This window comes from Megascapheus bottae, chromosome 2 (assembly GCF_031878675.1).
Source record: "Megascapheus bottae isolate mThoBot1 chromosome 2, mThoBot2.hap1, whole genome shotgun sequence".
NCBI classification, from domain to species: domain Eukaryota; kingdom Metazoa; phylum Chordata; class Mammalia; order Rodentia; family Geomyidae; genus Megascapheus; species Megascapheus bottae.
Genome location: NC_143510.1, coordinates 3,307,817 through 3,379,905, shown reverse-complemented (window position 1 = coordinate 3,379,905; position 72,089 = coordinate 3,307,817). Strand labels below are relative to the sequence as shown.

At 42.2% G+C, this 72,089-nt stretch overlaps 1 protein-coding gene and 1 pseudogene across 1 annotated transcript; one reads left to right on the top strand and one right to left on the bottom strand.

Annotated features, from left to right (window-relative positions):
* The first annotated feature begins 15,061 nt into the window (after positions 1-15,061).
* On the top strand, positions 15,062-15,830 carry LOC150066276 (centriole, cilia and spindle-associated protein pseudogene; annotated as a pseudogene).
* A 9,578-nt stretch (positions 15,831-25,408) lies between these two features.
* On the bottom strand, positions 25,409-61,172 carry LOC150066275 (protein O-mannosyl-transferase TMTC1-like). Its single transcript, XM_090328997.1, has 7 exons — positions 61,119-61,172; positions 53,010-53,083; positions 51,805-51,981; positions 44,654-44,854; positions 30,044-30,165; positions 28,025-28,100; positions 25,409-25,499 (listed from the first exon to the last, which is right to left on the bottom strand). The coding sequence occupies exons 1-7, from the start codon at positions 61,146-61,148 to the stop codon at positions 25,409-25,411; spliced, it is 771 nt and encodes a 256-aa protein (XP_090185123.1). The 5' UTR covers positions 61,149-61,172.
* Between the last annotated feature and the right edge of the window lie 10,917 nt (positions 61,173-72,089).

Genomic DNA, 72,089 nt, shown 5'->3' with positions numbered 1-72,089 from the left:
AAACTTCACAGGCATTAGGAAAGGCAAGCTGGCATCACATCAGCATCAGCATTGAAAAAGGTGAGGTTACTACATTTCTGTTCTGAAGGCAAATCTTTTTTTTTTAATTTATGTTACTCAGTGGCTAGGGACATTTACCACGGGCTATCTACTTTCCTACATATTCTACACAGAAACAGCTAAGCCAGGGCTGTCACACTTCTCATGGTACCCACAGAAAGTGACAGTGTTGTCCCAACACACTTCAATTACTGGTACTGGAATCTCATGTATGGACATTCTGGTTAGAGAGGTGCAGGCATGATCAGGCCATGCACATTGCATTGGGTTTTATTTAGTTGTTTGAAACGAATGTGCCACGCATCAGTAAAGTTATAAAGAAAAGCCCCTAGAGCAAGAGGGCTGAACCTCAAGCTGAGAATCTAAACTCATTTCTAGTTTGTGGCTGCAGCTATTTATTATCTAATGGCATTTCTATGAATTATATTAACAAAAGTATTACTTAAATATATTTGTTTCCAAAAATTCAACTGAAAAGATAAAAATCTATTACTATTTGTTTTAATAGTCACAGACCAACTAAAGTATATTAAAAAAAGAAAACAGAAAAATACCAGAGATATTTTACTTTATAACAGAATTTTATAGGAAAAAATAGTAAAATTCAGTAAAGCCATTAAAATATTTGTATTCTTTGCTTATATTACCTTTCATTTTAGATGGAATATAAAGTTTTCTCCATTTATTCCTATAGGAGTGTTTTACGTTAGACTATCTTCTGCCTTTCTCACAAAGGATCCCTACAAATTGCCTAAAAATCAATTCCAAAAGTTATAATTTACTTTTCATTTTGAATCCTGCTTCTGCAAGATCATTTATATATTTGAAATTCACTTTAAAAATTTTTTCACTCACGTCCAATTTCTTCGGTGAACCAAACTGGATGGGTTAATTATTAGAGCACCTCAGAGCCCCAGCCATCATTAGAAATTGGCTATCATTTCAAATGCATTCCACTCTGTAATTTCAGCCGCTCAAACAAGGTCACATCCGCCAGCTGGACAGTCAATGAAGGGCTGTTTCAAAATAGACCGAGAAAGACATGGAATGATGAGCACTTCTCTTCATGGGACAGGCCCTGAATATCCGGACTTAAGGAGAAGTGGGTGAAATTCTCATTGCTAGGGACAACTGTACACCTGTAGCCACATCTCCTGGTCTTACTGAATATTGATTCCCAGTTTAATAAAGAAGGGCAACAACATGTACTGGACCGAGTCGCTAGTAGGTTAGAAAGCACTGGAAATCTCTGGAGTATCTTCAGTTTCAAGGCTCAGCAATGGATCCTCATGACCACTGAATGATAACTTATGCATATGTAGTTGAACTGGGCTTCAGGAGACAAACCAAGTGATCTCATAGCAGCAGGAACTATCTCAGCTTGGAAGGTATATGGGTCCAGGTTATCAGAGCAGGAGATCCATTGTTCAAATCTGTGGAGTATGGGATTTGTAAGTATAATAGTAGCTCACAAGACCATCTTATAGGTTCTACTCATGCTCACGGGCAAGACTGAATCCAAGCACACGTGGAGACGGGAGAGCCATTCTCCCTGGAGCTTTTATATTTACCTTTTGCCCTTCATAACTCAGTTTCAGTGAGTGAATTACATGACTTTGCTAATTTATTTTTTGTGCATAATGGGAAAAATAATTATTTCTGAGGCTTTCAACAGTATTTTAGTGGCACATGCTTTGCCCCCGTGATTGGATGATGTCTCTCCCATACTAATTTATTGGGTGCTCTTTTCCTGGGCTAAATCAACTATGTTTGTTGCCTAACATACACACTTCAATGATTCTTGGACAGCTGAAACACGGAAGAATCGAGAATCTATGACAAACTAAAGGTGAGCAAATACTGTCATTATTTTGAAGTTACGCTGTGAAAAAACTGAACACTGAAACTTGGGATAGAGATGGGATGGAAAGAGATGCAGGAGAAAGATGGAAGGAGGGACACTGATAAAGATTCAATAGACTCACTAACGGATTTCTAAAACTTTTACTGAATCCAATAACATAAAGTTAAGAAAAAGGATGTATGATGCACTAAATAATTCAAATGACTGTGTGCTTTCTAAATTGAGAAGTCTTTTTTATATCCCTGAGACATAGATGGATATATCTGATGTATTTTCTCAGTTATGAATATTTTCTTTTTAATTTTCCCTTTTGTACCAGAATTTTAATTTCACCATTTAAGTGTTCTTTCCTGTACTTGTCTCCAAAATCACACAAATAATAAATTGCTTATAAGAATTTTCTCTTAACAATATTCTGTTCTTTTAATAATCATAAAAATACAACTTTCAATATTTACCAACTTGTACTATCAAGCACAGGATTCAAACTTATTCCAGTATAAGCGCAGAGTAAATGCTATATATGATTAAATCTTCTCTTCATTACCCTTCTACCTTATAATCATTCTTAGTTCATAAGTTCCTTCAAAATTTCTTTTTGTATTTTGTCTATTCATATTTGTTTTTTTTGCTCTGAACTTCTTTAAAACAAATAAAACCCAGGGCAAAACTTTTGCCTGGATAACTTGAGAAGTTTGATTTGTTCCACTTGCATTCATGCTATTTAATTTGGTTTGCTTATCCTAGCAAGTCTAGAAGTTAAACTTTCTTTTAAAGAGATCACTTTGGAAAATCCAGCTAAACAAATTCAATTCAAATGTTTCCTTCAGAAAATGCCCTCAGGAAAGCATTCACGGAAGTGACTCCATGGGTGCGTCTGCTACTTGTTTTACATGCTTGGTGGCTTTCCAGTTGTCAGAAATCAGTGTTTCTCTTTACTGCACAGAAGGAGTCAGAGGCTTTCTCTGGGCTTCCAGTACTGCAAATGTGGGTTAGGCATTTGACTGTCCTTGCCCCAAAGGAGTCCTGAAAATACCACTTGATTCAGCCTCACAAAGGACTGCATTTACTGAAGCCTTATTTTAAAACAGACACAGATGACAGCTCCATTATTCTTGCACGTTCACATGCATTCACAGCTGTTTTTATTTATCCTGGCTGTATGAGCACACATTTGTAGTAATTATTAGTTTCTGATGCAGTTAAATAGTTCCAATGCTTATCAAGACTGAATTCAATTATCAGGATCACACTTTTACCCTCCACCTCTTTGGCCGTGCTTTCTTTAGGAAATTGCCACAACTAAGATATCTGGACTTCATTTCACCTAAAGTGGTCCTAGGTCCCTTCTCTGTTCCTCCTTAAGTGGCCCCTAACATTTCCTCCTTTTACTTAAATTCTAAGTTAATTACAACTACAGAAGAGATTGCAAAAATAACTTTTGGCTGCAAGAACTATTACGAAAATATGTACAAATTGCTTGTGGAGTCTTATCGTTAGTGTCTTCGTGTTGATTTTTGGATGGTAGGCCTAACTTTTCCTCTCTTGGCTTATTCTTTCACTGTGCTTCCATCACTGTTTTGAGAAGTTAAAATAAAATGATGGAGTTTAGGCCTCACCAGGAAAAGGAAACAAGAGGGGGGAAATACATAAAGGCCCATAAAACCAGGAAGATGATAACGAAGTTATCCAAACTTGGTGGAGAGATTAGGAAAACGTTTGAACCACAGGAGTTTTCAGATGATTTTCATTTGCCTGACATAAAAAGTGATTATACCTGAAGATATCATGAAGTTCATTGCATGAAAATAAATACTTGATATTTGTCTCTAGAATTTATACAGAAGTGAAAAAACATTACAGAAGTGTTGATTTGCTTTTTTTAATGCCGCTGTTTAAGGTGGCAAGCAGACCAGAGGTGGGTCAGGCTGTAAAATGCAGGCAGCATAATCAATCACTCCATTGCCTCAGGCAACCACAAAGATGTTCACTGAGTGGCTATGTTTCATAGCAAAAATCCACGAATATTGGAAGAAGTTATGGAACTGCATAAGAAAGCAGAAGGAAAAATAGAAAACTAGTGCAAAATGTAAAGTAATCAATGATGGGAGTAGATTTTTCTTCTGTCAGATAAAGATTATAACATTATTTAGTTGTAGCCAAAGGGGCTTTAAAATACTGTTCCTTTAAAAAATTATTCTCCTAATTATTTTAAATAACACTTCCACTATTGTCAGTGTTTAAACATGCATAATATCAAGATATAACTCCGAATTGTATATTTATGTATCAAACGGAAATGCTAACAATGGTGCCTTTTCTAGGAAGAGAGTCAGATGGATTCACTGTGATTTACAGTGATTTTACTGCTAATGATATGACTCTACCTGCCTTTAGTTTCTGATCTCTTCTTGAGTTGTTGCCAGGGACTCCTTTAAAACATTTTATTTTCCTCCACACAACCATCTCTTTTGAACGTTTACCCTCTTTTAATTTAAGTCTTGTCCTAATACATTTGCCTGAGAAAGGAGCTACAGTTGGTAGAAAACTTTTCTGAAGGAAGGATTTGAGGGAAGCCTCATTCCTGTTATAACTCCTACTTCATTCATAAGTGTGCAGTGTTTTAAGTACTTGATGTGTATATTTGGGGGTTGGCACAGGCAAGGGTGATTAGCTAAAGATCTTATTAAAATACTTAGTCGTTTAGTAACACACCTTAGTGAGTATTAAGGGCACCTCATGACAACACCCAAATCTCTTAAATAGAAGCGTTTGTTGTTGTTTTTTCTTTTTTTTTTTTGGCCAGTCCTGGGCTTGAGCTCAGGGTCTGAGCCCTGTCCTTGGACTTTCTCAAGGCTAGAGCTCTACCACTTGAGCCTCAGCACCACTTCCAGCTTTTTTCTATGTATGTGGTACCAAGGAATGGAACCCCGGTCTTTGTGCATGCTAGGCAAGCACTCTACCACTAGGCCAAACTCCTGGCCCCAAATAGAAGTTTTTTGAAATATGAAAGGGAAAAGAAGGAATGAGTTGTCACACTACTTTCTATTTACTAAGTAGTAACTTTTAATTTCAATTCAAAAGGAATATTTTAAAACTTGATAAACCTGGAACAAATCTCTCCATTGAGTTTTACCCTTTTATGAAAGACTAGGGAAATACATTAAATTTCCCTTAGTCCTTTCAGAATATACTTTTACTCCCTGTACTCATCTCTACCAAAATATATCCACTTTGATCTATTACAAAAAACCGAAGTTATTTATGCCTATACTCCCAATTCCCATGGAGTGATATTTCTCAGCAACATTTAGAAAGCCCCCTCTCATCTTGAGGCTGAAGAAAGTACAATTTTTAGCTTTCAAAATAACTTACTATACTAGTTCATTTTATGCTACTGTAACAGAGTGCCTGAGGCTGTTATTTTTCTAAAGATAACAGATTTCTTCATGGCAAAGCTAAGGGAAAATTCTCAAGTTTAATGATATCTCATATACTATTAGAAGAAGGAAGACAGGAAATAAGAGCATAAGGAGGCTGTCTTTTTCTTTTGTAATAACTCTCTAAGAAGAATTTACTCTTAATTCTTTCCAAGGGCTAAACTCGCATGTCCAAATAACCAAACACTCAGGCCTTCTTCAAAGTTCTACGTCTCCATAACATAATTAAGGGTGGTCAGATTTCCAGCACATAAATACTTGACTGACAACTTCAGCATATCCAGACCATGGTACTTTTTTCCCAGTATGCAAGATCACTTCAAGTCAGCATGGGAAATCTAGACTTTCTTCCTTTGTGTTAATATCTCATTTATTTCTGAACTACTTCTGGTCTACTTTGTGGTCTACTTTGTGGGGGCATTACTGATTGTAGGACTGTTTAATAGGCCGTATAGACCTTTCTTCTGCCCAAACCAATTGTCTATAAAAATATATTTGACCAAGTTATTTATAGTAAACTTTAGATCTGACAGACAACTATCTCCTTTCAAAGGACTGGTGCTGGTAGATACAAATAACATAAGAGAAATAGACAAATGTTAAATTGTGAAACAGCAAAGGGGATACTTTATGGAAATAAACTCACAAGATAATAATGTGAATTTGACAAGGTGATAATTAAAGTCCCCAGATAGATCTCTGGCACATCTGTATGCCTTTCAGTAAAGTTGGTTAGCATATTAACTACTGATGGAGTATTCTGGAAAATATTCATGGGATGTAAAACTGCAAATTGTTATTCAGTTCAATTTGTATAATAAGTGTAACAAAATGCAATGCATGCAATATTACACAAGAGATACTAAACTCCATTACAGGCATTTTAAAGGCCCAGCACGATCCTTAGGTGATGATTTTTGCCTTGACAATCATCACATTTAAGTATGAATCTTCATATTTAAGTATGAATTGCTTTCATTTGCTGCTGAAAGGAAATTCTGCATAGGTTTAGTGCACTGTGAGGGCAATACATTTCTATTTTGAATGAGTTGAAAAACTTTGGGATAGTATTTTGATGTACACACATGCATGTAAGTATACAACATTACCTTAATATCTAGTTTTTTCCTATTTGTCTTTCAAGGAGATGGCATAGAAGATATATAGAAGATATAAACTCACTATGAAACACATCTAATTTCAAATTTTCACCACTGATCTAACATACTGGTTCTCTTCTTCAATAGTAAATTCGATTATATATAAATTCTAATTTAGACATTCACTGGAGAAAACATATCAATATAATAATAAGAAAATGTATGAAGAGATATGTGTGTGCCCACACACTGAGGGTGACAGAGATAATATTTGAGAGTAACCTTTGATGTCACAACCTTCCACGAATGAACTTTCTTGTAACAGCAACCTAGGTTATTTAAAGAGCATTTGTGTGCTATTGTGTAACCCTCCCCGCCCCCCCCCACGACACATACCAAGTACAGGGTCTGTTAGCCAAAACCTCTCCTGCTGAGCCAGTCCCAACCTTCTCAACTCCTCTCCTCCCCCATGTCATCCCTCTGATGCACAAGAGGAGGAGCATGTGTCAGATATTTGGGGTCTTGGACACCAAATCAACTGATTTTCCTCTTTCCTGGGGATATCTCAGTTTCTGGGGAAACTTGCACAGGCTTCCCTGGTGCTGATTACCAAATGGTCTCAGGACCATTTGAATACAGACTGCATGGATGATGCAACTTTTCCCTTATATTAATTACCTTTATCATTAATGAAAGTATTTTATAGCTTTTGTTGATAGATTTCATTTTTGTTAAGACCACTGACTTTTAAATGATTTCCTATTTTTTGCCAGTCCTGAGGCTTGAACTCAGGGCCTGAGCTCTGTCCTCATGGCTCATGGCTGGAGCTCTACCACTGGAGCCTTAGCATCAGTTCCAGGAGTTTTTTCTATATATGTGGTACCGAGGAATCAAAGCAGGGTTTTCCTGCATACTAGGTAAGCACTCTACCGGTAGGCCAGACTCCTGGCCCCTGATTTCCTATTACAACCATTCACCTGTGATGTGTTACCAGTGTGTGCACAAATATATAATATTTGTAATGCATTCTAATGTATGTGTGGAATCCTTCCATTTTGCTCTGCCTTTGAATGTCTAACGGGTCCCTACTTTTTCCACTCTGCTGAATTAAGTATCCTTTGGCATACAGATGACATCACATTTAACTGAGATTTTCCTTAAGTGTCAGGGTATTGCTGTTAATACTTGCTTTATGACAAAATTATCCTCATATCATAGAAATGTATGAATCCTCAAGAAATATGTATCAGGCTTTCTACAAACCATATCTGTGCAGATCATTGTGTAGCAGTTTTCAACACGTTCTTAGGACACACTCACATCTAAAGAGGTGTACGTTTTATGTCACCTGATTCCTCTCATCCCTAACCAAACTCCTCTGTCCAGAAGTCTACCTATAGCTTAACGGGCCTCTTTAAAAGAAATTCAGAAAAGGCAAAATCCTTTCCAGTTATTAGCTAAGATTCTTTTTTTAACTCTTTTAAAATTATATTTTTGTTATCATTAAATAATTGTACAAAGAGATTATCACTCAACATGTCAGTTTGTAAGTACAATACAAGCAGTATATATTATGTTTTATGAAAAGGACACTATTTTGTTTTATTAGAATGTACTTTAAACAAAAGAAGCTTTTCTTCATAAAAACAACAGTTGTAATTAGTGTTTATTAAACAAATGCTATAACTTACTGATACTTTCTCAGAATCTGCAGTCCAGACTTGATTCTTTACGGTTAGGGTTATCCTTGCAGCACTGAGTTCTCACAAAACACTTGCTGGCTTTCACTGGCCTGCATACTTCCAGGGTTTCTTACTCTCCTCACACACATTTCCAGCAGGGCCACTTGAAAACTTTGGGAACAAAAAGACCAGATTTGAAATTTAACTGGCTGAGTCTCGACCTGTCAATATTCTCTGGATATATTGGTGACAAAAGGTGAAAAGGAATTGACAACTAGCAAGGTAAGTAAGCCCTTTGCACAGAGACAGCACAAATATTCTGAACAGTAGAAATGAGCTATATATCTATATTTACATATATCTATATATACCAGTAGAAATGAACTGTATATCTATATCTATATAAGTATATATAGATATATATCTAGCTATAGATAAAAATGTTTTATTTCTTTAAAAATATAATTGCTTGTTCCCATCAGAAATGAAACACACTTTGTCATTTCATCGATATTATCAAATATTTTATTCATTAATGGTTGAATCCCATCTTGGTGGACTATTCCTTTCAGAAATTCTTGTATCATTCTCATGGCATATTGAGTATGCGTTGGGTAAGAAACACTTCAAAGACAATTTTGCAGGAAGTTGGGCCTTTACAACATTCTGTCATGAGAAAAGCGACCATTACTGAACTTCTCTGGAAAAAGGCTTAGCCTGTAAGTCCTTGTGGCCAAAAAAAGTGGTTTCCCCTTGTGGAAGCCATATAATGAATGATTGTTGTCCTTAATGTACTATGTTGTCTCTCATCTCCTTTGCTGTCCCTTGGTTATCTCATATTGGTATAGTATCTCACTTTGTTATCTGATATATTGAATTTATTTGTATTTGGATATGTGAAATTTGATAGGGAAGGGGGGAAAACCAAGACGGGTGGGGGGTGTGGGGGGGAGGGAAACGGGTACCAAGACACGTGAAAGGGTATCAATGTATGTGAATTAATGCACCTTCTATCTGGCAAATATCATGTAACCCTTTTACTAATTACAATAAAAAAGGAAACACTTCAAAGGCAATTTTGCAGGAAGTTGGGCCTTTACAACATTCTGTCATGAGAAAAGCGTCCATTACTGAACTTCTCTGGAAAAAGGCTTAGCCTGTAAGTCCTTGTGGCCAAAAAAAGTGGTTTCCCCTTGTGGACTCTGCGGTCCTCCCATCGTGGGGTTACACATCCCACTGTGCGTGGCCCTCACACATCTCCTCGTCATTTGCTCTGGGACCTTTGCTCAACAGAGATTTGAGTGAGCCACATCTCCTGCCTTCATGAACCCCAGAATGAGTGGGTGAGTGCAGCTGTCGTGCACCCATCCCAAACCTGGGATGCTCCAACACCTCTTTATGTTAAAAGCTCTGGAGAAACTAGGAATCCATGGAACGTTTCTCAGTATAATAAAGGCTGTGTATGACAAACCCACAGCTAGCATTGTACTTAATGGTGAAAAGCTAAGGCCATTCCCTCTAAAATCAGGAACGAGACAAGGATGCCCACTCTCTCCACTCCTCTTTAACACAGTATTAGAATTCCTAGCCAGAGCAATAAGACAAGAAGCAAGCATAAAGGGGATCAAAATAGGGAAAGAGGAAGTGAAACTTTCTCTCTTTGCAGATGACATGATTCTGTACTTAATGAAACCTATAGACTCCACTCCCAAATTGCTTGAGCTGATTTGAAACTTTGGCAAGGTAGCAGGGTATAAAATTAACCCTCAATAATCAACTGCCTTCCTATATGCCAACAGTGAGAGGAACGAGGCAACAACCAGGAAAGGAGCTCCTTTTGCAATAGCCTCAAAGAAAATAAAGTACATAGGATTAACTTAACTAAGAATGTAAAGGACATTTTTGATGAAAACTTTAAAACCCTGAAAAAGGAAATTAAAGCAGAACTGAGGAAATGGAAAAACCTCCCATGCTCCTGGATTGGAAGAATCAACATCGTGAAAATGGCAATCTTGCCAAGGGCTATCTACAAATTCAATGCAGTACCCATCAATATCCCAATGTCATTCTTTAAAGAAATAGAAGAAGCAATCCAAAACTTCACATGGAACAATAAAAGACCCCGTATAGCAAAAACACTTCATAGCAGAAAGAAGAGCGCAGGAGGAATTTCATTGCCAAACTTTAGACTCTATTATAGAGCTATAATAATCAAAACAGCCCAAGAACAGGCCTGAAGACCAGTGGAATAGAACTGAAGACCCAGAGAAAGTCCAAGGACAGTGATCAGGCACTGAGCTCAAGCCCAGGACTGGCAAAAAAAAATGAGCAAATATGTGAATGGACAACAAGTGAATCTTCAAATCTGCACCTAAAGGACTTGTTAAAGAAACCTCCTCATATTAAATTCTAGGTAAATCATACAAATAAACAGTACCATGCTGCTGTCAGAAAGAATGACATCGCATCATTTGTAAGAAAATGGAAAGACTTAGAAAACCTCATGGTAAGTGAAGTAATCCAGACTCAAAGGAACATAGGCTTAATGGTTTCCTCATTTGTCATAATCAGTAGAAACCTTGGGCTCTCCTAGCAGAGATTTATAATAGAGCAAAATCTAGACGCATAAGGCCGTATAGGATAACGCTAAATAAAAGGACCTCCAGGATATAGAAACAAAAGCCATGTACTGAGTTATTGTTGTCCTTAATGTACTATGTTATCTCCACTTTTGCTGTCCCTTGGTTATCTCATATTGTTACTGTATTTTATCTTGCTATTTGATATATTTTATATATGCTCATTTTGTTATTTGAAATCAGTTAGGGAAGGAAAATAACAAGATGAGGACTGGGGTTGGGGGAGAGGGAAATGGGGGCCTAAACATGAGAAAAGATAACAATGTTTGTGAAGTAATGCACCTTCTATCTGGTAAATATAATGCAACCATTTTATTGTTTACAATAAAAAAATATAAAAAAATAAAAAAATACTCTTCCAGGTTCAGCTACACTAGTGTCAATGGTAAGATGTCTTTGGGTTTATCAATAAAAATATTTCTTTCTTTGTATGCATACATATTATACATATATGTAATTAACATAATACATTTTATAGGTATTGTACCATTATATATGACATAAAGCAAATATAAATGTACACGTGTATTTTTGGTGGTTATATATAGCTTATAAATATCCATATATATGGATTTGTGTGTGTATATTATGGTTTAATACATATATATATAAATATATTAACAGATACTTACACTCATTCCATGCCTTGCTTATTGTGAACAATAACACAAATAACATTAGGGTACACGTACTAAAGGAATTCCACAGAGTAAGGGTCTCCTGAATTTGCCTAGAGCTAGGGTGCACCTTATCCCCTACCTTACCTCCTGAGTAGCTAGGATTATAGAGGAAAGCCACGTCGCCAAACGTATTTTTGTTTTATTAATGGATATGTATAAAATTCAGTACTAACAGAATAAGCCTAATGACAACTGACTCCTGATAGTAAGAACAATATGGTCAATCCAAATTGAAAAGGCAATCTCAGTGAGTAATAAAACACATAAGAAATGCAGCACCTCTACCCCATACCTCACATGTAGGCTTGCACACTCATTATAAAACTGGCCCTGGAGGAGGAGTGCTTCTAGGAATGCTGCCTTCTCAACTGTGCTGTACTTTACCCCTGTATCTTAGGTTTCTCTTTTCTTTTCTGTCATACTTCAGTTTAATCTCAGGGCCTCACATGTGGGTGCTCTACCACTTTGAACTATGCTTCCAGCTCATTTTTGCTGGTTATTCTGAAAGTGAAGACTCTCAGACACCATGATTTTGAACGATGATCCTCCAAACCTCAGCCTCCTGAGTAGTGAGGAACACAAGTGTGAGCCAAAGCTGCTACCCTGGTTTAGCTTTTCCTATTTTCAGTGCAGAGATACCAGAAATACTTAGCTGACTGCAGCCAGATTTAGTAGGTAACAGCAGTGCTTAGCCCATAGCAGGTTACTTGTATAAAGTGTTAAGGAGAAAGCTTGGAATATGGTTACAGTAATCATGCACATACTAGAATCAAGTATATAAATGAAATCTTATCAGTATCCCTTAGAAGACACAGCTTTGGGTTAGGGTCTGGAAGAAGGAAGAATAATTCTGAATGGAATGTCTGTTTGGGTTTATAGATCCTAACCCTAAGTGGATAGAGGACAAGAAACTCAGTGTTCTTATGAATACTAGTTACTTATTATACATTTGTGAAATAAATGACAGAATGAGTGAGTAAAGAAATGAGGTATTAGCAGATGAAAGGGACAAAGAGTCACATACATATACCTAGGATAACTGTTATCCTTTCCAAATGCTAGGTGGCACGCTGGCCTCTTGGCCTTTCCAATACTTCCTCCTGGTTCCTGAATGGGAAGTTGCATGGAAGATGGCCATTCAAAAACAGAACCACTATCTAGATCTCCCAAGGGCTCTAAAACCTGTGGAGTGTCTACTTCACCGCTATGCCTTCCCTAAAAGTTGCACAGAGAAAGAGGACATGAGAAGAAGCAGGGGACTTGAGAGGAGACAGAACAATGCTAACATGAGTTGGTGGCATTCACCAAGAGAGGAGGGGATGCAGGTCCTGGACACCTAGGAGTTCTTCATGCTGTCTGTATTCTTCCTTCCTCTTCTCTTTCACCTTCTCAGGGGAATTTCCATTTCCCAGGAAACTCTGGAACCTGGGTCTATTGAAGTTTTCTTTGTAATGAGATGAAAAATTGGGGTTTGTTGCAATCTCTGTTGGGGAGGTACGATGGGGGTCACTTGTTTCCTAACAGGGATTCCCTACATAGGCAAGGTTGGTCTCAGGTTGATGATCCTCCTGCCTCAAACCTGCAATCACTAGGATGTGTATGTACTACCACCATTATAATTTTATTGACCATTTTCACTTAATACTATTACCCCAAAACTGTATTTACCAACACCTGTTCCTCCCCACTGGTTATGCACACACACACAAATACACACACATGGGTCTTAATAACATTAAGGATCTTAAATCACATTGTATGGGCCTTTCTCAAGGTGTAACTTGAACATGAAAATAGAACAGAACGTTTTTGAAGTGGTGAGATGTTAGAGTGCTGGCCTGGCAGTTCCATTGTCTCTTGGTTATCTAGGGCACAGACAGCTCTGTCACAGCAGCAGCACTGCAGAGGTGTAACTGTCTGCAGTGGAGTGAGGATGTCCCCAGGGGAATCACAGCAGCATTGCTCAAATGAGGCAACAGTGCAAGAAGCAAAGAGGAGCAGGAAACTTATAAAACTTCCCCAGCACGCACAATCTATGTAAAAGGGAACTGAATCAATATAAAGGGTTCTTTCTGAATTGGGTGCTACAAGTCGATTTGAAATGTTTACAATAGATATGTCTACTTTTGTTCCTATGAAATATTGCTATTCCACGGTTTCTAGTTATTCATAGGTAAACATACTTTTTGTGGATAATGTTTACATACTTTAGAACATATGGTTGTTTAAAGTTAAGTCATTGAATATTTAAAGTAGCTCAGAGAACTAAGTGCAGACAACATTCAATTTGTTGGCAGTTAAGGTAAAAATAAGAATGCACCTAAAGCATTTCCATTTTAATAACAATGTAAATTTCATTTTGACTTTACAATATTCACAATTAATTCTTGTTAAAAAAGAGTCATTTGCTGTTATATATCTTTTTTTAAAACAAACACATCATGGGTGAGAAAATAAAATCTATTTTTAAGTATAGATATGTAGAGAATAGACAGTGATTTAGAAAACCTTATTACTTGCTTGCTTGCTGTGTGCATATGTATGCCAGTCCTGCGGCTTGACCACAGTACCAAGGTGCTATTCCTAAGCTTCTTTGCTCATGACTAGCGCTTTACCTCTTGAGCCACAGCACCCTTTCTGGCTCTTGGATGGTTACTTGGAGGTAAGGGTCTTGAGGACTTTCCTGACAAAGCTAGTGTGATCCTCAGATCTCAGACTCCCAAGTACCAACCAAGGGTTCTAGGCGTGAGCCACCACGCCAGGCCTACATTCTTGTTTTTAAAGAGACCTTTAAAAATTACTTATACAGATAAGTTTCAGTTCAACATATGAGTTTATTACATGCTTTTATTTAACTATCATTCTACCTTTTAAAACAAGAAGTACTGGCAGTGTTTCCTCCGCGTCGCCCTCTAGTGGCAGTAAATTTGAAGGAATAAAAGAATCCTACTCATTACCCAGAGTCACTGAAAGAAACAAAGGAGCCAGTAGAAATCGACAGCAAATGATCTAGATAGATCTAAATAGTGAGAGGAAAATTAAAACAAGAAAAAGAGGTTAACTACAGGAAACACAGATAAGAACATGCAGGGCCAATATTTCCTGAGCTTTTCATGTATTTTCTAATTTAATCTTCATAAGAACTCCATCAAGACAGCATAACCTCTATTGTTATGGAGAAATTAAAAATGAAAGGACAAAATAGTGTGCCAAATAATACAATCAGAAACTATACATGAAGTGGTTAATTCCAAAGTCAATGCCCTTTTAATTTCAGCTTATAAATGAAGTTGGAAGCTTAGAAGAGATGTTGGAATGATGTTGTCCTTTTTTATTCACTGAGTGTCAGTCCCGTCTGGATCAGGCATGATGAGTCTGACAGTGCCACCATTCTATGGCACATCTAGCCACCTACTTATGCTCATTGTGGAAGCTGGAATGAGGGGTGGATTTTACTGAGGCCTCCAAGGTTTGTAGCTCATTCTAGAACTAATTAAATCAAATGGGTTGGGGCTGGGGTCATCCAAAAATACCATTACAATTTTTCCTAAAGAAATGATTTCTAGGGCAGCGGTGCGGGCCGGCTCGGCACCGCCATGTCCCCGGGCAGTGGCGTGAAGAGTGAGTACATGAACCGCTACCGGAGCCGCGCTGGGACGAGTTCGTGGCCTGCTACCGCGAGCTGTGACACCGCGAGCTGTGGCACTAAGGCCTGGGCCGAGGGCTGCTGGAGCAGGCCCATGCGCCCTGGCTCTGGAACGCCTGGGGCCCGGACCACGCCTTGGATGGCTCGATGGCTCGGCCGTGTCCAGCCCCGCCGCGTCCCCCGAGCCCTGGCTGCCCTCGGCGCGGGTGGAGCTGGAGCGGCCTGACGCGAAGGCCAGGGACCCCGAAGACAAGGACAAGCCAGACGCAGCGCTGTCAGCATTGCCAGTGAAAGATGGAGAAGAAAAACCAGAACCCAGAACAAAAGACACATGTGACAAGACACCCACCAGTGTCAAAGCTGGGCAGCGGCCAAGCACCTTGTTTGCTCTAGAGAATAAGAAACCAGTCAGAAGTCCCCAGAGGTCTTCAAGTCAAATAAAGGATAACAAGCACCCATTTGCTCTTTATGGCTGGGGAGAGAAACAGATGGATACAGGGAATAAGAAGACCCACAATGTCTGTGCGTCTGCCTCTGTGAATGAGATTCATGAATCAGTGTTAAGAGCCAAGAACAGAAGACAGATGGAGAAAAGGAAACTGGCTGCTCAAAGACAGCGTGCTCACTCTGTGGATGTGGACAAGAGTAGGAAGGGGAAGGTCTCCGCTGAGAACCCATGGATGACAGAGTACATGCGTTGTTACTCAGCAAGGGCCTAGGACCAGCTTGTTCCAAAAGAAGAGAAAAATGAAACCAGTTGTTTGAAGAAACGTGCTGAATATGCCAGGCTTTTCTTAGGGAAATTTATTTTGGTGAATATTGGTTGCCTACCTCAGTAGTAGGGAGAGAGTCAAAGCCATAGACATTTGGTTACTTACAAAGACAAGTCTCTGAATCTCTGATATTCTTGAAGGAATTTTAAAGCATGTTTATCTTTTAAGGTACACCAAATGCCTTTAAACAGCTGCAGATGCTTCCTAACAGACATCTCCTTTAGTGTAGCAGAGCCCAGTGCTTTTGGTTCTGAGTAGCGCTGCATTCTGTTGCTTGTGGGGTTGTTTTGTCCTGCAGCACAGTGCTCTATTTTTTCTTTTTTAACTATGTATAGTTTTCTTTGCATACAAGTATCAAATGAAAAATGATTTTCATTACTATAATTTATTCCATTTGTAAGGAGACTAAAACTTTGGTAGCTACTGAAAAATTAAGCAACGTATTTATTTTTCAGATTGCATCACTTTCTGTGTAGATTGTACTATTTGGGCAGGGTGAGGGTTACTTTCTCTTTCAATGATTATCTAGGCATTTATGTAGTAGTTTAATAGTTTAAATACATCTTGGTGAGTTAAGTAAATACAGAGGGTTAGAACAGTGATGAGATTTGAGTCAGAGTTTTAACTTTAATTTGCAAGGTGTGTTTTTAGAACACATGAGGTACAGTCAGTTATTGTTAGTCTGGTGTTTGGCTAGCCACGCACTCCCTGTGGACACCTGCCTCTTCTTCAGTAGCTGGCAATGGCATTTAGAATGTATAGTCAGAATTTACATTTAATGAAGCCATGAGGGCCAGGCATGGCCATCTCTGTTTTCTCTACAGAGAGCATATTGCAGTCTCGGTGATGATAGATATGGATATATATATTTTTTTTTTGCAGTCCTGGGGCTTGAGCTCAGGGCCTGAGCACTGTCCTTGGACACTTTGCTCAAGGCTAGCGCTCTGCCACATGGGGCACAGCACCACTTCTGGCTTTTTCTGAGTATGTGGTACTGAGGAATCAAACCCTTTGTGCATGCTACATGAGCACTCTACCACTATGCTATGCTCCCCACCCCAATGGTGGATGTTTGTTAGGCTGTCTACTTTACCATTTGATTCCTGGCTGGCAGGTGGGACAGATGTACTTAAACAGTGGCTTATTCTTCAGGGCATTTGCCTTTAGGGTAGAAAAAAATGATCTGAAGGAAAACAGGCTTCCCTCAATCCGCTGGTCTTCTCTATCCTGCAGAGAGGGATCTTGTAGAAGGATGAGTGTCCCATGGTTTCTCATGTAGAGAGCCACCCTTCATCTGTGTCAGCTCTGCACTTGAAGATGCTGGGTGAGAATCTGGTGTTGGACACCAGGCTAAACATTCCCTGGATATTTTTATTCTGTGTCTTGGAGGTCAGTGTTCACTTTTTAGAATACAAACTGATTTCATTCCATATAAAATTGTCACGTAGGGGCCGGGAGTTTGGCCTAGTGGTAGAGTGCTTGCCTGGCATGCATGAAGACCCGGGTTCGATTCCTCAGTACCACATATAGAAAAAAGCCAGAAGTGGTGCTGAGGCTCAAGTGGTAGAGCTCTAGCCTTGAGAAAGTCCAAGAACGGTGCTCAGGCCCTGAGCTCAAGCCCAGGACTGGCAAAAAAATCATCACATAGTGTTGTCTTGTAATATATTAAGCTTTGAAAATGCATTTTGAAGAATCGTGTTTTTTAAAAAAAAACTTTAAAAGGTATTTGCATAGTTTTGTATAGTCTCTTTTATGTGGAGAGCTTTCTAATCACTGAAATGTATATTTAATAAGAGGAAATTCTGTATGTTGTCCAACACAACCTTGTTAATGATTCTGGTGAATCTTAGTGTTAATCATCTTTAATTACTGCAGGTCCCAGAGTTCCTGTGAATGGGTGGGATGGTGTAGGATTGTGAGAATTATTTATGTAAAGCTAGGACTCATAAGTCTGTTCTTCCCATTCAACTCAATTTCCAGTTGCACCACAGTGTCTGAGAAACATGTGTGGAGAGGTGTGGACATGCTGGTGGCAGCCAGGATTCTGAAATCTCCACATGGAGTAGCCAGGCCTTTTCTGGCGTAGAAAACAGACTTCAGTTAATATGCTCACCACTGGAAACTCCAGATGGAGGCACATGGAGAAGGCAACACTGGCTAATTTTTCCTCGTTTTTAATTAAATTGAGGACAAATGAACGCAATTTTAAAAGAATTTTGGTGTACATGAACAATGAATAAATCAATACAAACAAACAAACAAAAAAAGAAATGATTTCTAGGCTGGGAGTATGGCCTAGTGGTATAGTTTTTGCCTAGCATTCAGGAAGCCCTGGGTTCAGTTCCTCAGTATCACATATACAGAAAAAGCCAGAAGTGGTACTGTGACTCAAGTGATAAGAGTCCTAGCCTTGAGAAAGCCCAAGGAAAGTGCCCAGGCCCTGAGTTCAAGCACCGAGACTGGCAAAAAAGGAAAGAAGTGATTTCTATATCCCAGGTTCTGCACACCATTCACCTGTAACAATTCTCTATCCCCTTGAATTGATAGCCTTGTTTACATTTCCTACTACCTTTTTTCCTCTTAATCTTTTCCTTGGCATGTAATAGTCTATCTCTACCCAAAGATTAGTGATAGGCTATATTTGGTAAAACATTACTCTGATTCCAGGCAATATAGAGAAACACTGTGAATGACTTTAAGGAAAGTTCTTGGGCAAGGAACAAGATATGACAGAGAATTCCTATTAAGTTCTAAATGTTCTCAATTTCTTTTGAAACTTCTAATGTGTTATGCAGTTTTCTGGTGCTGGAGAGCAAACCCAAGACCTGGCACAAGGAAATCCCACCCCCTACTACTCAGTTAAATCTCCAGTGTTTTAAAGTAATACTTAAAAGTGCATTAAAAAATTAGGCATAACTGGTTAATCTTATCACATCTCCAGACAACTACTGAACCTCAAGCCTCCGAGGGACAACTGGTTGACCTCACCCTAGGCCAGACTCCACCCCTAAGCCAAACTTCTGGCCAACCTCTTAATATTTTAATAAAGTAATGGAAACTTGATTTTTTTTTTAAAAAAGACTGGGCATTGGTAGCTGACTCATATAAACCTAGCTACTCAGGTGGCTGAGAATTGAGGTCATCTTTTAAGGCCAACTGTGGGCAGGAAAGTATTTGAAACACTTATCATTCATTACCAACCAAAAAGTCAGAAGTGGACCTCTGGCTCAAGTAGAAGAATACTAGCTTTGAGGAGAGAAGGACAAAGGCCATGTCCAGGCTCTGAGTTCAAGCTGCAGGACAGTCATACACAGTCCAAAACACAACCACACATACACAAAACATATTAAAAGTAGTTCCCACTACAAAAACCTCTACATGAATATTTGAATTAAAACTGTATAGGGCAGTTTTTTCTGAAAACTACTATTAAGTACAAAAACACTGTTGAAGTTGTTTGTTTATATTATGTCTGCAATATATGATTTACTCATTTAATAACTCTTTGAAGGCCCAACAACTATGCTGTCTTTTCCTGCTATTGGTATATTTCTCTCATCTTTTCACAAAATTTGTAATTTATTTTGAAGAAATAGGTTGTTGACTAATAATGGTAACTTTCTCTTTAATAATAATTCATGATTATTACCCAGGTCTCTGTCCTAATAGACAGTGGTGTTCCTCACAGGGATGCTGGATAGCTGTGCCTGTTTCTTCCCTAGAGCATTCAGGTGTTGTTGCTGTTTTATAAATTGGGCCTTGTTATATTTCCTTTTGTCATTTAAGTTTTAATTGTTATTATAAAGGTTATGTACAAAGGGGTTACAATTTCATAAGTCAGTTAAAAGTATACTTCTTTTTGAACAATGTCACTCCTTTCCTACTCTTTCCCAGTTTCTCCTGCCAATCCCTCCATCCACAACTTGCTATGTTTCGCAGGCTAGCCTCAAGCTCCTGTGTGAATGGATGCTCCTGCTTCTCCGGAACCTGGGACTAGAAAGGCATGCCACAATGTCTGCTGTTCAAATGCTTTTATTTAATGCTTTCTTGAGCACTGCAGATGCTAAACATCTGCCAGCTTCATTGCTCTTTAGTATCATTGTTCAGAACTACACATTGGGAAACTCCTACTGAGCTGTATTCCTATTTCCCAGATTTAGGTTTTCAAATTCTATTACCTAGCACTTTCATCCTCCATTTCCCCCTTTTCCTGAGCTGTACTGGGGTTTGAATCAAAGGCCTCCGCCTTGCTAGAGTGGTGCTGTGCCACTGGAATCATGCCTCAAGCTGGTTTTGATGGTTAATTCTGAGGTAAGTGCTCGTTGTTTTTTCTTCCTAGGCTGGCCTAGAAAAAAGATCTTCTTGTTCTCTTGGGTAAGAAGGGTGTGGGGGGGGAGGGAAATAGGTACCAAGACATGTGAAAGGGTATCAATGTATGTGAATTAATGCACCTTCTATCTAGCAAATATCATGTAACAGTTTTACTAATTACAATAAAAAATTTAAAAAAAAACAGTGGGTGGAAAATTTGTCGTTCCTTCAGGGAAGTGATCACATGTGTGGCCCTAGAATGGATAGTGTAGAACAATTTTAAAAAAGACACACACACACACACACACACACACACACGTGAAGAAATGCAGCCTAGTAGAATGGTTAGAGAAGTTCTTGCAGAAGTCTGATGATTTGGTAAAATTGGCTTGCATGCATTCCTCTGCAGTGCAGTAAGCAGCACACGTGTTCACCTGTTCAACAGCTATGGAGTGTCATGCCCTATCCCCGGGATGCACATATACATTAGTTCAAGAATCTCCCTTTTGGGAAGTTACTGGGGTGAGGAGATAAAGGCAGCTAGACAACTGGAGTGATTTGCACACCATCTGTCAATTAAGTGTGATGGGATTATGGCAATGATAGGAAAACTGAGATTTTAAAGACAAAGAAGTGAGCTGAGCACTGGTGGCTCAAGCCTGTAATCCTATCAACTCAGGGGATTGGAGTTCTAAGGATCACGGTTCAAAGCCAGCTGGAGCAGGAAAGTCTCTAAGACTCTTATCTCCAGTTAATCACCCAAAACTCCAGAAGTAGGGGCTGGGAGTTTGGCCTAGTGGTAGAGTGCTTCCCTAGCATGCACAAAGACCCAGGTTCGATTCCTCAGTACCACATACATAGAAAAAGCCGGAAGTGGTGCTATGACTCAAGTGATACAGCTCTAGCCTTGAGAAAACCCAAGGACAGTGCTCAGGCTCTGAGTTCAAGTCCAAGGACTGGCAAAAAAAATCCAGAAGTAGAGCTGTGGCTCCATGGTAGAGTAATATCCCTGCACAAAAAAAAAAGCTCAGGGGGGCTGGGAGTTTGGCCTAGTGGTTAAAGCGCTTGCCTAGCATGCATGAAGACCCGGGTTCAATTCCTCAGTACCACATACATAGAAAAAAGGCAGAAGTGGTGCTGAGGCTCAAGTGGTAGAGCTCTAGCCTTGAGAAAGTCCAAGGACAGTGCTCAGGCCCTGAGCTCAAGCCCAGGACTGGCAAAAAAAAAAGAAAGAAAGTAAAAAAGCTCAGGGACATTACCCAGGGCTCTGAGTTTTAAGTACCAAGAACAGCAACAAAAGAAAGGAGAGAGAGAGAGAGGGAGAGGGAGAGAAGGGGGGAAGCACAAAAAGAACTGAATTAACTTTTGGGAATAGGCAAGGGATCATTCTGAGCAGTGAACTCAGAGAAAAGAAAGCAGGAGCTTTTCAGGGACTGAAAGAAATTCAGGTGACAGATTACAGAAGGACAAGTCTCGAGAGTATGGAGACACCAAAGGGTCTTACGGCCACTGCAACTTTTGAGTTTTTGCAGGATGAGTGGTTCCAAGCATACAAACCAGAATTAATAGTTGAGCATCAGAGAAGGGCTGTAATGGCAGCCATGCACAAAGAGAGTAGAAGGAGGAAAGGCTGGACGCTCAGAGTCCTGACAGGGGCTGTCACAGAAATGCAGGTAGGCTCCAGTGGTAGAGAACCAGCGAAGCAAGACTTCGAGGGCCTGAGTTCAAGCTCCGCGGCACACAAAATAAAAATAAATCAGATTTTGAAATGAGTATTACTCAGGGTGAAGTCACACACAGGATCTAGATCAGGGTGAATGCAACAGTTCAAAAAGAATTCAATTTGGGCCAGGAGTTTGGTCTAGTGGTGGAGTGCTTGCCTACCATGCATGAAGACCCAGGTTCGATTCCTCGAACATACATAGAAAAAAAGCCGGAAGTGGTGCTAAGGCTCAAGTGGTAGAGCTCTAGCCTTGAGAAAGAAGTCCAAGGACAGAGCTCAGGCCCTGAGCTCAAGCTCAGGACTGGCAAAAAAAAAGAATTAAATTTCTGGTGGGAGGCATGGCTGAGTTGGTAGAGCACTAGTCAGTGAGCAAAAGCATCAGGTACTGAGATCAAGTCTCCATCTTGGACTGAAAAAAAAGGAAAATTAAATTTCTATTCATGGAAATTTCAGCGCTTTCCATGTAGAATTCAACAGTGCATGGTATTAGTAGGTTCTCAGATGAACTGGGATGCCACTGGCACAGTCCTGTCACCGAGCGTGTCCTCTGAGGGACTTCCTGTGGTGCATGAGCAACCCCAGGCCTGCATGGGGTCAGGGTGGAGCTGGGTGGTGGAGAGGAAACCTGCACAGGCCGGCAGGTGGGTGGGGTAACTAACACTCCACCACAGGGCTGTTCCCATGGCTGATCTTGACCTTCATGGGTATTTTTCTGCTGTTTTCCCAGATCTCATTGTACAATGAATAGCTTGGGAAAGTCAACAATTAGCCAAAGAAAACATTTTCCCCGCAAATGGCCAGATGACCCCAGCCTTGAGCCTGAGCAGGGGACCCCATCCTTGCCTTCAAGCTCTGATTACCATTTGTTTCTGTGGTAATGCCCCGCTGTGCAGTGCACACTCTGCAAAAACAACGCAATGTTCATACACCACATGGCTGGATCAAAGCCTGGTTAATAACTGCAATGATTCACTCATTCATTTGCTTAATGCTGGTCCTGGGGCTTGAATTCAGTGCCTAGACACTGCCTCTGAGCGTCTGTGCTCAAGGCTAGTGCTCCACAGGTCAACTTTCAGCTCTTTGGTGGTTAATTGGAGAATAAGTCTCACAGACTTTTATGCTCAGGCTGTCTTTCAACCATGCTTCTCGGACCTCAGCCTCCTGAGTAGCTAGGATTACAGAAGTAAGCCACCAGCACCTGGTAAAAATCACCCTTTAATTCAGTACTTTAACATATGCATTTCATGCTTCTCCTCCACACCTCTTCTTTGAAGAAGACTTGAGAGAAACCAGAAAGAAAATAGTCACTCTGAAGCCATGTTCTGGTGGCTCCTGCCTGCAGTCATAGCTACTCAGGAGGCTGAGGTCTAAGGAACAAGGGTGAAGCCAGCCTGAGCAGGAGACTTATTCACAATTAGTCCTGGAAGTGGAAGTGTGTCTCAAGCTGTAGAGCACCACTGTTGAGTGGAAAACACAAAGAGAGTGAGACCCAGGTTCAAGCTCCTAATTTTGAACGTTGTGTGGGCACAGGGTTTTTATATTACATACATAGATGGCCCTACTCTAGGAACAGCTTTTTTTGGCCAGTCTTGTGGCTTGAACTCTGGAGGCTGGGCACTGTCCATGAGCTTTGATTCAAGACTCAAGGTTAATGCTCTACCACTTGAGCCACAGTGTCATGGCCAGCTTTTTCTGATGAGTTCACTGGAGATAGGAGTCTCACTGACTTTCTTGTCTGGACTGCGATCCTAAGATCTCAGCCTCCTGAGTAGCTAGGATTATAGGTGTGACCACCCTGCTCTTACACTAGTTTTAATAAGAATGTTCTTACCCAGGCAGTGGTAAATGGGTAAATAGTTTAAAAAGGAGAGCAAGGTTTCTGTTTTGGCGGTTTTAGGCCAGATTTAGGGTCAAACCTTGAAAGTTCAGCTCAAAATCTGCCACGTGTGTAAGGCAGAGCTAGGAAGGGCAGCTGAGCTGGATCTACAAACACAGTCAGGGGCAGTGTGTCATGTGAGACGAGGTCTTGCTGGAAGTGCTGGGGCCTGGCCAACACTCTCTTCTCACTAATCAAAGGTCTGTCTTCAGATACTCAATGAAGAACCTCATGGCATTGCTAAGCCCAAACCATCTCACGGTCAGCCAGGTCTCAGCGGGCACTGTCCCTGAGCTCTTCAGCTCAAGGCTACCACTCTATTCTTGAACCTCAGCCCCGCTTCTGGTTTTCTAGTTGTTAGAGATAATAGTCTCACATTCTTTAGTGCCTAGTCTGGCTTTGAACTGTGATCCTCAGATCTCAGCCTCCACAGTAGCTAGGATTACAGGCAAGAGCCACCTCACCTGGCTCACTATGGCTTTTTTATATTTGACATCCCTGCCCCCATCCTTCCCCTGCTCTTACTGTTGCAGTATTGGGGACTAAACTCAGGGCTTCTCACATGCAAGGCAAGTGCACCTGAACCCCAATTCCAAAACTTCTGTTTTCCATTATGTTTTTGAGCTAGGATCTTCCTAGCTCTATCTTGCCTTTTGAGTGGTTGGGATTACATGTGTACTTTCTACGTCCACCTTTTCTCATCTTTTAATACTCCTCTCAGATCTGCAATAGAATGATTGATGTTCATCACCTTCCACACTTACTTAGTGTTCTGTATCAACTACTACAGAGTATTAGTGTGTTCATGTGCCTGACTCACCGGTGCCTCCCGTGTATGTTTCTCTCCTATCCTAGAACATATAGCATGGGAATGTCCTGGAAGCTTTAGATATGGTGTTTACCCTGCATAGATACTACTTCATGCCTCTTCACAAACAACTATATCCTTGCCCGCTATCCTAGACAGACACATTACTAGTCTAACTTTTGAAATGCACAAACCAGTACGACCTATCCAAGATCCAACTGTGTTCAGAGTCACAAAGCCCACTCCATACCTCTCCTCCAAGCCCCAGTTGGTCCACCTCAGATTACTGGTGAATGTCTGCCTGACTCATGTCAACATTATCCCTCACACATGAACTCATCATGTGGTCTTACAGGAAACAGGAGAGTCTTTAAGTGTCAGGTTCTCAACGGATCAGGATTTAGGTAAAAGGTCAAGTTTTCTTAAAAAGCACTAAAATATTAGAGAACTTTGGATCCAGTTCTGGGTTCAAAACTGTCTAGCAGTGGGACCCTGGAAAGTTAATACTCCTTCCTGGGCCTGAGGAGGGGGTGGGCAGTCTCTGTGCTCCTTTAGAGGTTTATATTCTAGGCAGCTCAGGACATGTTATCAGGTAAGGAATGAGCCCTTAAAAACATCTTTTGATGGGAGAAAGAGGGAGATGGAGTCCCGGCTTGGAAGAGCCAGGATTTTACACAGGACGTAGTCAAGACTTACTAATTGGATGAACGGGTCAATAGCTATGGTTGGGGAGTGAGGACACAACATACCACACAGATGTTTAAGTGGAGGGAGGGGTTCTGGTGTCTAGGCTAGGAGATTCTGATTCAGAAGTGGATGAGCAAAGAGACAGCTGGGATGGGGTAGTAAGTCACCAGTGGACCCAAAGGGTGCAGATGCCATGAAACAATATGAACCCTGCAGAAAAGAAACCATGAAATGGCATGGGAGAGTCATGAGGCAGAACCAGGAGCCTGCAACAACCACCAGGTAGCAAACCATGTGTCGTCAAGGTGGCAACAATGGAAAAGGTAGCAGAAGTTGCAAGATGAAAAGAAGCTGCAAAGAATCCATGGATTAATAAAACATGAAGCCCTAAAAGCCATGAGGAGGCCTAGCAGCTGCAAGGCAGCAAGCAAAATCCTGGGATAGCAATGGGGGGAGCAGAAAGAAGTTAAAAGAGGAGTGAGTATAAGTGCAGCAAGAAAGTAGTGGAGTCAGCAGCAGAGGCCTACAGCTGACAAGAGGAGCCAAGCACCAGACCGGTTTTGGCTTTGGATCTGATCAGAACCGTTTGTCAAGGTTTTGTTCTTTCAGGAGGCTGCCTGTGTAACTTTTGATTCCCATCACAAAAAAGAAAATAGCATACTAGAAGCTTTTGGGTTTTTTTGACAGCCCTGAGGCTTGAACTCAGGGCCTGAGCACTGTCGTTGACTTTCTCAAGGCTAGAGCTCTACCACTTGAGCCACAGCACCACTTCTGGCTTTTTCTATGTATGTGGTACTGAGGAATTGACCGCAGGTCTTTATGCATTCTAGGCAAGAACTCTACCACTAGGCCAAACTCCTGGCCCCTGGAAACTTTATTTTTAACAACAAAATATTCTATTTGCCTAGCAAAGGTTCCTAAAGGCTACCCACTTGTTGTTCTGGAATGTCCTAAAGCTTCCAGAGGCCATCAGTGTGCCTTTGTTTTTATGTTTTCATGACTGGTGTCAGCTATATCACCAGCATGGCTAGTGTTCATGCCTGTAATCCTAGCTTGGGTCTGAGAAATGAGGTTCAAAGATACCTAGGACAGGAAAGTCCATTAGACTCTTATTTCCAATTAAACACTAAAAAGCCAGAAGTGGAGGTTTGGCTCAAGTGGTAGAGTACTAGCCCTGAGCAAAGCAAGCTCAGGGATAGCACCCAAGCCCTGACTTTGAGCCCCAGGACTACCACAGACACACAAAAAGAATATCTATGATCCATCATTTTTTTTCTTGCCATACGTCCTATTTGTAAGTAAGAAGCTTTAAATGCCACTAAATAAAACAGAATAAGAAGCTCTAAATGCCACTAAATAAAACAGAGTAACAATGCATTATTATGTAACCCTCTCCATCACTACATCTGGTAGAAATACTTAGAGAAATTCTCAGATGCTATTATTAAATGGTTATCTAAAACATATTCAAGTATGAGCTTGGGGCCTCATATGAAACAGGCATCCAGGAACTCATAGTCCAAGCCAACACCCCACTTATGTGACATGGTTATACCTAACATACTCACACCCTGGGAGATGAAAAATCTTTCATTTTCTCATTCAAAACTAGTGTTCAAAATAAGGCAATTAGAACTGATCACTGCTTAACACACTGGAATATTCTATACAGATGCACTGTATTTCTCTTCCTCCTTGCTGGGTTCTTGCCTTTGCCACTCACTTTACTAAACAATGACATTAGGCTTATTGTTTTCATTTTGTTTATGGCTGACTTCATAGCCTGGCTCATCAGCAGGCTCTTTCCACCTGAATTCACAGATACAAAGCTTTCCCAGGAGTCTTATTTTCATACATTCATTTAGACTATCATTTTGGAAATCTAAAATTAGCCAAGCCCTGGTGGCTCACACACAATTCTAACTACTCAGAAGGCTGAGATATAAGGATCACAGTTCAAAGCCAGCCAGCCCAGGCAAGAACTGGCCTAAGATTCTCTTATCTCAAATTAACAACAACAAAAAAAGCGAGGATTGGAACTGTGGCTCAAATGGTAGAGCACCAGCCTTCAGTGAAAAAGCAAGGAAGAGTGGTCTGGAGTTCAAGCCTCAATATCAGTACATACAAACATACTCAAAAAACACAAATCGGGGGGAGAAAAAAAAGCAACAACTAAAGTTAAAACTTATTCTAGGTTTTGACCCAGTCCTAGGGCTTGAACTCAGGGCCTGGGAACTGCCCGGGAGACTCTTTTGCTCAAGACTAGCACTCCATCAGTTGAGTAACAGCTCAGCTTCTGGGTTTTTAGTACTCTTTATTGGCAATAAGTCTCATGTATTTTCCTGACTTTGAATCAAGAACCTCAGACTCAGCCTCCTGAGTAGCCAGGATTACAGGTGTGAGCCACTGATACCCAGGAGTAAATGCAATTTTATGGATCAAAACTATTACCCATGGTTTGAAATCGATTATATGTATTTATTTTTGGTGGCAGTCCTGGGGCTTACACTCAAGGCCTGGACACTTCTCTGAGCTTTTGCCCTGAAGGGTTGCCCTCTACCACGTGAGCAATAGCTTTACTTCTGGCTTTTTCTTGCCTAACTGGAGATACAAGTCTCCTAGACTTGCCTGCTCAAATGGCTTTGAACCTCAATCCTTGGGCTTCTGAGTAGGGAGGATGACAGATGTGAGCCCTCAGCATCCAGCTTGGTAACCATCTGCCCATCTAGTCATACCTGAATAGGGACTCTCTGGACAGCCAGATTTCATTCTGTTTCACAGTTTTCCAAGAGAAGAGAAGGAGTAGCAGCACTGTGGAAACAGAAAAAGTGGCTCCACACCGGTTCAGCCATGTATAGAGCTTGCTCAGTCCATGCACAAACAGGATGCAGTAGCCCATGCTGAAAAATAAGCCCAGGTGCAAAGTTACTAAGTGGGCTCTGGATTCCCTAGCTTGGCATAACTACATAGCTACCAAAGGCCATTCTCTTGTCTTAGGTGAGCTTTCAGTGCCACATTAACATACTTGCCAGTTAGTTTTTCATAGTGACTGATTTTGTACTGGTACTGGGGCTTGAACCCAGGGTCTGGTGTTCTTGCTTGGCTTTTCACTCACTGCTGGTACTCTGCTACTTGAGCCACATCTGTACTTCTGGATTTTGAGAGGTTAACTGAAGATTAGAGTCTCTTAGGTTTGTCTGCTTGGGATGGCTTTCAACTATGAACCTCACATGTCAGCCTCCTGAGTAGCTAGGATTGATTACAAGTGTAAGTCACTAGTACAAGGCTTCTTTGAAAATCAGTTTCCTCCACATGAATGAATGTTTCTGAGGTTTGAAACAGAAAAAAAACCTCAGAGGGGAAGATCTTTATGAAGAAATTCTCTCTCTCTCTCTTTTTTTTTTGGTGGGTCACAGGGCTTGAACGCTGGGCCTGGTCACTGTCCCTGAGCTCTTCAGTTCATGGCTACTGCCCTACCCTTGAGCCACAGCCCCACTTCCTGTTTTCTAGTGATTAATTGGAGACAAGAGTCTCAAGGTCTTTTGTGCGTGGGCTGCCTTTGAACCTTGATCCTCAGATCTTAGCCTCCTGAGTAGCTAGGATTACAAGTGTGAGCCACTGCACCCAGCTGAAAAAAATTCTTATGGTTTTACATAATATATTTGGCCAGGCACAAATGGCTCACATTTGTAATCCTAGCTACTTAGAAGGCTGTGCTCTGTGGATCAAAGTTCAAAGCCAGCCCAAGCAGGAAAGTCCATGAGATTCTTATTTCCAATTGACCAGCAAAAAGCAAAGCCTGAAGTGGAGCGATGGCTCAAGTGGTGGAGGGCTAGCACCAGTATTGGCACATAAAAATTATATTTGTGGGCCAGGAATTTGGCCTAGTGGTGGAGGGCTTGCCTAGCATGCACGAAGACGCGGGTTTGATTCCTCAGTACCACATACATAGAAAAAAGCCAGAGATGGTGCTGAGTCACAAGTGGTAGAGCTCTAGCCTTGAAAAAGCCCAAGGACAGTGCCCAGGCCCTGAGTTCAAGGCCTAAGACTGGCAAAAAAAATTTGCTATGATAAGGACACCTGCTTAGCTATGTTCACAATAGTCAACCCAGATGCTGCACTACAGGAGATATATATATATATATATATATATATATATATATATATATATATTTCAATTCTATGTAGCCAACAGACGAGATAAAATAATGGCATTCACTAGGAAGTGGATGAAACTAGAGTGAATCATGTTGAGTGAGATAAGTCAAGACCAAAGGAACAAAAGGCGCATGGTCTCCTTGATGTGTGGATATTAGATCCAAAGAGTACAAGAGCAATAACTCAATATTTGGGAACCCAAGATTATGGCCATGGTCTTGGAGATATAAACATAACTACATAGACATAAAATCTATGATGGGATGTATACTCTATAGACATAATGTTTAATTATATAGATTAATATGAATCTATGACATACAAACCTTCTGCTTAATTTTAATTATGTTCTACAATCTATGTGCCAGTGGTTGCATATAGATTCCCTTCTTGAATGCTTGTTTGTTAAACATGACATTTGAAATATGATATAAAAATCAGTGTTAATAAAATCTTTAAAAAATATATATTTGCACAAAGCTGTTGTTGAAATCACTTGAAGCTAAATTCTCCCCTCCCCCCAACTTCAGGCGTCATTATACACAGTAGACTGTCTCTGCAGCTGCCCAAGTTGGGGACAGAAGTAGGACAATTACCTGGGCATGTACAGGACTCTCTCAGCCACCACAAACCCCACCCTGAAGAAGAGGTTGCTGGCTGGAAGGAACGGGAATGCCAGGAAGAGCAGGCCCACCAGTACCTCCTTATGCTCCAGCCTCTGAAACACAGAAAGGAGGACAAAGGGACTTGTTTAGTTCCACAGTCACATGTAGGGCCCAGGAAGAATGACGAGTGACACACATTTGGATGAGGACTGAGTTGAGCACCGAAGGCTCCAGGCTGGAATGGAGGCAGCTTAGGTAGAGAGAGAACGCTGAAACCAATCCCCTCCCTCTAGAGTCATGTCCTGAAATGCACCCCTAGTCCTCCCACAGCTGCTCCTGCCGTGCGTAATTAGTGGTCAGTTAGAGCTTCTTCTGGGAAGGAATTCCAGGCCAGTAAACCTTTGAGTCCTCATCCTGACCTCTCTCTGCCTAACAAATTTCTACTTAAGGCTCAAGCTTACTGAACACTGTGGGATGGCAACTAGAACATGCACAGATCCCTTCCCAACCATCTATCCAAGTCACAACCCCATCTCCCTAAGACCAGCCACTATCATACCCATGAACGCCTCCCATTCTCCTAGCACCTCTGTGTATATGTGTGTGTGTGTGTGTGTGTGTGTGTGTGTGTGTTTGTGTGTGTGTACAAAATTCTTTGTTGGAGATGCCAAGATCATCATCTCTGCAACAACGCCCTGGCAACACATCAGGTGTCATAATACCCACCCATGCATGTGCCTGATGCACATCTGCACCCTAAGCATCTGGTACTGGCATAGCGCAGTCCCTGGCCACAGCCCGGCACTGTGTGTGCTCCGTGGTAACCCTGCTTCTCACTCTGGCTGCTTTCAAGAGTCTTTGTCTTTCAGGACAGGACTGCCTGGGCACACAGCAGCTGGGTGAAAAAGGCACGCAGAATCAGAGAGAAATAAAATCATGTCCTCTCACAGCAAACACCTCCAGAAACCAACAACACACCCCCAGAGAACCCACCTTGCCACAAAGGACAATAAGTGCAGTGGTACAACTTAGGCTCACAGCATGGGGTTCCTAGAACTAAAATAAGCACTAAAGGATATTCCAATAGATTCTGTTAATAAAAACCCACCATAAAAAAAATAATTCAAGCTGGCCTCCAGTGGCTTATATCTGTAATCCTAGCTACTCAGGAGGCTGAGATCCATGGTTCAAGTGCAGCCTGGGCAGGAAAATTTGTTGAGACTTTCGACTCCAATTAATCAGCAAGAAGCCAGACATGGAGCTGTGACTCTAGTTGAAAGAGTGCTAGCCTTGAGCAGGAAAGCTTAAGGATAGCTCCCAGCCCCAGGACTAATGCCCAAAATTAAAATAAGAAAAGAAAAAAGAAAACCAAAAATTCATTCAATTGGCAAAGGGCTTTCCCCTCTATCTCAAATCCAAAAAACTCACTCACAATAGCATTTGTTTTGACTGTTTCTATGTGATCTTTTACACTTTTAAAGCTTCAGTGGCCTTAAAAATGAGAGACTAGGTATGCCCTGTGGCTCACACCTGTAATCCTAGCTACTCGTGAGGCTGAGATCTGAGGATCATAGTTTGAAGCCAACCTGAGCAGGAAAGTCTGTGAGCCTCTTATCGCCAATTAACCAGCAGAAAAGCAAGGAGTGGAGTTGTGGCTCAAGTGGTAGAGCACCAGCCTTGAGTGAAAAACTAAGGGACAGTGTTCAGGCTCTGCGTTCAAACCAAAAATGAATGAATGGATGGATGAATGGTTTCCCCAATCCCTGAAGGATAAGAGAAAGACTATGCTGAGACCTTGTAAAGCAGGACCTCTTGGGGGCCCTGGAGTGGACCCGTCAGCACAGCTGTGTCTGAGTTTACCCCCCATCCCCACAGTCCCTTACTGCCACTCTCGCAGCTCAAGTTCTGGAAGACCACAGCATCAGCTTCAAAAGCCATGGAGGAAAGACAGGGGCTCAACACCTGTATAGGCTTTCAGGGGGGCAAAACGGCGGAGCTGGAGCTCCAGCCAGAGCTATGGACTCACTCCTTGTATACAGTCAGGTATTTCCAGTGGGTCCTTGGGAGTACTAGATTTGTCTAGTGGGGGCTGCTACAAAAGTCACTAATCATGAGACATGACAGATGGCGTGTGCGGAGGGTCACAGGTGGGAAAGGGGGGGGCAAGATGTCAGTTCAAAGCCCCAGTCTTTTGCCAGCCAAAGGTTCCATCAAGGTGAGAAGGGAAGGTGGAGTGGGTGTAAGTCAAGGTCAAGTGGGCTGGCAGGCAGCCCAGGGTGAGTGGGTTAAATCCATGTAGAGATCACACAGAATTACTGTTCCAAACAGTTGCTCACTTATTTGCTCCCACGTTAATACCTCCTCCTCCGCTTTCTTCCTTCTTCTTGGTGCTGATACTGGGCTTGAACTCAGGCCCCCAAGCTCTTGCATGGTGTCCTGCTCAATGCTGGTGGCTCCACCACTTGAGCCACATCCCCCATCTGGCTCTTTTTGTGTTAACTGGAAATAAAAGGCTCATAGACTTCTCTACCCTTGCCTGGCTGTGTACTGTGAGCCTCTGATGTCAGTCTCCTGAGCAGTTCAGATGACAGGCGTGAGCCTGGCATTCCCACCTTGCTTATGGAACAGACATGGAGCTGGGATCCTGATTTTGGCCCAACAGCCACAGTACCACAGGAGCACAAGTCATATTTCAACAGAGGAGTGGAAGGCTCTGTTAGAAAACTGGTTTTGTTCTGGGTCACAGCAGCGCTGCTCTAAGTCAAATGCGCCTGGCTCAGGCTGTCCATAGGATTCCCCTTCCCCGGCCATGCTGGCATGAACGTACCAAGCATAGGATGCAAGGTTTTAAAGGAGGAAATGAGTCAAGAAGTGAAACCCCTCTGAGACAAGAGGCGTCTATATATAACATGGTTCTTCTCTGTTGATCTAAACAACCATCTCTCCCCGTGAGACTTCCTGTGCCAAAACACAATGCCAGTGGCCCTGATGACCTGGGGCAAAGACAGAAAATCAGAGTGTTCATAAACCAACACTCTACATTTCTTGGGTTCTGGCCTTGTTTTGGGGTTTTTTTCATGAGGAAATTTTGATTGCACCCCACTTCCCAGTATTGGGTTTGTCCTCGGGGACAAAGCTTTATGCTTGCTAAGCTGGGCTCTATCCCTGAGTCCCACCTCTACCTTTCCTTTGGATGAATGAATCTGGAGAGTCTCATGTCAAATGTCATAGTGTAGAGATTTCAGCTGTAGCCATTTGGTGGAACTGACCCTGTGATGCATGAGTCTCTCTTGCTTTGTAACAATGAAAATAGGTGTGTGCAGTTCGCTCTTGAACTGAAGGCTTGACCTCAGGGCCTGAGCACTGTCCTTGGACACTGTTTTTTGTTTTGTTTTGTTTTGTTTTTTTGCTCAAGGCTAGCACTCTGCCACTTCTGGTTTTTTCTGAGTATCTGGTTCCAAGGAATCGAACCCAGAGCTTCCTGCATGCTAGGCAAGCACTCTACCACTAGGCTATGCTCCCGGCCCTAAAATAATTTTTTAAAAATAATACACACTGGCCAGGCACAGTGGCTCATACCTATAATCCTAGCTACTCAGGAGGCTGAGATCTGAGAATCAAGGTTCAAAGCCAACCTGGGCACAAAAGCATCTGAGACTCTTATGTCTAATCAACCTCTAGAAAATGGGAAGTGGGGCTTGGCTCAAGGGTACGGTGGTAGCCTTGAGCTGAAGAGCTCAGGGACAGCAACCAGGCCGAGTTCAAGTCCCATGACCCACAAAAAAATAAAATAAATAAATACTACAGTGTTGTTAACTTTCTTAGAAAGTAAAGCAAATTACTTTCAGGGGATCATAGAGATACAATAAATAAGACAAATGGACAGTCCAATGGAACAAATGCCCTCTAATTTCTAAATTTTGTTATTGTTCTAAGCTTTTTCTTTAATATTCAATGATTTGTCTATAAATTCATGGATGCATGAATCTTCCAGAAATGTATCATGTGCTTATCACCTGTGTGTGTATATATACGTTGTGGGTAGTTTTCATTTGAGCAGATGGAGTTGGAGAATCAGCACTGTATTGCTCTAATGGGTACAGGCTTGTGTGTTCACATTGAAGAGAGCGAGGGAGACTGAGGCCGGAGGAGGAGCTCGGGAACTTTAAGAACAACCGTCCAACACCAGGGGCTGTCAAGAGACAGTGTCCCGGGAAGGGTCACTGGTGCCCATGAGAAGTAGCAGAAGCTCAACATGGTACCCGTAACCTGCTAGGAAGCAGAGGGAGGACTGTCTATGGTTCACATGCCAGGACTGACACACACTTGGCTAACAACATGGAGATAATGGTGACACAGTGTTGCCACTGCCATTAGGAAGCTTTTCATCTCCATAGAAAGATACTCCCAAATCAACGTTATTGTGGCTCTTACTTCTGAGGTTTCACCACAAGGTGACGGGTCCACAGCATTCAGTGCATTATGACAGGGCAGAGCAGCTCACCCCACGAACAAGGGACAAGAAGGAGCCAGGGAAGCCTTGGACAGCTCCTCCACGCGCAAGCTTCCAGTGAGCTCACTTCCTCCCGGGAGGCCCCCTTCTTAAAGGTTCTGCCACAGCGCCAGCGGCTGATGGCCAAATGTGTGACCCATCTTCTTGACCCAAAATCCTGGGGCTAACACTTAATTCCTAAAATGACTGTTAGGAGGCAGAAGTAATCAATCATTTGGCGTGTGCACGCGTGCTCGTGTGTGTGTGTGTGTGTGTGTGTGTGTGTGTGTGTGTGTGTACTGGTGCTTTTACTCAGGCCCTCTAGCTCTAATTTGGATTTTGTTTTCTTTTTAAATTTCTTTATTATCATTATAAAAGTGATGTGCAGAGGGGTTACAGTTGAATAAGTCAGGTAAAGAGTACATTTCTTTTTAGACTTGATTTTTTTCACTCAAGGCTGTCACTCTACCAGTAGAGTCACCCCACTACTTCTGGTGTTTGGCTGGTTAATTAAGAGATAAACTTTATGGGCTTTTCTGCCTGGGCTGACTTCAAAATATTATCCTCAGATCTCAGCTTCTTCAGTGGCTAGGATTACAGAAGTGAGCCACCAGCGGTAGGCTCATTTTTATTCCCTCTGTAAGTACTTAATTAGGAACCAAGATGGATTTCCATACACAAGCCCAGTGAGGAGTGGATTTAGCTTTGATGAAGTAGTGAGAACAGGCAGAAAAGAATTCAGACATATTTTCCCAGGCAGCTTTGTTCTTGTGAGAACCCACATGCTTGGCTGAAGTGGTTTTCTATCCTTGACTCCCGCCCAAGGTCTGCAGCACCCAAAGCAACAGATTGCTTTCAGCAAACAGAGACCAGATATTTTATTTCTTTATGCCACTGGGAGTGGACAATATACAGTATTGTAGTCTGTATTCTAAAATTAATGAGAAGGAGGAGCCTCAAAGAATGTTTAACATTTGCTCAGCTGGAGAAACTCTTAAAAATGTAGGAAATATTTCTAAAGACAATTGACTAGACTTTACACACATACACACACACAAAAAAAAACTGCTCAGAGACATTATTTAATGACCAGCTCAGTAATCATGTTAAGAGTTGAACAACAAAACAACAACTGACATTTGCTTGAGTAATCACATTTTTGGAACTACTGTAAGGTAGATTTGGCCCTGTTACTTGTCAGTGGATTCACCCCAAACTCAAAAGATCATCTATAATTAAAATGTGTTGCAAAACATTGGAAAAGGCTCATATTTCTGCTTCTGAAATGTACAATGATAAAAGCTTCATGGCTAGAGTATGCTGGTAGCTCACTGAAACCCTAGCTACTCAAGAGGCTGAAATCTGGGGACCACAGTTTGAAGCCAGTCTGGGCAGGAAAGTCTGACAAAGTCTTATCTCCAATTAACCACCAAAGAACGCTGGAAGTGAGCAGGGAACTGGTGGCTCATACCTAAACTCCTAGCCACTCAGAAGATTGATATCTGAGGATCACAGTTCAAAGCCAGCCCAGGCAGTAGTAGTTTATCTCCAATAAACTACTCAGAAAAAGCAGAAATGGTGCTGTGGCTCCAGAGGCACAGAGACAGCCTTGAAAGAAAATGTCAGGCAAGAAAGCAAGGCCTAGAGTTTAAACCTGATGAATAATTGTTCACCTGTCTGCCCATGGTAGTTAAAAGGTACTTTTCACAAATTACTGATACAGCTGAATTACACTCCCTCACCTTTAACTGGGTTAAACAGTTCCTATCCTTGCCGCAGCTTAGAACAGCTAATTTCTTTGACTAATGGATGTAAATGAAGACCCTGCCAAAAAATGGCAGCAAATACTTGTCATTTTCCAAAAGCGGACCTGCACACACCTATTTTCATTGTTAAAAAGCAAGAGAGACTCATATATCATAGGGTCAATTCTACCAAATGGCTACAGCTGAAATCTCTATGAAAAGAAAGACTTTTACAGTATGACAGTTGACATAATATAAAAGAGCTTAGTCCAATGATTATTGGACAGAATTTATATTTTTCTTGGGAAAGCTTACAAGTTAGTAAAAGAATATGCAGGTTCAGGGTTTTTGTTTGTTTGGAACTATGCTTGAACTCAGTTGGACCTTATCTTGCTTGTTTCTCTGACACAGACTGGTGCTCTACCACTTGAGCCACACCTCTACTTCAGGTCTTTTGCTGATTAACTGGACATAAGATTTTCACAGACTTTTCTGACCCAGTTGACTTTGAACCTGGATCCTCAGATCTCAGCCATCTGAATAATTAGGATTACACTCATGAGCCACTAATACCAGGTGAGAAAACATTTTTGATGGAAAAACAAGGGGCAAACGTGTTTCTCCAGTGCTCTATTTTTCTCATGTGAATAGACAGGCAGACGGAGGCCCTAATTCTGTAACAGGTAGAAAACAAGAGTTTATTCACCAAGCCTACTCAAATCCAAAGGAACTGAAGTGCAATGCAATTGAAAATTTTCAGAGCAATGCCAAGGAGGCTGGCATTAATAATCATGCCTCCCAATTAGTCACAACTGAATAGCAAATGCCAATCCTGCATTACAAACAGATAGGGCCAACTGGCCGTTCAAAGTTGCCCGTTTGGTTTTTTCCTTTTGCGTATACTGGTGGCCTTTGACAATTAAAGCTAGATGGGATACAAAAATGACAGCAAGCCTGAGAGAAAATTCTATTGGAAATGCCGTCATACACTGCCATTTATTACAGATACACACTGGTTGTCTTAAAGTTCAAGTCCCTGTTCTGTTCCCCAGAAATTCCTCATGAATTTTCTAGGGAAGACCTACTACATAAGGCAGAACCATTCCATATCCACCCAGCAAAATCGTCAGTGAGGCTGGTAAAGATACAATAAGATAGCTGGATGCTGTTGGCACACACATGTAACCTTTGCCTCTCAAGAGGCTACAATCTGAGGACTGCAGTTTGAAGAGAGAGAGAGAGAGAGAGAGAGAGAGAGAGAGAGAGAGAGAGAGAGAGAGAGAGAGAGAGAGAGAGAGAGAGAGAGAGAGAGAGAGAGAGAGAGAGAGAGAACAACTTCAATTAACCACCAAAAACGCTGGAAATTGGGGTGTGGCTCAGGCAGTAAGTATAGCTCCAGCCTTGAGCAGAAAAAGCCAAGTGAGAAAGTTCAAGCCCCAAGATTAGCATGTACAGCACACGCCCCCACAACCAGGTATCGCCTGTCATCTCACCTAAGCATGAGGTATAAAATAAGGAGAATCTGTATCTACAGTAGCCCAAGCAAGAACAAGCACGCCAACCTGAAAAATAACTATAGGAGAGGGGGATAACTATAGGAGATGGTTCAAGTGGTAGAGGACCTGCTTAGCAAGAGCAATGACCTGAATCCAAATTCCAACAGCATCCACCAACTGATTAGCCCATACAAAAAATAAACTGGAAATCCACATGCATCACTATGACTAAGTAAACACAGCTTTGACATGAGGTTTTTCCAGAGGTTAACTGAAGATAACAGTCTTAGGTCCTTTTGTGCCGGGCTGGCTCTGAACCTTGATCCTCAGATCTCAGTCTCCTGAGTAGCTAGGATTACAGGCAAGAGCCACAGAGCCCAGCAACAATGACCTCTTGAGACACTCCTTTGTTCTGGGTGTTTAATGTGTTTATCAATCAAAGGAACAAATAAACTATCTTTTAAAGGTCAACACAATTTAGTTTGCAAATGCACAACTTGATGAAATGTAAGACAGCTGAAGTCAATGTTTTATCTTGAATATTGACATTTCTCAAAATCCATTTGCCCTAAGTTCTAAAAAGAACTGAGGTCACGAATCCAAAATGGAAAAGACAAGAAAATGACAAAATGGAACCATCAAAATGTCCCCCACCATCTGCCTACCCATCCTCAAGAGCCTGTCCAGTGAAGTTTAACAATTTAAAAAGAGAGAAGGTAAATAGTTTCCTGAGAGCCTCAGCCAGGTGCTGCTGGCTCGGGCCTGTGGGCCTCCTACACAGACCTGAGGACGATGGTGCAAAACAAGCCAGAGCAGGAAAAGCCAGAAACAGAGCTATGGTTCACACAGTGGAGTTTTTTTTCCCCCTCTAGGGACAGCACCCAAGCCCAGAGTGCTAAGGGTGTGGGGAGGTGGGGCAGACCTAACAGAGAGTATCAGACCCCATCCTCCTCTGGCTCTCCGGAGTCAGTTCAGCTATAACCCCAAGACCCAGACAGAGAACAACTGGCCCAGAACCACAGCAAACTCCAAGGCAAGGAGAAGCCATTTTCCAGCAGCAGGCTCTGCCCCCCTTCTCATTTACCTCCAGTTTCAAAGTATTCTCTTTCAAAAATAAAATTAAAAAAAAACTCAGCCCCAAGAAAAGTTATCAGGATCTTCTGCATTGTTTGGGCTTTTCATAAACAATGAGGGGCTGGGAAGAGTTTTATGCCAAAGGCATTCCTTTAGGTTCACACTTGCACAAAAATACAGCTGAAAAGACTTTTATAACTGGAAAGAAGAAAGAAACAAACAGAATTGGGCAGAAAATGCAGACATGACAACCAAAAGTGCAGTTTTATAATTAAAGGGAAGACTGGACTCAAACTTCCAATCCTCCTGCCTCAGTTTTTTAAGTGCTGGCATTGCAGGCATGTTCTACCATGTCTAGCTATGACAGTATTTTCAACCAATTATTGCCCCATCATGATGATTTTAACCATTTTAGACAAGCTGATCATTTCACTCAGCTTTCTGGTTTTTAGTTTTTGTTGTTGTTTCCATACAGGGATTGAAGTCAAGGCCTGGGCACTGTCTGTCCCTTAGCTTTTTCACTCAAAGCTAGAGCTCTGCCACTTGAGCCACAATTCCACTTGAAGGTTTGTGGTGGCTGTCTGGAGATAGACTCAGTGACTTTTCTGCCTGAACTTGTTCCCAATTGGGATCCTCAGAAGGAAAAAATCGATTAAGTCAACACATGGAGTGACCTTTCCTGCATTACAAACAGTAACTCCTGTTACTCTCATTCTTATGATCACAAAGACAAAAAAAAAATAAAGCTTTAAAAACTCTTACAAATCTCATGTTGTTACTGTATCTGACTTTGTTTCCTGGTATATTGTATATACATTTATTGGTTTATTGGAAATAGGGAAGGGGGGAAACAAGATGATTGGGAGGGAGAAGAGGAGGGAAATGGGGACAAAAACATGAGATGGTAACAATGTGCAAAAAGTAAAGCACCTACTACCTGACAAATGTAACTGTAACCCCTCTATACATTATCCTGACAATATTTTTTAAGATAAAAAATCCCTTTTACAAAACATTTAACATTAAATGTTTAACAAACACTCCACCATACAGACCCTGAAATATACCAATAATTCATCACATGTCTAGAGCATACTGAGTTCATAAGATACAACACAAACAGCATTCCATCTTTTTGCATAACTCCGGCTGGTTGTTTGGATTTGGATTTTTTTTCCAATTAGATAAATTCATTTGCCTTTATATCCTAAAAATCCATAAAGTTCCATTCCAACACTCCAGCAATATTCACAAAAGCTAAAGCATTAAGGACAAATCTTTTAGAGGAAGTGGAGAGTACAGAGGCTTGAACTCAAGAGACTAGACTGGGAGCTGTTCTCTCTCTCTCTTTTTTTTTGCCAGTCTTGGGGCTTGAACTCAGGGCTTGGGCATTGTCCTTGGGCTTTCTCAAGGCTAGTGCTCTACCACTTGAGCCACAGCACCACTTCAGGCTTTTTCTGTGTATGTGGTACCAAGGAATCAAATGCAGGGCTTTGTGAATGCTAGGCAAGCACTCTACCACCACTAGGCCACACTCCCATCCCTGGGAGCTATTTTTGAGTCTTTTGCTCAAGGCTGGTGCTCGTTAACTTGAGCCACATCTCCAGTTCTGGCTATTTTTTTCTGGTTAATTGGATGTAAGAGCCCACAGACTTTCTGCATGGGCTGATTTCAAACCTTAATTCTCAGATCTCAGTAGCTAGGATTATAGTCCTGAGCCACCAGCATCTGACAAGGAAAAATCTTAATAATGTTGAGTCCCTCTTGGAAACAGCAGCTTCCAAAGATTTCAGAATCATTATGAATGTTCACCTTCTACATAAAGGAATAAAGATCATGGTACTATGAATGCTATTAAAAATTCATAAATCCATAATAGGAAACACTTCTTTCATGGTAATTAGGATGTCTATTTTAAAAACTAGTGAATTAAGCCTTTATTTGATTTTCCACCTAATGATTTGTTTATTAATGCTTCACTCAACTATCATCCTAAATACATGACAATATTAAAAAGTCAACAAGCTCAGAAGCTAAGAACTACGAATTCTGAGTTTTTTAAAATGAGGCCAGCATTCATTATCTAAAAATGAAGTCTTATCATAAGCTTTCTTTATCCTATTAAACTCTGATGAGTCTTCAATCAATGCTACAAATATGTTTAACTTTCATTATTGAATATTTCCCTCTAAGATATTGTAATCCCATGAAATGAAACCAACTAAATAATGTAAACAAGTCAAAGCATATGATGAGTCAAAGTTTACAATTTTCCTTTAGAAATATAGCCAAAAAGGGAAGTTAATAAAAGAAAACATTTCTAAACAATAATTATTCCAATCAGGTTTGAGCATGAAGTAAACATGAGCAGGAGTTATGAAAAGCTATATTTAAAGGCTATTATAAAGCCAGGTGCCAGTGACTCACACCTGAAATCTTAGCTACTCAGGAGACTCAGACCTAAGGATCACGGTTTGAAGCTAGCCTGGGCAGAAAAGTACCTGTGAGACTCTTATCTCCAATTAACTACTCAAAAACCAGAAGAGGAGCTGTGGCTCAAAGTGGTAGAGCACTAGCCTTGAACAAAAGAACTCAGAGACAACACCTAGGCCCTGAGTTCAAGCCCCACAACAGACAAAAAAAATAGCTATTAGAAGCTCATTTTACATGTTAACTCATTTTTCACAATAGGTATAAGTACTATAATATTTGAGGAATCTGAAACAGAGTTTGGTGTCAGTGTCTCACTCTTATAATCCCCACTATTCAGCAGGCAGATCTGAGGATCCTCAGGGTGTCACAAAAGAATCATTTATATGCCCTATAAGTGTTTACAAAGCTAAGACAAAATGGCACTGCTTTTATTACTATCACTCTGACAGACTTCTTTAAAAAGAAATGGGGGCCAGGAGTTTGGCCTAGTGGTTAAAGTGCTTGCCTAGCGTGCACGAAGACCTGGGTTCTATTCCTCGGTACCACATACATAGAAAAATGCCGGAAGTGGTGCTGAGGCTCAAGTGGTAGAGCTCTAGCCTTGAGAAAGTCCAAGGACAGTGCTCAGGCCCTGAGCTCAAGCCCAGGACTGGAAAAAAAACAAAAACAAAAACAAACAAACAAACAAAAAGAAATGGAACAGGAAACAAGAAATGCTAAACTGGACGACAATAGCATTAACCAAAAGAGTAAGGAATCCACAACAACTACTTACAACCCCCTACAAGTGCCTGCAATGCTCTGGGTAAGAACAGAAAGCTGCCATTAAACCACGTGGAGTTGGCCTTGAACTGCTATTCCTGAGTACTGTAGATGGCATTGGTTGCCAATAGAAAAGTGTACCACTTGAGATCCAGTCCAGAAGCTGCTTGTGTCTCATGCCAACCTGAAATGCCTGCCTCCTGAGAGTTTTCTCTTTCAACATATGTCCTGGTGCATGCAGTTGGAAGCAGATGCCTGAGCTTGACTGCTCTGCGTGGTGAGAAAGAGAACGTACCACAAACTGGCTGCGATTCACAGAGCGGTGAAGGCTGCCAGGAATCAGTATCCAACTGAGAACAAACACGGCTCTGTCAATGAGTAGAAACTCCACCGAATCTTATCCATAAATTAAAAAGAATTTGCCTCTTAGCATGAGATTTATTGGAAGAAGCTTTTAGTGTAATGTTCCGAATTAAGCCAAGAAATATTTTGAGGAAATTATTTTTATTCTAAGCTCAGTTTAAAAACCAAAGGAAAGCCAGGTGCAGTGGCTCACGCCTATAATCCTAGCTACTCAGGAGGCTGAGACATGAGGATAGTGGTTTGAAGCCAGGCTGGGCAGGAAAGTCTGAGAAAAAGCTGAAGATGGATTTGTGGCTCAAGTAGTAAAGCACTAGCCTTGTGCACAAAAGAGGCTCAAGGATAGAGCCCATTCCTAAGAGTTCAAGCCCTAGGACTGGCAAAAAAATAAATAAATAGAAATTTAAAAAAAAACAGAACCAAAAGAGAAAGTGGTGGCTCATGCCCGTAATCCTAGCTACTCAGGAGGCTGAGATCTGAGGATCCTGGTTCAAAGCCAGTCCAGGCACTAACGTCCATGTGACTCTTATCTCCTTAATTAAAACTGGAAGTGGGCTGTAGCTCAAGAGGTAGAGCAGTAGCCCAGGCCCATAGGTCAAGTCCCACAACCAACAACAAGAACAAAAAGCCACACACACACACACACACACACACACACACACACACACACACACTGAACTCTGGGCCTTGGGTACTCATCATTTGACTTCTTTGCATAGGCTGGTATTCTACCACTTAAGCCGTACCTCCACTTCCAGCTTTTAGGTAATGATTAAGTGCAGAGAAGAGTGCCATGAGCTTTTTAGCCTGGGCTGGCTTTGAACTGTGATCCTCAGATTTCAGTCTCCTGAATAGCAAGGATTACAAGCATAAACTACCAGTGTCCTAGATGAACCAGAAAATTTCCAACTGGGAAATGCAATCAAGGCTACTAGTCTAGTTTAAGGAGTCTCTTACTTTTTTCTGTTGTGCTTCAAGTTCTTATTCTATAAACTAGGCTTCACTTTGATGCCCTTCTTTGATGCCCTTCGTGGGATTATTCAACCTGTGTTTGGAGTTGCCATCAGTGATCCAGGAAACTCTTGAGAATTCTTATGTGCCTGAGCTCATCTTAAACAAATAGCTGCTAAATTCTCACTTTCCTGCAGCTTGAGGTATAAAAGAAGCAAACCACCTACTTCGTTGCGTGCATTGATGATGAACACACTGCTAATTGCCAGCACTAGATCAAAGCAGTCACAAGAAGGATAATCTCACACTCACGGTTTTCTTGAATCCTCAGAAATATGTGGAGAAGAGTTCCAGGGATTCCCTTCCACACCTGTACTGTCATAAATTCACACCAACAGGCCCGGCTCTGGCGGCTCACATCTGTTATCCTAGCTACTCAAAAAATTGAGATCTAAGGATTGAGATTCAAAGCCAGCCTGGGCAGGGAAATCCCTGGGATTCTTATCTCCAATTAACTTGCTAAAAGTATGTGGCTTAAGTAGCAGGACACCAACCAACCAACCAACCAACCAACATGTCAAATGAGAATACAAGGTCCCAAGTTCAAGCTTCAGTATTGGCATATGCACACTTGCGCGCGTGCGCACAGCGCACACATGCGCACGCACACACACACACACAAACACACACACACACACACACATTTTAAAAGTTGAAAAAGAATTTAATTCACATGACAGTCCATGAATAGGTGTTGGCAGAGCATATCCAGGAAAGGGAGGGGACTCTTTTGATGCGGAAGCTTCACAGACCAGGGCCCGTGACTTCTATCTTCAAATGATAGCAAGGGCCTTCCTTGCTTCCTCTAGCTATTCCCTATCCTCTCCCTCTTCCTCTCCCCCTTCCCCTCTCTCTCTCCTGGGGCTGAACTCGGGGCCTGGGTGCTATTCCTGAGCTTTTTTGCTCAAGGTTGGCACTCCACCATGTTGAGCCACAGCTCCACCCTTGGTTTTCTGGAGGCTAATGGGAGATAAGAGTCTCGTGGATTTTCTTGCTTGGGCTGGCTTCAAACCACAATCCTAGATCTCAGCCTCCTGAGTAGCCACCAGCAACTGGCTTATTCCTTTCTTCTTATCCCAATTCATACAGGCAACGAAGGGAGAGAGGGACAGAGAACAGAAGAAAAGGAAAAAGATGAAAAGACAAGAGGAGGGAGAGAGTGAAAAAAGGTGCCTTCTCCAGGCAATGCTGAACAGTGAAGACATGCTACCAACACCTAATCCAGTACCTCATGAGGGTCCACAGGGTTCTTGGAGATAGCAGAAATCCACTTTTGGGTTCTGGTGGCAGGGGGGAATGGCAACCACCCCAACCCACTTTGTGTGGGAACCGCTGCCTCCCGAGATCTCGGTGGGAGTGGGGTGGCAGGGAGGAGGTGCGGGGGCTCCCAGGCTGCTGAGGGCTGTGCTCAGGGAGGACTCCGTTGCTCCTGAGTACATAACAGAATAAACAAAGTTATCATGAACAATTTATTATGCCAAGAGACACCAGCTCCTTTGTTCCCAAGATCTCTCCCTAAAAACAACCAGTCAAGACCTTGAGCCCCTTATTTTTTTCATATATTTTTATTGTAACTAATAGAAGGGTTACATTATATTCACCAGATAGAAGGTGCATAACTTCACAAACATTGATACCCTTTCTCATGTCTTGGTCCCCATTTCCCTCCCCCACCCTACCCCTCATCTTGTTTTCCCCCCTTCCCTATCTGATTTCAAATAACCAAATAAGCATATACAGTATATCAGAAAACAAGGTAAAATATTGTAACATTTCCTATGTGGCAACTTGTATGGGAGTGCCTGTTTTTGTCCAAACAATTAAAAGAACAGGTGGAAAGAAGCACAAAGACGCTTGGAGAAATACTTGAGAGAGAATCGAGTAAGCAGGAAGAGGAAGAATTGAATGGTAGTGATTTAGAAAGCCTGTGCTCGGGTGCAGAATTGCAAGGTAGGGAGCCACTGCCATCTGCGACTCCATGGGAGGAGCCAACAGCGATCTATCCGCAAGTTAGCTAAAAGAGTAGAAGTGTTAGAAATGGGGGATGGGAGGGGTTTTCCAGTGTTTGAGGATCAAAATCAGGTGAGATTTCATCAACCAATAGATTTTAAATCTGTTAAGCAGCTAAAGGAGTCTGTTATAGCTTATGGACCCCAAGCGCCTTTCACTATTAGTATGTTAGACTCATTGGCAAATTTAAATTTGGTTCCCAATGATTGGAAAAAATTATGTAAGGCAGTGCTGAGTGGAGGACAATATCTGATTTGAAAGACTGGCTGGCAGGAGTTATCCCTAGAAACGTCACGTAGAAATGCTGCAGCCGGTTTCCCACAAAGAAATAGAGATGCTTACAGGTGAGGGTCAGTATGCCGCGTTAGAGGCACAGCTTCAGTGTGAACCAGGAACACATGCGCAGATTGCTACTGCAGCTACCAGAGCATGGAAGACCTTACAAGGTTCTGGTGATTTACAAGGTAATCTCTCAAAGGTTCTTCAGGGACCTAACGAGCCTTATGCAGATTTCGTAGATAGACTCAAAACAGCCACTCGCGTCTTTGGCGATGCTGACACTGCGATGCCATTAATACTTCAGCTGGCATTTGAAAAGGCAAACAAATGGTGTCAAGCTGCAATGACCATGGAAAGGGAAAAAGGATTTATCAGTTTACATAAAAGTCTGTGGGGACATTAATGATGCAGTGGTCACAGGACAGGTGATTGTGGCAGCCATGAGGGGTGTATCTCCCTTGGGCCCTGCAGGGGGAGCTAGACAAAGAACTTGTTTTCAGTGAGGCCAACAAGGACACTTTAAGAAGCAATGTCCTAATAAGGGGCCCCAAAGAGCTTTGGTGGTAAAGACCGAAAAGTCCCCAGTGCCAGGGATCTGGCACTGTAGAAGGGGTAAACATTGGGCCAATGAGTAGATCTGCCACTGACATTGATGGGAACCCGGTAAATAGGCCCTGGTCAAAAAATGGAAGGCGGGGCCCTTTGCCTCTGGGCCTGCAAATGTACAGGGCTATGGAGATGCCAGTGAGCCATACTCTGGGCATAATACAGACCCTTCCTCATCATAATCCTTTCTTTCCATTGACTCTCTCGTCCGAGGAACCTCAGGCAATGCAGGATTGGACCTCTGCTCCACCTCCCCACTCATATTAACACCTCAGATGGGAGTCCAATTAATTCCTTCAGGGGTGTCAGGGCCTCTACCTCCAATTCAGTAGGCTTACTTCTTGGGCATAGTTCGCTTACCCTTTCCGGCCTTCATATCTTTCCAGGGGTTATAGATTGTGATTATACACGTGAAATTAAAATTATGGTGAATTCTCCCCATGGTATCTCAGTCATCAGTCCAGGAGATAGAATAGCCCAATTAATCTTACTTCCAAGTATGCATATGCCTCAAAACAGAGAATCCAAGGGATTTGGGTCAACTGGGAAAGAACAAATGGTTTGTTGGGTGCAGGATTGTTCAAAAAGGCCTCTGCTCAAATTACTTGTGCAAGGAATGACCATTGAGGTTCTCCTTGATACTGGGGCAGACATATCCATTATCAACGCTCAACACTGGCCTAAGCAATGGCCTCTTCAGAAGGCTGATTGCACGCTGAGGGGGTTAGGATTTTCACAAAGTCCTGAACGGAGTGAGGAGGAATACAAAGGCACTTTTCAGCCTTATTGTTGGCATCGTTGCCTATCACAGTATGGGGCAGAAATATATTACAGCAAATGGGAGAACATCTTACCAGAGAACCTGTCAAGGAAAACAAAGAATCCTAGATGGTAAAACCTGACTGAGGATATTATCCAGGTAAGAGAGCCTGGACAATGATGCACAAGCAGGGTTACCTGGAAGGGAAAGGTCTAGGAAAACATCTTCACGGAAATCCTTAGCCTCTGCCCATAACCCAAAAAAAGACCGCTGTAGAGTTGGTTATCCTTTTCATTAAGGACCACTGCGAAATCACCATTAAAAATAACCTGAAAATTTAAGAGTCCTATTTGGGTCTCTCAGTGGCCCTGATCAAAGGAGAAACTCCAAGCGGCCCAAAAGTTAGTACAAGAACAACTGCAAGCTGGCCACACTGAGCCCTCTATTTCTCCTTGGAATTCCCCTATTTTTGTAATAAAAGAAGAAATCTGGAAATGGCAACATCTTCATGATTTGAGGGCATTAATACTTCTATGCAACTTATGGGTCCCACGCAACCTGGCCTCCCTAATCCTGTAGCCATTCTAGCCATTCCAAAGGGATATCAAATAATTACTATTGTCATTAAGGATTTTTTTCTATTCCATTACATCCTGAGGATGTTCCAAGGTTTGCCTTTTCAGTACCCGCTATAAATAATGAAGGTCCTTGTCAAAGATTTCAATGGAAAGTCCTACCTCAGGGTATGGCTAACAGCCCTGCAATATGTCAGGTGCATGTTGATGCAGCCATTAAGCCACTTAGAGAAAGCTATCCTGATGTAATGGTAATACATTACATGGATGATGTTTTATTAACACACCATAATTTAAATTTACTTTTACAACTTTTTGGCTTGATGTCAGATATGTTAAAGAGTCATGGACTACATACAGCTGAGGAAAAGGTACAATCAGGTTCTCCCGTTCTGTATTTGGGATATCAAATTATGGATACGTGTATTAAGTCACAAAAAATTCAAATTGCTAAAGATAAATTGATTGCTTTAAATGATTTTCAACATCTCTTAGGGGATATTAGTTGGCTGCATCCCTCCTTGGGGCTATCTACAGGACAACTTAAACCCTTATTTGAGATATTACGAGGGGATCCTGATCTCTCGTCTCATAGGGAGCTTACTCCAGAAGGAAGAAAAGCTTTGCTTATTGTAGAAAAAGCTATTGAAAGAGCTCATTGTGATCGTATTGACTTTTCTAAAGAGCTCATGTTTATTGTAATTTCTTCTGCTTATACACCTACCGGAGTTTTTTTTGGCAAGAAGGTCCTCTTTTGTGGGTCCATTTTTCAACTTCCCTAAAGAAAGTTATTATGCCTTATCCATCTATGATAGCTGAATTAATTATGCAAGCCCTTACTACCTCCCTTAGGGTTTTTGGAGTTCATCCTTGTGAGATAATTACCCCTTATACATTTCAACAATTGGAATATTTAATCAGAAATACCAACGAATGGCCATTATACAATGCTCTACTCAAGCCTACTTTGATAATCATCCTCCCAAATCTAGTTTGTTATCATTCTGTTCAGAACATCCCATTATATTTCCCACTATAGTTACAAAGAATCCCATCCCAAAGGCTTTGACAGTATTTACAGATGGATCTTCTCTCAGCCCTGCTGCTGTGGTTACTAAAAATACTGTACTTACACATGTTACCCCTCATAAGTCTGCTCAATTAGTAGATTGGAGGCTATCATTGTAGCCTTACAACGCTATCCTCATGTTCCTTTAAATGTTTTTTCTGATAGCTTGTATATTGTTCAACTTTTCCTTCTCTGGAAATTGCTGGACCTATTTCACCACAAACTCCCGCCATTTTTGTGTTTTTCCAGATTCAGAAAATTTTGTGGAAATGTAGCAATCCTGTTTTTATCGGGCATGTACGAGCTCACACAGGATTTCCAGGCCCGTTAAGTAAAGGAAATCAATTAGCTTTCCTGGCTATGAAAACTATTTTCGTTTTTTCAGTAATGGAACAGGCTGCTCGCTTTCATTCTCAATTCCATGTTAATAGTATGACCCTTAAACAGCACTTTAATATTACCAAAGAGCAAGCCCGAATGGTTGTTAGACAATGTCAAAAGTGTGCTCCCTCCCTTCCAGTGCCTTATCTGGGTATAAATCCAAGAGGTTTACAACCCAATCACGTTTGGCAAATGAATGTTACTCATGTGCCTAGATTCGGTACTCTGCAGTAGGTGCATGTATCTATTGATACCTGTTCTGGATTCATATCTGCTTCCTCTCATGCTGGAGAAATGGTAAGGATGTCATATCTCACATGCTGCATGCATGTGTGGCTATGGGGATGCCTAAAAGTATAAAACCAGATAATGGTCTGGCATATACATCTGCTTCCTTTCCTCAATTTTGTGCAACTTTAAATATTGTTCATAAAACAGGTATTCCTTATAATCCTTAAGGGCAAGGGATAGTACAGCGTGCATATCAGACATTAAAATTGTTGCTTTTAAAACAAAGACTCCCTAGGATAGACTTGCTATAGCTCCTTTTACTTTAAATTTTTTAACTCTTGATGCTAAAGGACATTCTGCAGGAGACATTTTAATCCTTCTAGAAGTCATAAGCCTTTAGTATTTGGAAAGATATTCTCTCTGGAAACTGGAAAGGACCAGACCCTGTTCTCATGTGGGGTTGAGGAAGTGTTGGTATTTTTACACAGGATGCTGACAGTCCCATCTGGGTGTCGGAGAGACTGATACGTCAGACGGTGGAGGCTCCTTGGAAGCATGTCGGTCAAGATGAAGGCTCTTCTACTTAGCACGAGTATCTTTTTAATGTGCTCCCATGTGGATCCCAAGCTCATCGTATGGGCCACTGTTAAAGGGTGGCCACTTCCTCTAACCAATATTTCCATCTTTGTTTTCCACTAATTCTTCCATTGGCCTCCCTGCTATTCCCTATGATTATCCCTTTGTCTGATAATCTTACGGTTCATTTGCGTGGTAGTCTTAGTTTTTCTATTGGTTTCAATATCTATTTGTTCTAATAATTCTATTAGTTTTTCATGTTATCATGAATGTTGTTTTCTTAGTCATACAGGTGGAGGAATATGCTTTCCCGCTTATCAGTAAAAGAAGTAAAAGAGATTTTGGTATTTCCCTGGCCATGGCGGTGGCCGTTGCCACATCTGTGGCTGCCGTTACTGCCACGAGTATTGCCCTTGCCACTGAGGTTCCTACAGCTTTGAATACTGCATTGCAGACCCAAGAAGCCATTAATCAGCATGTGAGGACTGGAATTGTTATGCTTAATCAACGAGTTGATTTATTGCAAGAACAACTGAATATTCTGGAGCAGGTGATGAGCACCTCTTGTGTACTTGCTTATTCCGGATTTTGCTTGACGGAGTACCATATAATAATTTCAGTCGAGCGGCTAATCTGTCTAAAGAACTTGGACGTAACATGGAATGCTCAGTTTGATAACTTGACGGCCTCTCTACGTGCACAAATAATTATTGTTAATCAGACACATGTTGATATTTCAAGCTTGGATGATTGGTCATCTTTATTTGAGGCTATTTTGTGATTTAGTCAAAGGTAGGCAGGATTGATCAGCTTGGGTTTTTATGTGCTATAATTGTAATATGTCTACATTGCATGTGTAAAATAATACAGTCAACGCAGACAGTGAATGCTAATGGCATTTGCTGCCATGGAAACAGGTGCATCCCCTCAGGTGTGGCTTGCTCAAATGGACAGCTGGTAGTAAGAGACGGGTAAGTCCCAGCTGTTAGCCTATCAACCTAAGACAGGAGCCAAGTAGAGAGTACTTGGTGATCCCATGACAGGTAAGAAGACTAACAAGCTTGGAGACACCTAAGACAGGCACAGTCAATCTGATATGATGGTAGCCCTATAGATCCTAGGTTGTTTCTTTTTTTTTCTAAAATAAAGACGGGGGAGATGCTGGAAGCCGAGTGCAGGGGCAGGCTGGCCCATGAATCTGCATCATTGAGTAGGATAACCACACAAAGAAATGAGCTGTCATGGGGGAAAACCAAGACGGGTGGGGGGTGTAGGGGGGGAGGGAAATGGGTACCAAGACATGTGAAAGGGTATCAATGTATGTGAATTAACGCACCTTCTATCTGGCAAATATCATGTAACCCTTTTACTAATTACAATAAAAAAATTTAAAAAAAAAGAAATGAGCTGTCATGTATGAACGCCATGCCTAACTTTGAGCTATATCGTCAGTATTGTGAATCACTTTCTGCTGAGACTTGATTACCATTGGGTACAAATGTGTTATTGCTTTATCACTCTCTGCTGAGACCTATAGTGAGAGTAAACACGTGGACTTCCCTGTCCTGCCCATCTTTGTGCTGATAGGCTCCGGCACCCGATATTAGCTGGAGGGACTTCCTGAATAAATGAGTTCCTGCCTTGACGGATCTCCCTGACACGTCTGATTGTCCTCCCGAAAGGGAGGGCTGGGTGCGGGCGGTCAGTGGGCCCTCTCCTTTCTCGGCTCATCCGTCAGGGTGTGTTCTCCCTGTCCCTCCTGCGGGTCGGGAGAGACCGAGAACTAAAAACCCCGACACATCAGCTTTGAGCAAAGAAGCCAAGCAAGAACATGAGGTCCTGATTTCCAGTCCTAGTACCAGCATCCAAAAAATAGTAATAAAATGACTTACACCTTGCCTTCCTTGTAGGAGGGAGAAAAGAGGTCATAAACCAAACACACTCCAAACACAGTGATGCCTGTCTCTTTCACCAGCATGGCGAATGTCCCCAGGAGCAGACTCAGCAGCAAGAAGACAGGAGAATCCGTGGAAGGAAATCTTTCCCCAGCACAGCACTGACCCAGGCTCCTGGAAAACACATTGCACATTTTCTTAACCTAAGAAATGTGGGCCACTAAGATATCATACCTTTTGGGGCAAGATCTAGTAACCATGTTGCTGTCTAGTGCTCAGAAGGTGATTTTAACTAGGAGCATCTCTCCCTCTCCCTCCCCTTCTCCCTTCCCCTCCCCCTCTCTCTCTCCTTCATACATGAATTACTTTTGGGCAGTTGAGACCAAAACACAGTGGAGCAGCTAAAAGGGAAAAGACTGATTTTGGTCCAGGGCTTCAGAGGGTTGCTTGAAGCCCAAGTGCATGTGGCTAAGCACCAGAGAATGAGCCAAGAGTTTACAACAGCATTCCTAAAACCCAGTCCCTGAGATGTGCAGTAAAGATAAAGTGAAATCCTTCCCTAGACATGACTTCAGAGTGAGCAGCACGGCTGGCCTGCACACCTGGCCACCTGCTCCACTTCTACTCTTTTAATCCACACTTTCGGCTATGAGGATATCACAGCTCAGGTGAGAATCTCATCATTTGGAGCATTTTAAGCACAATATAATAGAAAATAATGACATAAATAGAAAAGAGGTAGTGAAAATCATTTTACCTGTTTGATGAAATAGTTCTAAGTTGGAAAAAGACAGATGAGAAACACTACAGTCTAACCTACTATGTTAAACCTTAGTGAGGATAATAAAGATGGAATAAAAGGAACCAAATGAGAAGAAATTAAATGGCAAACAGCCAGAGCATTGTATACTCCCCTCAATAAGTTCTGGCTTAAAGCAAAGATTTTAAATTCCATTTCCAGACAGACACTGCAGGTAAAAGCAACCAAGAAGCAAAAGCTTAGAGTCCTCGCACTGGAAACGTCTCTTACAATGATAGCTCTGGTTCCAAGTGGAGCTGGAAATGACAGATACCCAAGGAGCTCCTGTCCCTGAAGCTCTAGACCTCTTCAATGTGCAGAGCCTCCCACTGTCAACACGGAAGCTCCTTCTTCACATGGCACACAGTGACAGTAATCTCAGAGGACAGTACTCTACACTTACCTGTTGTAGGAGAGAAAAGCCAGCAGGAACAGGAGGCAGGCTAACACATCCGCTCTACCCACAATCCCAGCCACCTAGGTAGTGCAACACAATAACAAAATTGAGAACAAAAAAATTATTAGAATTACTAGTCCAGAAAACTAACAGAAATGTATTTGTTTTAGATGAATGAAAGGTATAACAGAAAGCACACATTCTTCAAAGTCCAACATATGGCATATGCACCTCTGATGACCTCTGATTATTTTATATATATACATATATATTTTACAATAAGTGAAGCATACAGGAAAAGTCCACAGAATAAGAAAAAGAGAAAGGAGCAAATTTTTCATGTTTAGCTATATTTCTAGCCTCTCTTTCATGATAGTCATTTAATATAGTACCAAAGTTTATTCACTTATTGACCTCTTATTTTTTTTAAAAAAAATCTTAAGCCAGGTACTGATGGCTCATATCTGTAACTCCAACTATTCAGGAAGCTGAGATGTGAGGACCAAGTTGGAGGCCAGCCTGAACCAGCCAGAAAGTAGTAGGGTACCAGCTTTGAGCAAAAAAAAGATAACCTAGGTCCAAAGATTGAGCCCCAGTACCAACACAAGAAAAAGAAAGGAAAAGGAAAGGTCAGGCAAACATACAAATCCTACTAGCAATATTCCAAAAATAACACACTTTATAAACAAATGTATTCTTGGTGGGCATTTTCGACATATGACTCTATTAAACCTTGACCTGGAGGATACATTTCAGGTTGAGCATCCCTAATCTAAATATTAAAAATGAAGACTGATACATGAGTCCTAGAAAGAGGAATATTTCATATCAGGCATCATAGTCACACCATTAGTATGCCAAAAATTCTGTATGCGATTACCCCCAGTGGGGCACGATGGCTCACACCTGTAGCCCGAGCTTCTTTGGAGGCTGAAATCTGAGGATCAGAGTTCAAAGGAAGCCAGGGAAGATAAATCTGAGAGAAATATCCAATTCACCAGCAAAACACCACAAGTAAAGGTGTGGGCTAAAGTGGTAGAGTATTAGCCTTGAGCAAAAAAGCCAACTGAGAGCACAACACAAAAATTACCTTCAGGCTTGTGTATAAAGTGTATAGAGAAATATAGATGAATTTTGTGCTTAGACTTGTCTCACTGATATCCCATTGTGTGCAAACAAATATTTCAAAAGCTATAAAATTTCAGACTGAGATGTTCCAATACAAGCATATCATACAAATGATACCCTGCCTGTTTCAAATGCTACTGTTTACTGATATTTCCACAGTCTTTTCTCTTCTTTATGTGTGTATATATGTATGTTCCAGTACTGAATCTTGAACTTGGGGCCTTAGGTTCTCACTTGGCTTTTACACTCAAGTCAGATACTCTACCACTTGAACCACAGTTCTGCTCCCAGTCTTCTTGCTGGTTAAGTGTAGATCGGGGTCTGACAGACTTTCCTGCCAGGGTTGGCTTTGAACCACAAGCCTCCGATCTTACCATCCTGAGTCTAAGCTTGCTAAGTCCCCACCCTGTTTAGGTTTCTATTTCCCTAGTGTTGTACTGTTTTCCCAATGTGACGTGCAAATTCCTGCCCCAGTTCCAACAGTCTTGTTACACTCCTGGAAATGAGACTATCCCTCCAATTCCTGTAGCCCACCTAACACCTGCCTCCCTTCATGCTTGGAGCACCCCAGCAGGTCTGTCCCTCAGTAAAGCCTTGAGCCCCTTATTGGTGACTAGCCTCTCATTTCTTACACTGAGTAGCTAAGATTCCAGGCATAGCATAAGCCACTGGAACCCAAGCAGAATTGTTAATAATTATTTATTCTATCTGCAAGAACAAGTTCCATTAGCATCAGTCAGGGCCAGGAATGGAGACTTAACAAGTCCACAGCCATGAGCCAGACAAATTAAATTATAACTCATTTTCTCCAATATCTACCTGTCCCTGTTCTGGAAATGTCATCTTTAATTCCACCTCTATGTGTTAGCACTCCCTTCCTTCCTCCCTCACTTCCTTCTTTCCTTCTTTCTGTGCAGGTTCTGGGGCTTGAACCCAAGGCCTGGTGTTGCTCCTGAGCTTCTTTTGTGCAAGTCTAAAAATCTACCACTTGAGCCACAGTGCCACTTCTGGTTTTCTGATGGTTAATTGGAGATAAGAGTCTCATGGATTTTCATGCCCAGGCTGACTTTGAACTGCAATCCTTAGATCTCAGTCTCTTGAGTAGCTACGATTACAGGTATGAGCCACTGGCGCCTGGGTGTTCCTACTTTCTTTCCTTTTTTTGCCAGTCCTGGGTCTTGAACTCAGGGCACTGTCCTTGGGCTTCCTCAGGGCTAGAGCTCTACCACTTGAGCCATAGTACCACTTCTGGCTTTTTCTGTTATATGGTACCAGGGAATCAAACGCAGGGCTTCATGCATTCTAGGCAAGCATTAGACCACTAGGCCATGCTCCCAGCCCTGCTCCTACTTTCAATTCAATGCAAATACATTCCTTCAAGCCAATAATGTCTCTCTGATTATCAAATTTGTGTTTTCAGAGGAGAATTATAGTAATTTCCCCTATTTGTCAATTACTCTGCTTTTTCTGATGACTCAGAATTCAGAAAAAAAATGTGAATGTCCTAAAAAAATGCTTCAAACTGAGATCCTCAGGTCTCATCCTACTGAGTAGCTGGAATATTAAGTGCAAGCCACTAATGCCCAGCTTAATGCTCTGTCTTGTAGCCACTGTGTGTCTGTACTCTAGATCTTCTATGGGCTGCAAACCAGCTATGGGAGAGGCTCCTCATCCACCTTCTAGAAGGTTCCACACCAAGAATGCTCTTCTTAGCCACTGTGACTTATGTAACTAACAATCATACCAACAGGTTCAGACAGATTTATATCAAAGTATTTAAACCCAAGTTCATTCTCCAAATTTAAATTTTCCACCCTTTCTGAGCTAACTTCTAAACCCATTTTTGTTCTTGTTTAACAAAGGAAGAGTAAGGTTCCAGTAACTCCTTCCCCCATGTCACCAGTGTCTCTGTGTGTGTTTTAACAATTTATGCATCATCATCTATAATGCACATCTTTTTCTAATTCTCTACCTCGCCTTCAGAAACCTGAAATGAAATCTCTCTCTCCCTCTCTCTCTCTCTCCCCTTCCCTCCCTCTCACCCTCCCTCCTCCCTCCCTCTACTTCACAGTATAAATTATTAGCAATGTCAAATTCCTTATACAGCCCTCTTGTAAATGTAAATACCTTCTCAAAATAAATAACAGCTCTTGAAATTCTTTGCCCCTTTAGTTGTGTTTCTATAGATTGTTTCGTTTTGTTTTTTGATTAGTACAAAAGTTTGCTAAATCTCTTTTCCAGGGTCAATTTGTTAATAGGATTTGCCTCTTTTCTTAGAATCAAACTCAAGCTTTATTAGCTCATTATCACACTGCCTAAAGTTGCCAGCCTTTAGCCTCTCTCCCTTGCCACTCCTGAATTCAAACTCTTATTGTTGCCTGGTGCCAGTGACTCACACCTATAAGCCCAGCTCCTCAAAGGCTGACATCTGAGGATCCAGGTATGAAGCCATCTTTGGGAAAAAAAAGTCCATAGGATCCTTATCTACAATTAGCCTGCAAAAAACTGGACATAGAGATGTGGCTCAAGGGATAAGGTGCTAACCTTGGGTGAAAAATTAAAGAACAGCATCCTGGTCCCAAGTTCAAGCTCTAGTATAAGCACATTAAAAACAAAACAACAACAACAACAAAAACTGTCCTGTCATTTAGATCTTTTCTGTGATCACTGATCCCAAGATTCCCCAGTACAGATTTGCAACTGGAATTTTAAAACTATTTGTCAGAGAAGTCATATTGTCTCTGGCAATAGATTAGAACTAGCCAGTGGTCAAATGCCACATGTTCAATATGGTCAAAAATGCAGGCTATGATCACCTACCTTATGTTATATCTACAAAGATCTATAAAAACTTAGGTATCTCACACATCTATTTAAGCTCATATCCAAAACTTGTCACTGTACTTTTAAATAGCTGAAAACAAGTAATTACCCCTGCATTTTTGTAAACGCTGGCATTTGAAAACAAATCCACCAGGTTATTGTTTTAAATGTACCTAGTGAAAACTCAAATACCACAGCAATTCTACATTCCTCATCTTCCATGTACACAGGGAAGATCTTCTTTCAACTGCCAATACTGGCCAGGCACAGGCAACTGTAATCTGAGCTACTCAGAGGGTAAACGTTTCAAGCCAGTCCAGGCAGCAAACTCTATGAGACTCTGATCTCTAATTAACCAGCAAAAACTCAGACATAGAAGCCTGCTCAAGTGGTAGAGCACCAGCCTTGAGCTAAAAAGCCATGGAAGAACAAGAGGCCCTAAGTTCAAGCCCCAATATACACACACAAGTAAATGACCAACATTATATCCTCCCACCTCCTTGAAATCAACTTCCACTGTGTATTCCTCTTGGCATTTGTTCTTAATGTATTGCATAGTTACGTTGAAATGTTTGTTTTGTTTGGGATGTTTTGGCCTGACTTGGGACTTAAACTCTGAGTTTGGACACTGTCCCTGAATTTTTGTGCTCAAAACTAGCACTCTACCACTTGAGTCACAGCTCCAATTCTGGGGTTTTTTGTGTTTACATGAAATAAGAGTCTCACAGACTTACCTGCCAGGGATGGTTTCCAACTGCAATCCTCATATCTCAGGCTCCAGAGTAGCCAGGATTACAGGTGGGAGCCACTGGCATATGCATGTCTGTGTTCTGAGGATGGTAGACAATTTCCTAAGGCTGAGCTTTATACATGGTCCTTAATTGTTTCTTAAATTTCCTGTGACCCTCAACTCCCTATTCCAATTACTATTTTTCTTTTCTTTTCTTTTTTTTTGTTGGCCAGTCCTGGCCCTTGAGCTCAGGGCCTGAGCACTGTCCTTGGGCTTTCTGAAGGCTGGAACTCTACCTCTTGAGCCACAGTACCATGTCTGGCTTTTTTCTATGTATGTGGTACTGAGGAATCAAACCTAGGTCTTCGTGCATGCTAGGCAAGCACTCTACTACCAGGCCAAACTCCCAGCCCCTCCAATTACTATTCTTATTCGCTGTCATTAGTAACTGGATTCATACATTGTAATAAAAGTAGTGATTATTAAACATGAAAGTTGAATCTTAACATGAGGATAGGTGACTCCATATGAACACATTCAGTTACCTGTGGTGGAATCTTACAAGCTGTAGATTCACACGACAGCACCCAGGGTCCTTGTAGGTGACCCCAGAAATCATCGTGAGGAATGGCTAGGACACAAGACTATTTGCAGTTTCATCCTCATACCCTGAGTCACACGAATAGAAGTATCTGTAGTAGGCCAATCACTGAATTCTTTGAACACCAATGCCATCAGCAATAACCTCAAAGTTATCTAGTATCTCGTGTAAATGTTATGATCCACCAACTGCCAAATCAACCAGCTCCTATTTAATTTGCTCCTAAGAATTCAAACACATCCATCATTAGAGGAACCTGTCTGAGAAGCCATTCGCTTATACAGTTTTGCAGGCATACAGCAAGTTAAAAAGAAAAGAAAAACCTCAGCAATAGCTATGGAGCTGCCAGGCACAGTGGCTCGCCTGCAATCCTAGCTACTCATGAGGCCCTGATCTGAGGATTTCAGTTCCAAGCCAGTCAGGGCAGGAAAGTCCATGAGACTCATTTCTCCACTAAACTACCAAAAACAGCTGGAAGTAATGTGGCTCCAGTGGTAGAGTGCTAGTCTTGAGAAAAAAGAAGCTCAGGGAGAGAGAAGGATCCTGAGTTCAAAGCCCAGGACTGGCCTACAAAAAATAACTAAACCAAGGTGACAGACACTTGTGCAAAGCCTCAAGCTCAGTGTGAAAGGGAAAAGATAAGCCTGGTTGATCTGAACAAATGCATCTTCCAAGGGCCAGAGTTTGACCTAGTGGTAGAGTGCTTGTCTAGCATGCATGAAGACCCGGGTTCAATTTCTCGGTACCACATACATAGAAAAAAAGCCAGAAGTGGTGCTGAGGCTCAAGTGGTAGAGCTCTAGCCTTGAGAGAAAGTCCAAGGACAGTGCTCAGGCCCTGAGTTCAAGGCCCAGGACTGGCAAAAAAGAAAAACAGAAAAAAGAAAAGTCAAATGAGACTGCAATGCCCACATCAAGTTCAAGTACTAGCAAAAAAAAAAAAAAACAAAACAAGTACTAGCAAAAAAATAACAAAACATATAAGCAAATGAACAAGAGAAGCTACTATTTTACAGGATTCCCAATATGGGATCTTTTTATGTATTTGCCTACGTGCCACATTTTCCCTGTCTCTGAATAGTCTGAGAACATCAATGAATTTATTATCCTAGTCTTACTTCAGGAGCCTTTGATCTCACTGAAACGGCAGACAGGACATGAGCCTGTCCTTCTCTCATTCATGGCTCATGGAAACACCTTCCTGCCACTTGCTATTATGGAGGTTTCTCTGGCAAATCTCAAGTATAAGGGCAAGTTTACAGTACTTGGGATGAGAGGCACAGTCACTGGGGATAAATAGACCTCAGTAGACAATGAGAAGCCAGACAGAAGCATGATCAGCCAGGCACAGTGCCACCGGAAGCATGATTTGGCATGTGGAAGCACTGTCTGATTATCTCGCACAGGAGTGCTTAGCACGGTACGTGACTAGCAGCTACAGCCGCCAAACTTCAAGGGCCAGCAGAGCTGCCACAGTCCATACAATGTGCTCTGAAACAAATCACCACATCCTTCACTGCATTGTGCACATCTCACTAAGAAGCTAAAAGAAATCCAAAGAGAGAAGGGTTGAATATCATTAAACAAAAAATATCATGGCCGACACTGGTGGTTCATAATACTAGTGACTCAGGAGGCTGAGATCTGAGGATTGTGGTTCAAAGCCAGCCTGGGCAGGAAAGTCCACAAGACTCTTATCTCCAATTAACCATCAGAAAACGGAAGTAGAGCTGTGGTAGAATGCTAGCCTTGAGCAGAAGAGCTCAGGGACAGTCCCCAGACTCTGAGAACAAACCCCCAACCAATCAAAATAACTAATTAGTGATGAGGATATGATGACGGTGATGATGATATCATGAGTCAAATACTAGTAGCTCATGCCTATAATCCTAACTCCTCAGGAAGCTGAGATCTAAGGATTTCAGTTCAAAGCCAGCCCAAGCAGGTAAGGTGGTAAGACTCTTATCTCCAATTAAACAGCAAAAGCAAACAAACAAAAATCACAAGTGGAGCTGTAGCTCAACTAGTAAAGCACCAGCCTTGAATAAAGAAGGATGAGACGGAAGAAGAGGAGGAGGAAGAGGAGGAGGAGGAGGAGGAGGAAGGAAAGGAAGGGAAGGAAGGGAAGGAAGGAAGGAAGGAAGGAAGGAAGGAAGGAAGGAAGGAAGGAAGGAAGGAAGGAAGGAGAAAAACAGCAAAAGCTCAAGCCTGTGAGTTCAAGCCCCATTACAGGCATAAAATAATAATGATTACTAGTAGCAGTAGCAGTAGCAGTAGTAGAAGTAGTACTAGTAGTTTTTCATTGAAAAGTAATGCAGATCAGAAGCAGCCTTTAATTTAGTAACAGGATGTAATGTCCCCAATTGAGTCTGTCAGTTATAGAAACAAACACCCACATACAAGGCATCATTCTTTGGGGAGCACATGCACATCCTAAGTGGTGTTGTTTGTAGTTGTCTAGATTGTGATCCATCTTACCAAAACAATACCTCTCTGTGTGTTCTCTTGCCCTTGGTCAAATTCTCTAACAGAAACAATTTGTCTTTGCCAAAATACCCACAAACTATGCCAGGCACCAGTAGCTCAATGCCTATAACTGTAGTTACTCACAAAGCTGGGATTTGAGGATTGAGGTTTGAAGCCAGCCAGGGCAGGACAGTCCATGGGACTCTTATTTCCAAATAACCATAAAAAGCTAGAAGTAAAGGTAGGGCTCAAGTGGTAGAGCACCAGCCTTAAGCAAAAAAAAAAATAAAGCTAAGAGATAACACACAGGCCTGAGTTTAATCCCTAATACTGGCACATACACATACCCCACCCCCCACACTACTCACAAATATATATTCCAAGTTCCAAGATGTCATTCTAAATCCTTGACTCAGGCACAACATTTACTCTATAGAAGTTTCAACATCTCAAGCTTTATCTGAGCACATGACTCCAAATGTCATAGTTACTAATTAACTATTTTCACTCCTGCTGAAGCAAAATGAACTGTGTGGGAGGCAACCCCCAGGCTCATTCCAGCAGTGTAAACAGAGATCCACCAGCAGCAGTGTCCTTAACAACCCAGGAGGAAGGGAACAGGCAGAGAACTATGGGGGCAGCTGGGCCTCTCCCTGTACTGAAGAGCTGAGTTACATTCCAGTACAGGAGGACCCACAAGGAGTAAGACAGTTTCCAGACGCCAAAAAACTACAAGAAGGGCACATCTTGGGTCCTCTGAACCTTGTATCTAATTCCCTAAGGGTCCATCTATGTTCAAGGTTGACTGCACACAACTTTCCACTTCATTAGGCTGAGCTTTCTCCACCAGCTAAGCCATTCGCTTCAAGTTCATTCCCCTTAACAATGATGATGTAGCCAGGCCACTGGTGGCTCACGCCTGGAATCCTAGCTACTCAGGGGGCTGAGAGCTGAGGATCAAGGTTCAAAGCCAGCACGAGCACAAAAGGATCTGAGTCTCTTATCTCCAATTAACCTCTAGAAAACAGGAAGTGGGGCGTGGCTCAGGGGTAGGCGGTAGCCTTGAGCTGAAGAGCTCAAGGACAGCACCCAGGCCAAGTTCAAGCCCCATGACCCACAAAAGAAAACAATGAAACAAAATGATGATAAGCAAGAAGGCATCTCACATGCACTTAGTGGATGTCCAAGTTGAAGGTCTCTAACTGCCAAAATGTATGAGAAGTTTTACAAAGCATATATGCTTTGAGAGAAAATTGCACTTCTAGATGCCTGCTATGAAGGAAAAATGAACAAATATTCAAAGATCTCACATATACACATACACACACATACATACATACACACACACAACACACAAAATGCATGCTATACTGGGTATGGTAACACATACTTGCAAAACTAGCTATTCTGGAGATAGAAACGAGTTCAAGGCCAGCTCGCGGACAGGGTTGGTGAGACTCTTGGCTCAAAAACAAAACAGTTCCTGGGCACTGGCAGCTCATCCTCGCAATCCTAGTTACTCAGGAGGCTAAGATCTGAGGATCATGGTTGAGAATCAGTCCAGGAGGAAGGTAAACCTATGACATTTGTATCTCAATTATGCTGCAAAAAAGCTAGAAGTGGAGCTTTGGCTCAAGAGGTAGAGTGTTAGCCTTGAACAAAAGAAAAAAGCACAGGAATATCACCCAGGTTCTTCCTGAGTTCAAGCCCCAGAACTGGTGAAAGGAAGGAAGGAAAGAAGGAAGGAAGGAAGGAAGGAAGGAAGAAGAGAGAGAGAGAGAGAGAGAGAGAGAGAGAGAGAGAGAGAGAGAGAGAGAGAGAGAGGGAGAGAGGGAGAGAGGGAGAGAGGGAGAGAGGCAGAAAGAGAGTGAAAGAGGGAAGAAGGGAGGAAAGGAAGGAAAGAAAGGGAAGGGACAAAAGAAAAGAAAAGAAGGAAAAAGGTTTTTTGAGGGGTGGAAGAGGCAGGACTTTGGCCTAGTGGTAGAGTGCTTGCCTAGCATGCACGATCACCCAGGTTTGATTCCTCAGTACCACACACATAGAAAAAGCCGAAGTGGTGCTGTGGCCCAAATGACAGAGCTCTATTCTAGCCTTGAGAAAGACAAGGACAGTGCTCGGGCCCTGAGTTCAAGTCCTGGGACTAGGCCCCCTCCCCCCCCCCAAGAAAAAGGTTTGGAGGTATGGTTTAAGAAGAAGACTGCTTTCCTAGCATGGACAAGAACCTGGATTCAAAGCCTTGTATCACATACACAAAGTAATACGTGCCAATGTTGATTATAAAAGTGGAACAGTCTAAAAATACCTAAAAAGATAGAAAGTGAATTCTCCACATTGAAGGCAAGTTCTGACAAAATCTAAGGATACACTTGTATGTACGAGAATAGAGGGAAGCAACTCTAACTCTGTGAGCCAATGTTTAACTGATTAATCTTGTGGTTTAATAGGACAGGGGATGTGATCAATGTATCCCATCTTTACTTCAACGAAGGCATTTATCAAAATATCTTACAATCTGCCCACACACATGACAGTCTAGGAATACAGAGGTGAGGAATGAATCAATGTCTTCTCGGACTGAGACTTTCAGTGCACGTGACAGCACTCAGTTATTATCTCTACTCTGTCCAATATTTTCATCAAACACTCAAATGAAACCGTAGCAACTATGCTTATCAAGATTACAAAGTACTCGAGCTGAAAAGTGAAATGTGCTGGCACCCTACCTGACAGCCTTTAAATGGCTGAAATTGCTCATTTTAACAGAATTAAATAGAATAGTAGTAAGAATACTGACCATCTTGGAGATGTAAAAGGGAACTAAATACTTTCAATTCAGATTTAAAAATACCCAGAGCTGGGCACAGGTGGTTCACACCTGTAGTCCCAGCTACAAAGGAAGCTGAGATCTGAGGATTATGGTTTGAACCCAGCCCAAGCAGGAAAGTCCATGAGACTCTTATCTCCAATTAGCCACCAAAAAGTTAGAAGTAGGGCTATGGCTCAAGTAGTAGAGCACTAGCCTTGAATAGGTTATTTTTAAAAGCTCAGACACAGCACCCAAGCCCTGAGGTAAAGCCCCAAGACCAGCACATCAGAATCACCACATACATACACACACGTCATTCCTTTTCTGCAGGTTAGAAACTCGTTTCTTTCCACTGTTAACATCCATCTCACTTAGCCCCCAGTAGATTCTAAATGAAACTTTACTGAATAAACAGATGATGTGCATGATGTTGGATATTCTAAGAGATATTTCCCTTTCTACTTTAATATCTCTTGTTTAATTTGATTTCACCTTCATTTACCACTGAAAAGACAAACAGTAGGAAATGAAACTTTTTTTTTCCAGATACTCTTAATAGGTCATCTCTGAGTGCCTGAAAACCTTCCAAGGTTTTGTATATATGAACACAAATCACCCCTTCCCTCTCTGACGTTTCTCCACCTTTTATAAAACTGGCCAGAAAGGTGGAGTCGTAAGTTTACAGCAACTAGATCAGCTGTTCCACACAAGGCCACATCCCTGCGGGAAAATCATATGCACATAACTCTCCTGCCCCAAAGAGAAAGCAGAGAAGGATCCTTGGCTCTAGCCTCCTCTTTCTCACAGCCGGAGCTAGAGATAAAGTCCATTACTCTCTTTTAATTTTCTTCTTTGAAAATAGCAGCTTACAGCCAGGCACCTGTAGTCCTAGCTACTCATTATCTAGTGCTCTACCAGCTGAGCCAGGTCCCCATCCCTGGAGATCAATATTTATCTGGGGGCACATAGTCCGCTCAAAAGGACTCAATTTCCATCACTAGTGTTGGTCAGGAAAGTGAGCAAGAAGTTTTCACTGGGGTGACTCAATCTGATCCTGGACATGAACCTGCAGTTTTCCCTGACCTACAGAACAAGCAATGGGGCTGTGCGTCTAGCTCATTCCCAGGGATGAGATGAAACACCCCCCCCCCCCAAACACATACACACCTGCAGGCATACCATAATGCCTGCAGGCAAACCATTTTAATGACCACCGCGCCCCTGCTGGCCACCATGGGAAATGCACACACCTTTGCCTGCAGTGAGGGGATGAGATGTGTGTGGAGGCAGTGTATGGAGGTCTCCGGACACTATCTCAGGAAAGTGCAGAATACTTCTTCTGCATTATACCAGGGAGACTCCACAACTTCAGCCTCCAGTGACTCCCAGTGGCTCCCAGGCTTCTGGGCTGCCTGCCTACAAGCTATGCAGCTGCATCTCTTGCAGGGCAGTAGATCTGCCTCCAAGCAACGCAAGTAATGGAAGGCAAATGATTCTCAGAGCCATGAGACATGGTCTCAAAGTGGAAGAGACAGTTTTATAAACTAGCAAGCTGACCAGGAAAAGTCAGATTTCTTTTTTTACCCCACAGCAATAACACACACACACACACACACACACACACACACACACACACACACACACACACACTTGTTTCCAGTGAGAACTTAGCCGTGGAAAAAGATAAGTGAGGCGTGCCCTCTTGTTCCTGGCATGCAACAAACTAAGTGTTGGTCTCCCCTTGCCTGCCTTGCCTGCCAGGCTGCCAGCTTTCCACAGCCCTGAACAGAGCCCCTCCTCCTCTCTTTCTTTGGGTTGTGCATCTGTCTTTCCCTCCCTCTCACTCTCACTACAGCTCTCCAGTGCTCCTGAGCAGCTTCTATAGTCGTCTTAGATTATCCAACCAACAAACAACAGACATCTGGTTCTGCTCATTCTTCCTCTCAGGCAAATCCCTTCAGGCCCTCAATCGTCTTGGAGGCTCCTCTTCCGCATTCCCTCCAGTACTAGAAATAAATCAGCAAATCATCATTGCTTAATGTATCCAAAGAACCAAATGATGGAATTCACGGTGCCCATTCAACCAGCAGAGCAGAGGAGAGCCCAGCACTCAAACACAATCTTCAGGGTTGGGCTTTGACCTCAGCCAACCACAATGTCTCCTGGCTATGAGGAAGCTGTTCCCCACAAAGATGGGAGATTATAATCCTTGTCTCCTTAACCCTTGAGGAAATGATCATGCAAAAGAAAGGGAAGAAGCCGGGCACAGATCTCTCAAGCCTGTCATCAAGCTACATAGGAGGCTAAGATCTGAGGACCACTGTTTGAAGCCAGCCCAGGCAGGAAAGTCCATGAAACTCTTCTCCAATTAATTACCCTCCCCAAAAAAAGGCCAGAAATGGAGCTATGGCTCAAGTGGTAGAGTGTTAGCGTTGAGAGAGAAAAAAAAAAGCTCAATGACACTGCCTAAACCCTGAGTTCAAGTGCCAGGACTGGACTGGCACCACCAACAAAAAACAACAAAGGGAGCACTATGGATAGGACCAGTAAATAAGGCAACAAGTTCCAGGAGAAAATCCTCTAAAATAGAATCAGCTAATAATCAGAAAAGCCAACCAGAAAGACCTTAGTCATAGTTAGAACCAAGGCATCGTTTTCCAGTAACTTTTTGTTTTAAAAGTTTGTGTTTCCTGAGCTCTGGTGGCTCACACCTGTAATCTTAGCTACTTGGGAGACTGAGATCTGAGATCCTGGTTCAAAGTCAGCCTGGGCAGGAAAGTCCATGACACAGTTAACCACTCAAAAACTGGAATTGATGTTATAGCTCAAAGCCGTAGAACAAAAGAGCTCAGGGACAGTGCTTAGGTCCTAGTGAGTTTAAGCCCCATGGCGCACACGTACACACACACACACACACACACACACACACACACACACAGACACACACACACAGAGTATGTGTTTGGCAGAGAGCCTGGATGTAATTCAACTCTGCCACTGACTACCAGGAGTCGATGGCACTGTCACACATTCAGAGCAAAGTCGCCACCAGACTTCAAATATCAATCACAAGTTCAGAGGGCCCCAGGTATCCTGTTTTGTGATCAATTGACTACAAAACTGAGACTCGGCCAGCTCCAGTGGCTCACATGCATTATCTTAGCTTCTCAGAAAGCTGAGACAGGAGGCTATGCAGTTCAAAGCCAGACCTAGAAAGAAAGACAATGGGAATCTTATCTCCAATTAGCCAACAAGAAGCCAAAAGGAAAGGTAAAGTACAATTGGTAGAGTGCCAGCCTCAAATGAAAAAGCTAAAGGACAAAACCCAGGCACTGAGTTCTCCCCTAAATACTGGTACCACCACCAACGGCAACAACAACAAAAGCTAAGGCTTTCCACAACTCTCAGGTTCAAAGATTCACTAGAATGACTGACTGGATTAAGGAATTTACCATATTTGTCATTAGTTTGGTCACAAAGGACACATCTCATGACCAAAAGATAAGAGCCTTGGCCCGAGATGTGGGAAAACTCAAAATACAAACCCCTGTGACCAGACTGCCTCACTCCAGCATGTCAATACAGGGCTGACTACCAGGGAGGAGAGGGAAACTTTGGGGTCCAGGGCTTGACTGGGGCACCATTATCCAGGCATGACTGACTAGCACTGGACTGAACTCAATCCCCAGACAGACATCATATGGCTCCATGCTGCAACTCTGATGGCATAGTGTTTGGCATGGCCAGTCTTCATCCTGAAACCACCAAGGACCTGCCAGGGCCCCCTCCTCCCCAGCATAGCTCAGCTACGCCAGATCCAGAAGCCTACAGGAGAAATTTCCCTAATGGAGAAATTCTCACCACTTGGGAATTATAAGGGTTCAGAGGTCTTCCCAGACTTCCAGGACTCAAACAGGACACATTTCATGGGGCCAGTGACTCATGCCTATAATCCTAGTTATTTGGGAGACAGTGAGCAGGAGGATCTCAGTGAGAGGCCAGCCTGAGCAATGTGTATGAGCAATGTGTATGTGCAATGGTTCACACATGGTACTGTAGCTATGCAGGAGGTTGAGATCTGGAGGATCACGGTTCAAAGCGAGCCTGGATTTAAAAAATAAGTTTGTGAGAGCCAGGAAATTGGCCTAGTGGTAGAGTGCTTGCCTAGTATGCACAAAGACCTGGGTTCGATTCCTCGGGATCACATACATAGAAAAAGCCAGAAGTGGTGCTGTGGCTCAAGTGGCAGAGTGCCAGCTTTGATGAAAAAGCCCAAGGACAGTGCTCAGGCCCTGAGTTCAAGCCCCAGGATTGGCAAAAAAAAAAGTTTGTGAGACTTCACCTCAACAGAAAAAAGCTGGGTACAGTAGTGTATGCCTGTCATCGCAGATGCAAAGGGAGGTAGAAATAGGAGGATCAAAGTCCAGACCCGCCCTATCATAAAGCAAGACACTATCTGAAAATAATCAGATGAGATGAGCTGGCAGCTCTAAGGCAGTCAGTTACGCCTGCCTAGTTTGACTCTGAAGTCAAACTCAGTACTCTGTAGTCAAATTTAGTACTAAAAAAATATATTTATAAACAAGTGCTAGAAAATATTATGGAGAGAGGAAGCCACTGTCAAGCCAGCTCCTCTGACAAGGTAGTGTGAGGTCTTTGTGATGTTCCATGTCTACCTTACTCACTAAATGAGAAAATAAATAAATGTGACAATGAAAAGGCCCTTCCTTAGGAGACAGGGCACTTGCACAGATACCTTTAGCTCCCGAGATCAGGCTGGGCGGAGACCTCCTGTGATTCTGGGAGTTTTCTCAGAGATCCAGCTGTGAACCCTACTGGACACATGGTGGGTTCTGGTGCCACTCAAGAGGAGGGGGCTCTGAACGAGCTAGACTGCCATTCTCTCCAGGAAGGCCCAAGCCCACAGAGTACAGCACAAAACTGCCTCCATCCCTTTCAGAGTCAAAGTTGTCGCACCTGTCAGAAAGCAGGGCACTTTGGCTTGCATCCAGGAAACTCTTCACCTACATCCACTTTTCCTTCACTGAGGAAGACAAAAGGTAAACTAAGCAACTGAGCAGACTTCCCCTCCACACTGCAAGGGCAGTTCTTCCCTTACTATTTACCTGAAAGGCTGAGCATCCATGAAAATGATTTATGCACTAATTAGTGTTTAAATTCATTTGTAATTGGCAACAAAATACTCTTTGTTTCAACAGTGACTTTAGATTCCTGTGTTGTATGCCAGGCAATGTCCTCATGGAATCTGAGCTACAGCACAGGCACTAAACCTGACAACAAAAAATAATAGCAGACTGCAAGGAGCCTATGGAAACAAAGCAGCATTTTAAAAAGATGAGGAGCGTGGGAGAATGGTAGCTCCTTCAGACCTGGTGGCCAGAGAAGGGCTCTGAGATGGAGTGACATGGGAACAAGCACAGGCAGATCTGGAGAAGAGCATTCATGGGCCAAGGCTTGGCAGCAGTGGGTCTGGCTGGTGAAGGAACAGGCAGAGCAGCGGTCAACCTTCAGATCAAACGGGACTTGGGAGCACAGAAACCATTATCTCCCCGTAGGAAAAGCATTCCCTATCCTAATTTTACTTTTATTCTAGTTTACCATTTCATTTTTCCCCCTAAGACAGAGTGTACTGCTATGGGGATTGGCTACACAGTCTGTGACCCTCCTAAGTGCTGGGATTATAGGTGTGAGCCATCCCAAGACCTTACCTCTCTCGTAAAAACAGAACGACTACATACTCCAAGTGTGGAAAAAATAGGAATGGAGTTCCAAATAAAAGACATTTGTTGATTAAAAAAAAGAAAGAGAGGGACAATAGACTGTTCCGAAGCCTCTGTTCAGAGCCTCATATAGAAACCCTGGATACAGAAATAAAGTCCTGTCATTCTCATCCTCCTACACAACAGATTGTCATCTAAGCTTATCTTATATCTTCCCACATCCTGCCAGGTGACAATCACAACCCATGCTTCTAAGGGTTTCTGGGATAAAAACCCAGCTTCATATAAAATTTTCAAGTGCATTTGTCCATTTTTCTCTATAAAAATCATATGGCCTCTAGTCCATTTTTTTTTCTTGGTTAGTTCCATCACTGAACATTTTAGAAAACTTAGTCAAACATCCCTTGCCCCTTAACTTATCACCTTATGGGGAATAAAACTACCTCAGAATGAAATCTCCATAGTAGGACGATCAGAACGCACATGTCATCATTTCTTTAAGGTTTACAGCATGGAGACTGGTGCTTACTTTTTGGTTGGTTAGTCCAAGACACACTACTATCAAAGAAAAAAAATACGTGCTGTATATAACCTCTGAAACAACCATTTCTTAAAAACCACACACAAAACAATTTACCAGCTGCATATATTAAGATATTCTACTTTTTAGCTCTGATATTTTAAACCACCCACTCCACTCTAAGGATTTATAGCAGCAACAGAGGCAATCAATAAGACCATGATGCTGGCTTCTACCTGTAATCCTAGCTACTCAGGAGGCTGAGACCTAATGGTACCAGTCCAAAACCAGCCCAGGTAAGTTCATGAGACTCTTATCTCCAACAAACTACTCAAAAAAAAAAAGCCAGAAGCAATGCTGCGGCTCAAGTGAGAGTACTAACCTTGAGAAGAAAAAATTTCAGGGACAGTGCCCAGTCCCTGCGCTCAAGCCCCAGAACCAGAACCCGCCCCCCAATAAAAGCTTTATAGCAGCCAGGTGCTGGTGCTCATGCCTGTAATTCTAGCTACCCAAGAAGCGGGGAAGAGGATTGAGAAGCCAAGCCAACAGAAGAGTTTGTGAGATTCTTTCCTACAATTAACCAGAAAAAAAAAGCCAGAAGTGGTGCTCAGACGGTAGAGCACCAGGGTTGAATGCAAAAGCCAAGTGAGAATGTAAGGACCACTGACTTCAAGCTCAAGTACCAGCACCAGGAAAGAACGAAAGAAAAAGAAAGAGAAAAAGAGAGAGAGAGAGAGAGAGGGAGGAGAGAGAGAGAATGAATATGGGGGGTTAGGGTGGAAGGGAGGGTGGGGAGGAAAGGAAAGGAGAAAGGAAGGCAGGCTATCAATTTTATAGCAAATTATAATCTCATGGCCCAAATATGGAAGGAGAACCATAATTGTATGGCCCATAATCCATCTTAGTTTTCTAGCTTTAACAATAGGTCTTGTTGAGTCATACCTGCCCTCACTCCCTAATGGGCAACACTGCTAATAATTCTGTAAAAACTACTTCCCAAGAGGAAAAGGGGAGAAGAGAAAATTAACAAGCTGTGTCTATTTCCAGTCAATCCAGGCCATTTTCAAGACAGTGTCAGGCATTACATACTTCAGATCTCTGTCAGTCCACACAAGGCCTGAATGCATTCCTCCTGCTTTCAGTGCTACTAGCAGGCTATGCAGGCAGAGGATCAAGAGACACAACCCAAGAACAAGTGCTGCTGTGGATTAAGTTCTCACAAAGGTTTTGATTCTGCTCTGCTAGAGTCTAAAAATATCCCTGCCTGTCCCGGGCCGTGATCTCACGAAGAAAACAAGACTTATCTTCCACAGAAGTGCAGCAGACACAGGCACCAGTGGCTCACATCTGTAATCCCAGCTACTCAGGATCAGTGAGGGTCAAAGCCAGGCAGAAAAGCCCATGAGATTCTTATCTCCAATTGGCCAGCCAAAAAAAGCCAGAAGAGGAGTTGTGGCTCAGGTGGTAGAGTGGCAGCGTTGAGTGCAAAAGCCAAGTGAGAATGGAAAGCTGAGTTCAGGGCACAGCAGCGCACACGCATACGCACACGCACACACACGCGCACACGCGTGTGCGCGCGCACACACACACAAATGCGTGCTCAAGCATGCACATGTGTATGCACATGCACAACACACACATATACAGCCACAAAGGCACACTTGCCAAGAATTAAGAGAGAACAAATAAGCATAGATAAAGGTGTTTGACACCACCAGTCACTACGGAAATAAAAACTGAATGAATCAACTGTCAAGATGAATAACAATGTAAAAAAATTAAAAAGAAAAAAAAATAGGGCTAGTGGTAGAGTGTTTGCCTACCATGCATGAAGCTCTGGGGTTCAATTCCTCAGTACCACATACACAAAAAAAGCCAGAAGTGTGCTGTGGCTCAAGTGGTAGAGCACTAGCCTTGAGAAAGCCCAAGGACAGTGCCCAGGCCCTGAGTTCAGGCTCCAGGACTGACAAAAAAAAATAAAACAAAATACTTAAAAAAAAAAAGCTAAGTATGGTGGCTCACGCCCATAATCCAAGGAGGCTGAGATCTGAGGATCAAGATTCAAAGCCAGCCCAGGCACTAAAGACAATGAGACTCTTATCTCCAATTAATCACTAGAAAATAGGAAGTGGAGCTGTGGCTTCAGGGGTAGGATGGTAGCCTTGAGCTGAAGAGCACAGGGCCAGCGCCCAGGCCCAGAGTTCAAGCCCCATGACCCACAAAATAAAACAAAACAAAAAATAAAAACAAAACAAAACAAAGCAATACTGAA

What these genes read in the sequence shown, in the direction of transcription:
- LOC150066275 (XM_090328997.1), bottom strand. Translation starts at nt 61,148, where the DNA reads ATGACATCTTGGAACTTGGAATATATATTT. An exon ending in GCTTTTCTCTCCTACAACAG is followed by an intron (nt 51,982 to 53,009) that starts GTAAGTGTAGAG and finishes TGTGTTTTCCAG; the next exon opens with GAGCCTGGGTCAGTGCTGTG. An exon ending in TCCAGAGAGTCCCTATTCAG is followed by an intron (nt 25,500 to 28,024) that starts GTATGACTAGAT and finishes TCTTTTCTGCAG; the next exon opens with GGTTCATATTGTTTCATGGC.